General features: G+C 42.3%; 3 protein-coding genes, 2 long non-coding RNA genes and 1 pseudogene across 6 annotated transcripts in view; 3 read left to right on the top strand and 3 right to left on the bottom strand.

Annotated features, from left to right (window-relative positions):
* Positions 1-5,153: 5,153 nt before the first annotated feature.
* Positions 5,154-17,229, bottom strand: LOC127756773 (uncharacterized; annotated as a pseudogene).
* A 13,792-nt stretch (positions 17,230-31,021) lies between these two features.
* LOC127757223 (uncharacterized) lies at positions 31,022-35,765 on the top strand. Of its 2 annotated transcripts, XR_008013404.1 has the most exons (6): positions 31,022-31,379; positions 31,688-31,833; positions 31,933-31,994; positions 32,091-33,087; positions 33,411-33,503; positions 34,775-35,765. It is a non-coding gene; the product is annotated as an uncharacterized LOC127757223 (long non-coding RNA). The 2 variants fall into 2 exon arrangements; XR_008013403.1 differs by lacking the exon at positions 34,775-35,765 and having other exon boundaries at positions 33,411-34,039.
* Positions 35,766-40,197: 4,432 nt separating this feature from the next.
* On the top strand, positions 40,198-48,237 carry LOC127758084 (receptor protein kinase-like protein ZAR1). Its single transcript, XM_052283713.1, has 2 exons — positions 40,198-42,068; positions 47,051-48,237. Exons 1-2 carry the CDS (start codon positions 40,487-40,489, stop codon positions 47,824-47,826), a joined length of 2,358 nt encoding a protein of 785 aa, XP_052139673.1. The 5' UTR covers positions 40,198-40,486; the 3' UTR covers positions 47,827-48,237.
* A 2,729-nt stretch (positions 48,238-50,966) lies between these two features.
* LOC127757265 (argininosuccinate synthase, chloroplastic) lies at positions 50,967-58,898 on the top strand. The gene is made up of 9 exons (XM_052282757.1): positions 50,967-51,147; positions 51,270-51,374; positions 51,947-52,109; positions 52,209-52,257; positions 52,615-52,797; positions 53,236-53,310; positions 53,375-53,560; positions 53,774-53,862; positions 58,088-58,898. Exons 1-9 carry the CDS (start codon positions 51,105-51,107, stop codon positions 58,638-58,640), a joined length of 1,446 nt encoding a protein of 481 aa, XP_052138717.1. The 5' UTR covers positions 50,967-51,104; the 3' UTR covers positions 58,641-58,898.
* On the bottom strand, positions 54,509-57,541 carry LOC127757266 (uncharacterized). The gene is made up of 3 exons (XR_008013407.1): positions 57,102-57,541; positions 56,641-57,014; positions 54,509-56,530 (listed from the first exon to the last, which is right to left on the bottom strand). It is a non-coding gene; the product is annotated as an uncharacterized LOC127757266 (long non-coding RNA).
* A 13,165-nt stretch (positions 58,899-72,063) lies between the features above and the next one.
* LOC127757269 (uncharacterized) overlaps positions 72,064-72,089 on the bottom strand; it is a 6,941-nt gene continuing 6,915 nt past the window's right edge. Inside the window, exon 9 of the mRNA XM_052282763.1 lies at positions 72,064-72,089. This exon is cut by the window's right edge and continues 950 nt beyond it. The gene's annotated coding sequence lies outside the window, so the exon portion shown is untranslated.

Here is a 72,089-nt window from a genome sequence, read left to right on the forward strand (position 1 = left end):
TCATCATCATCATTGTTGATATTTCTTAAGGACATTACTAGAAATCTTCATTCCCAACAATGGCGCCAGAAATAGTCATGGTATATGTATGGTTACAGAAGTAATCTGCAAGCGCACGGATATACCATTGTAGCATTTCACCCGGAAGTATTCCAAGGTATCGTATTTTTAATCCCAAGGGAAGATAATAAGAGTGAACCTCGCTAATGCACTTTATACATATATTACTTATAATTGTTAGCCTAAACAAGGGTTAAATGTAATATAGGGGTAGAGTGACACGAAGCAAGGCTATTCAATCCTCATAATAGGCAAGTCTAACTGAGTGGAAGAAGAAATAGAAAGTACTCAATTCCTATACTTCTAATATACACTCAAATCATAGTTTACATCTGCTAATATACAATCATGTGGCCAATACCCCCTAACAGTGTCCTCCTAGTACTTCAAGAGACCACCTCGTGTTGCTGAGTTCCTTACGAAAACCTGTCATGGCCGTCCAACCGGGGCTAAATACAGAGGAGTACCCTCCCCAGGAATTTGTCTTAGGAATATATACTAACGTGGAGGAATACCCGCACTGAGCTGTCACCATCAGCGGCTCACCTCTACTGTCTCGCAGCATATATGCCCAATTAATGATATTTAATAATCTAAGCACCATGTTTGCATTACTAAATACTACTCTATACCCGTGCACCCGAGACAGAGCAATTGATGAATCATACATTAAACCCGCACCATTACACCTCTCTGGTAGACTACCCACTCAATTAATATAATGTAGAAATAAAGTAAGACCAGTACTCAGACTAAGCAAAGTACTGAAGATATATAAAGAAGAGTATTTCATTAATTCGAAAAGTATTACAGAAGATATTCCAAGAGCTGCGAGAGCCGTATCGAAAACTCTTCCGAAGACTCCGAGGACTTCCGAACAGTATTCTATACTACTGCACTTAGCACTATACTACTAATACTAATGTATGAAGAGGAATTGAGCTTTCTTGAGTGTGTTGAGAAGTGAAGTGAGCTCCTCCTTTTATAGGGCCGGTATGACGATTGTAGCTATGCGTAATGTCCATTTTACCCTCACAACCATCATTGAGAGTCCATCCTGGACGTCCACGTGGAGGGCCGAGCTGAGAAGAAGCCCTCCATGGACGAGCAATTTGCTCGGTTCATGGATGTCATCCAAAATATCCACATCAACATCCCGTTGAAGGACGCTATGCGGGTGCCAACATACGCCCGCTACCTCAAGGACATCCTGAACAACAAGAGGTCGTTGCCTACCACGGAGATGATCAAGCTTACGGAGGATGTAGAACCGCTATACCCCACTGGCTCCCGGAGAAGAAGGATCCGGGGTGTCCCACAATCTCATGCTCTATTAGGACACAACACTTCGATCAAGCCCTATGTGATCTCGGGGCCAGTGTAAGCGTCATGCCGAAGGACATCTTCGACAGGCTGAACTACACGGTGTTCATTCCAACACCCATGAGGCTCCAGCTGGCAGACTCCTCCGTCCGCTATCCAGCAGGCATCGCCGAGTATGTGCCAGTGAAGATTCGAGATTTCTTCGTCCCGGTGGATTTCGTGGTACTCGAGATGGACTCAGACAAGAAAACACCCTTGATCCTGAGCCATCCATTCTTGAGTACCGCGGAAGCCAGCATTGATGTGGGGGCTAGGAACATCCGGTTCCACATCAATGGAAAGGATGAGAAGTTCGACTTCAGACCAAGAGCAGAGCAATGCTGTATGGTCAAGATCAAATACAGCCCGAATGCACGGAACATCAAGGAAGTTGAAGTGCAGCCGCGGAAGATGAACAGCCTCATTGCCTTCATGAAGAAATCCATGGAGATTGAACCAACCAGGAAGAGGCCACGTCCAAGGGAGACACCGACGAAAACTAGTGTCTAGGCCAAGACGTATAAGTTGCCATTGGTGCTAGGACACCAGTTTTCGTCGGTTATTTTGCTCTCAAATTCATTCCAAGCTAGTGCAAGCCTGCCTCATAATTAGAAACCGTCATTTGCATTTGCATATATAAGTTGCCATTGGTGCAAGGCTAACCGGCTGGTAGATTATCTTGTGTTAGCTTAACCCCGCTCGAGTTTCGCCTTATGCTCTTGCTCTTTTTGCAGTCATGAGAAGACGGCTCTCTCACTTGTTCAAGGGGTCCGGCTCTCAATCCAGCCGTCAACAAGATGAGTCAAGTGATCGGTCGTCCGATGTGCTGATGGAGGATACGGGTGCCGAACCGCAACTCCTGACCGACGCTGATCTTGATCTTGTCAGTGGACGGGAACGTCAAGCCTACCGGATGCTGAAGGACCGAGTGTTCGCTCACACTCGAGCATACGATCCAGAGCTGGCCCGGAAAATAGGTATGGATGTGGATTTTGGTGTTATTTGGAAAACTATGGGTTGGCATGCATTTGCAACGGTGGATGAGCCTGGCTCTCGTCTACTGACCATACAATTTCTGTGCACTTTTGGACTCTTCTGTAAAGACTCTAATCTTTTATGGAGTGGGCTAAATATACTTCTTGGTTTCCCCGAATCTTCTAGAGTTGATTTTCGGAAGGGAACTTCCGGTATTGAGAAAAATAGACTTTGGGAAGATATTTCTAGTGCACCGATTTGTAAGAAACCCAGGACCAATGATATCCATAATACAACTCTTAGGCTCATGAATAAATGGATTGCCATGACTTTATTTCCTAGAGGGGATATGAGACCTGTTCATGATAATGGGTTAATAATCATGTATGCCATGGTTCAAAAAGTTAAAGTTTCTCCTACGCAACCAATTATTAAGAAATGGCTAGAAAGTATAAAGTTCTTAGCTCCTATCTAATTCCTTCCGTTCAATCTTTCCTAGCATCGTCGTCGTCGATCCCGAGCTCGCCACCGGAAACGCCGCCGCCATCGCTGTTGTCCCTCCGCTCGCTGTTGTTTCCTGGTGAGGTCCTCCCTCCTGTTTTTATGGTTAAGTTTTTCCTCCACTTCGTGTCGTAGCATCGTTGTTGTGTCGTTGCCCTATCCGCTGCTGTGCACCGCTATGCCAAGCCGCTGCCATGTCGTCGAGCCGCTGTCGTGTCGCCGCCGCTGCTGAGCTGCGCCGCCGTCTAGCTGCTGCCGAGCTGCTCCGCCGCCGCTGGGCCGCCCCGCTGCCATGTCGCCGCCGCTGTCGTGCCGTGCCGCGCCACCGCCCAGCCGCCGCCGTGCCGTGCCGCCGCCATGTCAAGCCATCGCCTAGCCGCCGCCTTGCCGAGCCACCGCCTAGCTGAGTCGCCTGCCACCATTGTGCCGCAGTCGCACTTTGCTAAACCTAGCCGCCGCTTAAACCCGTTGCTCGGTAGTCAAGTTGTCTAAGTGCAGGTGCAGCCCTAGGTTCCTTCTGGCCTATCGTTTACCGTACCATGGCTTTACCGTGAATCGTGTCTAGCCCGCTGGTTTAGTCGCAGCCGTTGTTGAGTCGTCCGCTTGTTCGTTCGAACGAGGTGTTTTCCCGTGGTTCATTCGTCCGTCCGTCCGTCCTGAGTCGTCCTTTGGTTTAGAGCCGTTCAGAGCCGCCGGTTTCGGTTTATCATTTGGATGATCCCGTGTCACGCTAAATTGACTCGTTGAGTCGATAACTCGTGAGGCTCGCTTGCCAGTCAATCTATCCTTCGATCCTTGTTCCTTTTGGGTTTTAATCCCTGTCAATTGACTAAGGTTTTTCTGTTAATAATAAAAATATTTTGAGCTACGTTTTTAACCCATTCAAATTGCAATAGATTTGTTTAAATGTCAATAATCCATTAAAATTGGTTTCTTTTGTTGTTTCAATAGTTTTTTAGCTTGTATTTATTGTGTGCCTTGTTTGTTGTTTAGACTCCGGCAGTTCCGACGCTCCAGTTTATTTTGAAGTGGTCGCCGAGGTCCCGTCAGCTGAAGAGCAAGGCAAGTCATACAGATATCATTGATCATATTGAGCCTATTTGCAAAAACCCCTGCTTTTCTCTCAAAATTGCATTGTTTTTATAATGTCATGTGGGATGGTTTTTACCCGTACTCAGCCTTTGTTTACCCTGATTCATTGATAGCCTGGGTTAATAATTTGACTAGATGATTGGTCTAGGATTGCTTAGCCATGCTTAGATCAATTAGCTCACAATGGGATTCAATATATTTACAGTCCTTAATTTCATGATGATGTTATGCCTACTTGGCATATGGTTATTTAATTAAAATATGCTTTACTTCGTGGGTCTTGGGCACATGCATGGTTTCTTTTGGTGGTTGGGCCCATGACAATTAAGGACCGGTTCTCGGAAATCCCTGGAATATATACTCGTACTAACCACAAGCCAGATGAGCTCTAGGCTGAATCTTAAGTATAATCTTTTCTAGCTAGCGCGCCATTGGCAAGGGTAGGCGTGATGGAGTATGGATGGACCTGGATTTTGGTCTATGCTGCTTCCGGATTTACCTAGGCACGAGCGGGGGCTGCCTACTCCTGGATTTTGGAGTAGGGGCGAAACCAGAGGTGGGTGTGCTGGTTAGGGGTGGTTATATGGAGGGTTTTGTCACGATTTTCCCCTGCAGTATCATGGCGGTACTTCGGGGCATGGTTTCATGTGTGGAATCGTGTCTTGTGGGTAAAGTTGTACATCTCTGATCTGAGTAAAACTATTCGAATAGCCGTGCCCGCGGTTATTAGGTGGTCAACCAGCTCACCGTGATTAGTCTCACCCTAATAATTTGACTTAATGAACTGGTGTAGTTCAGGTGGTTTTGTGTTGGGCATGTCGCAATGTGGTTTAGCGTTGGACAGTGTTGATGTTAATACTGCTTAATTTCATGAAGTGCTTGAACATGATGGTGTTGAAAAGTCAATGTTGACTGCATACTTCGAAGCGAATAGGTTACACAAGGAAGCACGAGAAATATTGTACCGTGATTTTCCAGAGCATTATACTTGGCAGTCAGGAAAGAATGGAAAGTTTTGACAAAAGAGGGAAAGAACTGCTATCTTTCAAGTTGGCAGAATCGTTACAGCCCATCTAGCTGAAGGCGAACGTTACTATCTTCGGGTTCTCTTAAACCACGTGAAAGAACCCTAAAATAAAGTTCTACTATTGCCTTTGTAAATGTTATGAAGCTTCCCAGTTCTCAATGTCTTCAAAGTGCCCTTTCAGGTCATTGTAAGAATCCAGTGGCTCAGTCTCTGTCAGTTTAACAGCAAAGGATCCAAGAAGTGGTGGCACCTGTAAACAATTACCAAAATGAAAGAGAATATTTTATTGAAAATTATAGTATTTGGACAAGAAAACAATATATACGCACAATAGCTCCATTTTACTTAAAATTGGAGAATATATATACTTTCACAATTCACAACATTGTTAATAGAGCAGATCTCACGAGATAACAAATAGTAAAATGGATCCTATATTCTTGGGAAGCAAATTAAAATAATTTAAAGAAGAAAAGGAAAACTATTTTGAGTATTGGGTGGATGTATATAGCAACTGTTAAGGCTAATTATGAGATATATATCTCCTTACTCCAAGTACGAGTAGACATATTGCAGAAGAAACCATGCATGTACACTCAGTTACTTAGAAAAGATAAAGTTTAAAATTAATACATGTGTCAAACCTAAATTCTTAAATCACCAATAATGTACACAGAGATTCTAAGTTTAGGTATGTGAAAATGCCTTGGCATTAATAACTTCACTATGAATAATACTTTCTTGTAGTTGAAAGCTCAATATTTCTTACAAATACATGATTAGTAAAACAATAAAAAAAATATGTCTAATGGAGACTCTTTCGATGTGCTAAATGTCAAGCACCAAGTATTAATGAAGGGATTAGAACATATATATCAGCTCACAACCTTCTAGGCATATCTAATCAACTAGGGGATACCCCACAAATTCAAGAAAACAATTTATAAATTGTTTACTCGTAATATCTAAATTTACATTGTCTATATTAGTTGATGTGAAATTACAATTTTCTATATAACACTTGGATGCTTATGTATCAAATATGAGAGAAATCCAATGGCTATAATATTTTTTTTTGTGTCATGATTCAATACACATGAAGCTTTATAGCAATAACTGTATTTAGTTGGTTGTAAATCCATATCACCAATGAAAGGTTGAGATCAAAGCATGAGAGAGATCCAAAGGCTATAATTTTCTAGATGATGTAGCTCAATTCATGTCAAGCTTTAGTTTTTCTATATTATTTTATGTGAAATTACAATTCTACATGACACTTGGATGCTTACGTATTAAACATGAAACGGATCTATTGGCTATTATAACATTTTAGGTGTCACAATTCAATGCACATGAAGTTTTATATAACAATAACTACACAAAGTTGTAAAGCATATGACAAATAAATGGTTGAGATCAAAGCATGACAATGATCCAAAGGCTACTACTCTCTCCGTCCTACATCATAAGACCGATATTTCTTTTACATGATTTTTAATAATATACTTTTACAATTAGTTTAATTTATATTATGTTATCAATAACTATAAAATTAGTATCATATAAAAGTATTTTAAAATAAAAATGTATGGTATAGCATGTATAATACTTAGCATAATATTACTAGTGTAATAATTAGTCAAAAATTTAGCGAGTTTGATTTTCATAGAAACAAGGACGCCCTATAATTTGTACTAGAGGGAGTATTTTTAACATGATGTGGCTCAATACATGTCAAGCTTTTGGTTTCAATTATATAGGGTAATGCACGCCAATAATGACACTCTACATAATGATGGTGCTAATATATATGTGCAAATATGATTAAGAGCAGAAAAAGAACAAAAAGCCGATGCCACACCTCCGGATCAAGAATCTCATCTTGCGAATTGTAGGCAGCCATCACAGACGGGGATGATGGTAACTCATTAATTCTCATCTCGCTTGGAAAGTCATTCTGCAAATAATTAGAAGCAATATAATTAGTTGTCCATAAGGTTTATTAGTGTGGATGGCTCAGTAAAAACACACGTTGATTTATCCTGCAGACCAAATTCAAATCTCTAACCCACTTCAGGAATCACAATCAATACATTGTTTTCCACGAGGAAATTAATACACATATAATAAAATGCTCACATCGGTCATAAATATTCAATGGTTAAGATAAGATAAGATTTGATCACACTTTTAAAATTTTAGCTTCAATAATTTCAAATGCGCAGTTTAAAGAGAAAAGAAATTGGTATGCATGCATATGTTTCCATTGGAAAGTACTATATTGTAATACTATAAACTTACAAAAATATATATATTTCGAATTAAAGTCACAAGTTGCTGCTAGCAATCATATACAGTTTAAAAATGAATTGTGAAGTACCTCCTGATCATCATATTTGGAGCATGATTTCAAAAGTTCTTTAAACTCTGGAGCTTTGATGACTTTTTCTAGCCAATCCTGTTAGACCATGTACATGTACAAGTACTCAATTAAGAAGAGTTAGTTTCTGAAAGTACATTCTTCAGCAAAGAAAATATATAAAACATACATGACGCCTGATAAATAACTAATTAGGTTATAGTACCTGCTCCAGACACTGCAATGCCTCTCCTTGCTGAGCTTCATTTATAGGGATGGAGCTTGCCTGAGGATATCGCTGCAGATGGTTCCAACGTTTACGCAAGTGTAAGAATACATCTATATCAAATAAGTTATATTCACAGATCACAAGCCCTTATAATGAGCTTGATACGTACCTACATGTTTTTAATATGAGATAATCCAAGAAATACCATTGACAAGCGTCCAAATCCTAGAAATGCCATCGACAAGTGTGAGTTCCAATAAATGCCATCGTACAAATGACTTTGTCCCAAAAATACCATCGCCATTAGGGTTCCATCCATTCCGCGCAGTTAAGTTCTATAGGATGAACAATGTATTTAACGGCGCAAAATGGACGGAACTCTAACGACGATGCATTTTTGAGACAAAATCGTTTGTACAATGGCATTTCTTGGAACACACACTTGTCGATGGCATTTCTGGGACTTGTACGCTTGTCAATGGCATTTCTTGGATTATCTCTTTTCATATACTACCTCCGATTTTATATGTATAACATCGTTGATTTTTCGTATAACATTTGACTTTCATTCTAAAAAGTTTAGTATAAATATATAAAAGTATAAGTTAAATTTATAGTTTATTTGATGATAAAACAATTCACAACAAATTAAATAACATTTATATATACTTTTAAATAATATGAATGGTTAAATGCCACATCAAAAGTTCATGGCAACATACATTAAAAACCGGAGAAAGAGTATATCAATATGCAATTCGAAGTAGATTTTTCTTTAGATATCTCAATATACCAAAATGCATCAAGATGTACCCGATCAATGGTTATCGCTGTGCCAATTTGAGGCACATGTGATGTATTGTTCACGTTTCAGCAGAAAATCATTATTAGCATTGGCGAGGCCCCTTGGAAGGCTTGATTGGAACATTGGATGTTTACCCGCAGTGTCATATTGCACCGTGCTAAGTATACACTACAAGAAAAAAAAAGGCTAATTCTTGAAGAGTAAACTTTGACAATTAATTTGTCACAAAATACATTCTTAATAGTTATAAAACAAGATATTATGTAGAACATGATAAAGGACAAATCTATTGGCATTACTATTATACATTAAATATACTTGTAATTTGACTAGCTAGATAGTTTGACTTTCGAAATCAAAATAAGCTATAGAAATGAATGGAGGGTATACTATTGTAATATCATGTAAATTTGTTGTATTTTACAAACTTATTATAAAGTTTATGACTGGAGGGGTATTAAGAATATTCCGCTAGAGATGTTTTCCTACTATTGCTTTTTATGAGTAGCCTGAATTTGTTAATTTATTTTTCAATCAGCTCGACAGCTACTAACTATTACCCGTGGTTGAAACTCTTGAACTGCCTCCACTTGTTTGGGATGATTTGTACGAAAAATGCTTGCTTCGTGGTATTGCTGCAGTTTGTTCCCATTCAGCAAGTGTGAGAAAACATGTATATCAAACACAATACACTTCATTTTGCAAGAGTATTTTACAGAGCTCTCTATAGTATTATCATCAATAGAGTTGTTCATTAATGAGTTTTATTACCAATAGAAAATTATTACACTATCAATAGTTGATGCGGTACTATAAATAGATACATAAAAAATAAATGGTTTAAATTGATTGTACTACCAGCGTTGTAATACAACCATAAAGAAATGTTAAAATGAGAAACACACTCACGTCAAAAGTTCATGGCATCATATATCAAAAACCGGAAGAAGAGTAGATCATTATGAAATTCGATGTAGATTTTTCTTTAGTTATCCATCAATATACCAAAATGCAACGAGATATACCTGATCAATGGTTATCGGTGCGTCAATTTGACGCACGTGTGATATATTGTTCACGTTCAGTAGAAAATCATTATTAGCATTGGCGAGTCCCCTTGGAAGGTTCGGTTGGAATAGCGGATTGTTACCCGCAGTGTCATGTTGCACCGTGCTAAGTAAACACTACAAGAAAAAAAAGGCTAATTCTTGAAGAGTAAACTTTGACAATTAATTTGTCACAAAATACTTTCTTAATAGTTATAAAACCGATATCATGTAGAACATGATAAAGAACAAATCTATTGGTATAACTGTTATACACTAAATATACTTGTAATTTAACTAGCTAGATAGTTTGACTTTTGAAATCATAATAAGCCCTATAGAAATGAATGGAGGGTATACTATTGTAATATCATGTAAATTTGTTGTATTTTACAAACTTATTATAAAGTTTATGACCCCGATGTTTTCCTGCTATTGCTTTTTATGAGTAGCCTGAATTTGTTAATTTATTTTTCAATCAGCTGGGCAGCTACTAACTATTACCTGTGGTTGAAACTCTTGAACTGCCTCCACTTGTTCGGGATGATTTGTACGAACAATGCTTGCTTCGTGGTATTGCTGCAGTTTGTTCCCATTCAGCAAGTGTGAGAAAACATGTATATCAAACACAATACACTTCATTTTGCAAGAGTATTTTACAGAGCTCTCTATAGTATTATCATCAATAGAATTGTTCATTAATGAGTTTTATTACCAATAGAAAATTATTACACTATCAATAGTTGATGCGGTACTATAAATAGATACATAAAAATAAATGGTTTAGATACATAAAAATAAATGGTTTACATTGGTTGTACTACCAGTATTGTAATACCACCGTAAAGAAATGTTGTAATGAGGAACGCACTCACAAGATCCTTTTTTGAAGCTTCATGTTTCATTAGTGAAGAACAAGATGTTTCAATCTTTGATCTAACTTTATTTCACTATTTTAATAAATGGAAACATTTTTATCTTAGTGCTTAAACATTTCTCTATTAGATATGAAACAGCGCCTGATTTTTTTTTAATGATCGGGTGCCCGATTTGATGTCGCTTTGTCATCTCTATCATCATCATCAAACAAGTTTTTTGCTTATGTTGTCAGGTACAATTAGGTTGGGTTTGGTAGATGGTGTTGGGAGCTAATCCTTTGTGCACGCAAAACATAATGACTCATTAGCACATGATTAATTAAGTATTAGCTTTTTGCTTAAAAAAGTGTACCGTTTAGTAGTTTGGGAAACGTGCATGTGAAAAATGAGGGAGGTTAATTGGAAAAGTATACCACATGCACCACTATTCCCAGGTACTTAGCATGCAAATGCATATACATACCTGTATATATACTACCCTAGTTTTCAGTTTGAATGCTACTATGTACTACTACTACTATATATGTTAATTACTCCAGCAAATATGTTATATAATATTGGCAACAAGACGTGTTGAAATATCTCCAAAAATTGAATATAGACAAATATATGCATTTAATTGTTTACATAACTCTGAGTAATACTCCCTACGTTTCACAATGTAAGTCATTCTAGCATTTTCTAAATTTATGTTGATATTAATGAATCTAGACATATATATCTATCTAGATTCATATATATCTATCTAGATTCATTAACATCAATATGAATGTGAGAAATACTAGAATGACTTACATTGTGAAACGGAGGAGTACCATATTATATATTCCAGTTAATCATTTGGCAATATCGTCTTGCCCATTCGACCATAGTACTTAACTAGTATCCCAGCTTTTACGTACAACACTGTTTTTGGAGAATGGAGTATGTCTACGATCGTATCGTACGTGCAATGAACCCAGATGGAATTAGTAGGTACTTGTTCTGAATGCATTTGTTTCCTGAAACATACGTGCAATGCATGAGTTTCTAGTTAACCTAATCCAGTGCAGACTGAAACTATATATATACTCCTATTTGATAATAAGATGATGTAAACTCTAGCACAGTTGGCACATGCGTTCAGTGTGAACACACTGTAGCCAGGGTTCCATTATTGAACCCCTCTGGATTAAATAAAGGGTTAGAAATACGTGGTTACTCCTATCTTAATCCCTCGTATGCTAGCTCTTTCTAGCTATCCTAGCTTTAAAGATGGTGTAAGAATGCTTTTATGAAAAAATACCCTTTTTTTTTTTGCAAAGATCACAAGCCCGTAATCTCCGGGCATGATATACATATATATCTACACGGTTTTGGATATCTAGGCATTGACAATTCAATTGATCCAAGTATATATTTCTCTGTAATTTACCTTTTTACCATGTATGCCTCAACACGGAAAAAAAAAACAAGGTGGAGAAACAAATGGTAAGCACATCCGGAACATACCTGACTTTGACCGTGAATGGTTATTACTTCGCCAGTTTGAAGCACATATGATGCATTCAAAGCTTCCGGCCGAAAATCAGGAAGGTTTACTGGAAACTGTTGTTGGTTGCGGGCATAGAAATCATATTGCTTCATGTCAACCGGGACAGCAGACTGTAAACAAATTAAGGTTGTGTTTAGATCCAAGGGTATAAAGTTTGGCGTACCACATCGGATATACGGACACACATTTGAAGTATTAAATGTAGTCTAATAACAAAATAAATTACAGAATCCGCCTGTAAACCGCGAGATGAATTTATTAAGCCTAATTAATCCGTCATTAGCAAATGTTTAATGTAGCACCACATTGTCAAATCATGACGCAATTAGGCTTAAAAGATTCGTTTCACAATTTACACGCAATCTGTGTAATTAGTTATTTTTTTCATTTATATTTAATACTCCATGCATGCGTGCAAACATTCGATGTGACAGGTGTGAAATTTTGCCAAGGATCTAAACAAGCCCTAAGAATAACTACTAAAAACAGAAGACATCTTTTCTTTTTCTTATGCTTGATATGGCACTTCTCCCAGCTGCACATATAGATAAGTTTTAAGCTACCTTTTATTGCCAAAGATTCACTTTAAAACACACTTTGCTCTGTTTTTTTTTTCATTTTTGCACCTTATTTCACACTTCCTTAGTCAAAATATAGCTATCACTCTATATATTGTGCAAGTTTAATGGTTTAGGTGACTGGTGAGAGAAACAAATCAGGCAACTATTTTTTCGTTTCCTTTATGTAAGATTCTGTCTCTGTTTTGGCTCTCCCAAAGCTGGGTAATGCATTTACCTGTTTTCAAAAAAAAAAATCAGGCAACTAATTAATAGTAAAGGCGCAAAACATAATGGAAAATGTTGAAAGAAAGTCTGTGTGCATGACACATACACACCTGACTCTGTTGAGTAATTACTGCTTCATTTTGTGAAACTTGTGAAGTATTCAAAATTTGATGTTTAGTGGTTGTAAAAATATCTGCATTGTGAAGATTGTAAGCATTACATGCAATAATAAATATTAATTTGCAAATAGTTAATTGACTATTATGTAAAAAAACAGGGTTGACCCTTTTAAGCTTTATCGTAACACAAGGAGAACAATAAATATCCTTGAAACACACCAAATGCATCATCAATCTAGTAATCTCTGTAGAATTATTCGGTCTATCTCTGGCCTAATGCATCTTAAACTTCATTCTTACCGAGATTTGAGAAGTCTTTAATCTGAGAACTTTCAATAGCAGGCTCCTGGACGTAAACATGCCCTCTTATTCTCTTCAAACACCTGGGAGCCCTTGAGGGTACCTTTTCTTTTCACAAGCGTTCTATGTACTACTGATAGCATATCATTCATCTTTTCCAGTATAAAATCGTCAAGGTCCTGGAAGGGTGCATGATTAACAAGTGTTTATTGTTAGAATGAACTAGAATTAAATAGATGTGACTTAATAAAAGGAGGGAGACAAAAATTTTCACCATAGGTTAATTATTCAATGGCTAGAAATAATTGAAGGATAAAACATCTTAAGAAAGAGAGAAATATCATTAACTACAGTAAATAGAGGAAGTATATAATGAGAATAAAGTAATGGCCAAGAGAGAGGGAGGGTGGCGCTGAAGGTTGAGGAAGAAAATATATAGTGTGTGACACTGCCATTTGGGCCCCCATTACCTTTTTAAACTTTTTACTTACTGGACTACCTTGTAATGAAAGTTTTTGTTTGAGGGCAATAAAGTGGATGGTTTTCGAAGTTAAAAGGGTGAATATGTTCGGTTTAGAAATTTAGAGCTGTTTTTTTTTACTTCCATTATAGTTTAGGGGTATATGTCAAATGGATTTTTCAATAAAGTTTGTTAATTTTTTCTGTCTATATTCTCACCAAATAAAAAGAGTCTGGCATTTGTACGGAAATCCTTCCATTTATTCTCCCATTTCAGAATATGAAATGTTTTGATTTAATCCTAACTCAAACTTCTCTAAGTTTGACCAAGTGTATAGAAAAATATAATAATATCTACAACACCAAATCAATTTCATTAAATCCACCATTGATATATTTCTACGATATATGTTTGTTTGGTGTTAAAATTACTGTTACTTTTAATAAATTTGATCAAATTCAAAGAAACTTGATTTAGAACAAAATCGAAACATCTTACATCTTAAAAAAGAACATCTTACATTCTGAAATGGAAGGAGTGCCTCGATTGTGCTTGCTATGTCCTGGTGTTGTTGCAGCCATGTATCCAAACGACGAACAATAGTGTCACGCAAGGTAATGGCGCTTTGAATGTTGTTATTACTATGTTCATCAACAACTTTATCTTTGCCCTTCATCTGTATACAGAAGAAGTTATGTAGAACCAGACTGAAATTAATTCAATGTGTGTAATATACGGTAGAAATATCACACTCCAAAATATCATGCCAGCTGAGATGATATTTGATTTGTAAATATGCTTAACTCCTCTCAAATATAAATGAATCACTGAAAGTTCAAATAGTTGCACCACCAAAGTTATTTGTAGAATGAATGTAAGCCCGCTGGAAGAAATATTACTCACCAGGTACTTCTGTGAACGTTTATAGTCATCTTCATCTTCAGAGTATTTCCCATTATCAGCATCTGATAGAGTGTGCCAATTAATGATCAATGTAGAATTCTTGACTAAATGCAGCATAAAACTGAATTAGTACAACATATCATTCCCACTCTTTACGGATGCAACACGCAAATAAAGTGACGCTCTGTCACTATAATTTCTAGTGTTAAATGATAGGTAGAAATATAATTTGTACGAAATACTAAATAGAATTTCTTAGAAAGTTAATACAACTATATATCTTGACCATTATCACTGCCGTTTGATTTGCTCTATTTCAATTTTCTTAATAAGGATATGCTTAGCTACCCAAAGTTTTTATTTCACGATATTTAAGGTGTTAGACATGAACCAAAGACCTCAGCCTTGAAATAAATCATCACCCCTGAGATCCAATAAACTATGACATAATCAAAAGAGTACCACCAACAAAATAAATCAACCCTAGGATGAAGTGAACCAGGAGCGAAACAATAGACTCCTGTTGGAAGTAATTAATTATTTTTTCTGAACAATTAAAGCATACAACTTCCCCTGATTGTACGAAAACAAACTGTCGCAAATTGTACTAACTTGACAATTTAGTGTATGAACTTGTCTGGTGCATATACAGTGGCGGAGCTAGAAAGAATCTTAAAGCCGGACATAACTTAACTATATCCAGTATTATTTATAGAAATTCTATGGTCAATTCTTTCAACAGCTATAACGTTAATAGAACGTTTGACGGCGAGCTAGAGCGGTGGCTCCACCACTATGCATGTGAAATAAGGCCAAAACGGTATGCAAGCACCAATTTAGTCCCTGTAGATGTCTTTGCATAATAAATTTTTATTTTAGAGATGAAATAAAATAGAATCATATGTAGAAGAACTATTTTGTAAAACACATGAAGGGGTATTTGGTAACAACATAAACAATACTCTATATAATAGAATAGAGGTGGGGTGGCAGATTAACTGTAATCCTCTCCCTCTTCACTCCTCAAGGATTCGGCCAAGGTCTTGGATTTGGCATCTCAAGCCTACTGGAACACCTGGAGGCAAAAATGCAAAGGGCCAATGGTGCTAGATTTGGCTCGGGGGACATCAGATTCGGTGGTTGCACGCATGCATGATAACTGCTATTGAATGAGTGATAAATGAGATGGGCACATATTAATATATCACCAAATTGGTAACAATATGACAAAATGAAGGGCGCTATGAATTTTTGTGTGTTTTTTTTAAAAAAAATATTAATGTAAGAAATGAGAACTATAGTCATAATTGTCAAAGCATACATGAATTGCCGTATTGGGGAATGCGGTAGGGGATCGACACCCTTCTCAGTTTGGGGCTATCCAAAGGGCGAGCGATGCGATGATGTACGATAGAATTTAGTTCACATACACATACATATATAAATACCTATTTTCTTCTGTTCGATTTGGGCACTTGGTCGTACTTGAATCTGCAATGGAAATGTCAGTAGATATGTCGACTAATATATTGGGAGAGTATAAATAACCACCCTTACGGGTCAAAAATTACAGCTAAAACGTTTGATAAAATTGAAAAGGTAACTTCTGCTTGACCGTTAGCATTTTTATGGGCCTAAATCCTAGCTTGTGGATGGGCTCGGGTTGAGTCTCATCAAATTGGTATATATGAGAAAGAGCAGGACTAGGTTATAGGATGGTACCAAGCCTTAGGATACAAAATTAAAGAAGGAAAAACACACATGCACTTTATATATATATATATATGCATATAGGAAATTTACTATATATGCACCATGCTGCCCTAATCAATTTAGATAATTATTGCACAATCTGACTAAAGAGTCACAAAGCACATGCATTTATATCATCTAACTATATATATGGACGACAGAAATACCGGGAATTACCTGCAAACGATGTACAAGTGATTGAATAAGGTAGAGCATGGGGGATTTGTTGCTTTGATATACCAGGCAGAGAGCAATGCAAGGCAGCGAGTTCTGTTGGAATACAACATAACCAAAATGTTATAATTGTAGATCAGTTATCCAACTTATATTGCATTATATATTGGCGAAACTACATAAATATATATAGCTACTAGGAGAGTAAATAATAAACATTCATGCATACCGGATCTTCACTCAATGAGAGCTCGATCATGTTAAGTTTAAATGTAGCGTCGACGTCGTCTTTCTGAGATTTATTTTTCTTTGCATATAACAGTTTGCGTATATCGACATGGCTCGTATTGTTGCTCTTGATCGTTTCTTTGAGCTCCCACTTGTGGTTGTTAAAGGTCTCCCTCAGAACTTTTTGCTGATTCCCAGGTCCTCGTGGCAAATAGGTCAGGAAGAGGATGTGCTGTAAATCTTTGGCAGGAGGGTTGATCGCCAACTGCGCATTCCACTGTTGGTGCAGAAGTTGAGCTACGCATATATATACGGAAGGATTAGTGGTGAATTAGTCATCAAGTTTCATCCGATCCACGAACGAACTAGAACAGTGGGCTAGCTATAGCGAGTATTAGGGCTTACTGTTGTCCTGGTCCGCAGCATTGTTGATGTAGAGACGAATCCATCCCAAATCTTGGCGAACTGCTGGGAGGATTTGCAGGAGGAGGAGCACGTCATGGAGCTTCAAATCTTTCTCCAGCTCGTGATAGTGTTCGGCCATATTCCTACACTGTTTCATCAGCAGCTCGAGCTCCAAATTCATCTTCCCCCTCTCCGAGACATTGATCCCGCACAAATCTTGTTCATCCTTCACCATTTCGCCTCAGCTATCCAGGCCCTCGATCTAGCTTGCTTATTAGAGTCCCGGATTTTCCCTAATGCGAGAGCATTTGCATCTAATTTGCTCGGTTAAAGTGCTGCCGGCCTGCACCTCCCCTGAGGGAGAGGGGGGCGCAGCGCGCGAGTATGTGTTCACTCACTCGGTCGGTGACCCCACACGGCTACGACAGACAGACAAACGATCCACCAATAACCTGATGATGATTGATGGGCCTCGTTCGGGGGTCGGGGAGGATGGGCTACTACTATTAGTCCCAAGGAAAAAAAGAGCAGCTCAAGTTAAGATGGGCCTAATCTCAGCCCATAGACAAATTATAATAGGCCAGAGGCCCAGTGAACAGTACTTATCTCTTTCCTCTTCTTCTAGCTATTCTTCAAGAATTTTTTTCGTTTTTAGATTTTTTTTTAATATTTACAGAAATAATCTATCGACCAAAAAAATTACAGAAATAGCCCATGCCGCCCCAATGGTGGGCGGCAAGCTGACGTGGCAGACGGTGGGTCGACCGCGCCGTCTGCCGCCGTCGGCCAAAATTGCGATTAGGCCCTTGCCGCCCATACAGAGGGCAGCAAGGGGCTAATTGCAATTTTGGCCGCCCATAAAGAGCTTGCGGCCGTACTTTTTTCATCTGGGTCCCTTGCCGCCCTAGGACCCAGATGTAAAAAGTACGGCCAAAAGATTTTTCTATGTTATATTAATAATAAATAAAGAAGTATTTATTGGTAAAACTTGTTACTATTGTTATAAAAATATATTGAAGTTGGTTGTTGCACAATTTCATATGTTAAGTGAGGTATTATTTTGTACCTTATTCGACGTATTAGTACTCGGATAATTTATATAGGCCTATCGTAGTCTGGGTCGTAGAAACATTATATGGACTTAAACAAGGAGAATTATGTAACATGAAGAAATAGTAGTACAATTTGAACATGATACAACTATTTGCACTGCGGTTACATAGATGATATTAGATTCGAACTAGGAAGGAGGTAGTGCAATAGTTGAACACAACGACGATGTAGTAATGGGACAAGGAAGCATGAGAGTAGAAATTTCAATATGCCAAGTTGTCCGATAATAGCTAACCCCTACGTGAGGATCCCTCTCCTCTCTCAAACCGCGTTTTAGTAACCCTGTATTGCTCTGGTAGTTCAAGCTGCACAACACGGCTAGGTGGAGTTAGAACCCTTCTGATGTCTATCCATTCTCTGTATTGACATCTCCTTGGTGGTTCCTGGGAGGAAAGAATAGATGTAAAGCAAGCAAAGTTAGTAAATGTTGTGAGAAAATAAGGATTCATGTAATCAAAATATTCTTAACATAAAATCGTCGTCAAGAATATTTGGACAAACAAAGAACCTTCGACCCAATGTTGTAGGATTTATGGAACGAAGAACCTGACAACGATCACCACACCTGCATCTTGGACGGGCTTCCCATGGAGGGAGTGCTATAGTTAGCACCCGCCAGTCGCTCTGTTGTTCACGACATTGTCGTTTATAAGCCGCTTTTCTCTGTAAGTATTGCTCAGTACTTTCGGATGCGAAATACCAGTGACTTTCTTGTAAACAAGTGGTTAGGTCGAGAACGGGATTTTCTGTATCGACCCACTCGATGTATGCGCAAGCCGTAGTGCGGGTCTGCCGAATAGAGTAGTGTTACGAAGAATAAAGCGATTGCCCATACGGAATGAATAAGCATATGCAGATAATAAAATACCTCACGGACATAGTTAGGGCACCTAAAAAAGCGCCTTCCTCGAATATCAGGATTCCTCGAAGCCATTAGTTGGCATCGATCACCGCATAGGCAGAGAGGACGCTGGCACCAAGGTGGTAGTAGGTATACACAAGGATCGCTACGCCAGTTTGGATCCTCAACACCCCGGCGTCTAGCCATTGACGAAAGCCGGTCGGATTTGTAATGAAGCAAGTGGGGAAGAGAGTACTGAATGTGACTGAATTCTGAAAGATTGTGAGGCCTCACTCGTTAAGGTGACTTATATAGGCGCAAAAAATCGAGTGATACCTCTAACATGTGAACGTGGTGGGGTATGGTGGGTACACCTGATTGGCGCCGAAAGTTACATGCCTGATCGGCGCCGAAAGTTACATTGGTCGTATGCGCCAAATGGCGGGCAAATACTCGTATCGCACGTGAATAAAGGAGGCTGCATCAGTGCGGCAGAAAGTAGTCGTGTATGCGCCGAAAGGCATCGTGCATGCGCCGAAAGGTATCGTGCACATATAACAACAACGTAGTCATTACACAAGCATACAGTACTGGAAAGTGAAGCAAATAAACAAAGAGAAGACTGCTCTACTGGCCCTGCCCCGCGCCGCGACCACGCTTGGTCCTCCGGGCCTGTGCTCGCACGTGGTCCTAGGAGTAGGTGAAACGATCCGGTGGCACAGCACGGGTAGCACGAGTGTCCCGCGGAGGAGTGGCCTGCGCCTGGTCCTGCGTCTGCATCGGCAGTGCGCCTCCCAGCTGTGAGGGGCCGATGACGTCCTCTGTCGAACCTGAAGCAAAGTCGAAGTCAGTGATGTCGAAGAGCAAGGTGGAAGGCAGCAAGCGGTCCGACGAGGTCCCAGCATGGTCCAGTGGTGGACCCTGACTCGACGTGCCGGCTGCTTGTGACGAAGTCCCGGTGTACTGCCAGAACTGCGCTGAGTGCGAGGTCGACGCAGCTGCCTGAGACGCTGACCCTGCAGCCTGGGAGAAGTGGGCGGCCTGCGTCATAGCGAACTGGGCGAAACCTACACATCGACAACGGGACCCTTGTAAGCTAAGACATAAAATGCATGTAAATTGATTGTCGAACTAATGTTGTTTTTTTAAGTACCTGTGGGGGGCATAACAGAAGGCCTAGCCGAGGAAGGCGGGGTGCTGAACGGTGCACGAAACCCTGAAGCAATCGGCAAGTGAAACGGCTCACTTATATGTGCGAGGCATGTACAGAAATAGTAATAAAAATACTTACCTCCGGTGCGGAGGGGGAGTCGGCCTAGGAACGTGCGCAGCTGGACGGGGACCAGTCGGTACGGGTGGCCGCTGTACAGCTGCGTCTGCCCGAGCAACGTCGTTTGCACGACAGGTGAGCACTCGGAGAATCGAGCGTATCGACTCCACCATCCACATGTACGTCGTCAGGTGCTCCTCTACGGATACCGGAATCCCCACGCCTAAACGTTGGATCGTCGTTGAACCGTCAACGACGACCCGGTTGATGTCGTCGACCTGCATGGTTAATTTGTTCGTAAATATTTGTAAAATTTGACGAAGAGAAAGACATGAAAACATAAAGGAATGGTGCGATGCAGGGTACTCACAGCACGAGCGAAGTCCTGGTCGCGGTGCCTGGCGTAGAGGTCTCTAGTGCTCGCAACGTGGGGCTGCTGCTCCAAGGGAGCGAAGGTGAGTACGAGTGCGTGGCTGGTACCAGCGTAGGTAGGCCTGGTACGCCTCCTCAGTGTGTGGCTCTCCCTCGTAGTCCACGACCTCCTCGGTTGCGAGCAGCCAGTCCTCAACAATCGCCAACTTGGCGGGCCAGTCGCCAGCTGACTGCTGACCCTTGCGCGAGTACCTGCGAGTTAATGTGTAATATTAGTGTGAATCGACAGATGTTACAAATTATTGTGAACAGGTAGATTTTAATGCAACAACGGAAAGCGTAGTGAAAGATCTTACCGGTGAACAGCAGTTGGGACGGTGGTCGGAAACGGTACTGGAAAGGGCTGACGGAAACCGAACTGCCGCATCACGCGGAAAGGGGCGTGAGGCTCAACGCAGATGTCGAAGACCATCGGAACCGTAGTCATCCAGTACGCCTGGTCCCTGGTGCAGAGTGTGGACAGACCCAACGGCGCACGAGCCTGGGTAGCCGTGGCACTATAGGGCTCCCACACGACGTCAGTCGGCAGAAGGCGGTCGAACTCCATAACAAACTCAGGATACGACCGCCTAACCTGGACGTGAGCCCATCGGCGCTGCAATACGAGACGATCGATGTGATGTACAATGAACTTAGCAATTAACTTAACAATACGATAAGATTGATGCAACGTACCTGACGACGGCACCACAGAGTACCCATCATAGGGTAGTCGACCTCTGGTCGCTCCTCGTACAGTGACTCCTTGTACGCATGCTGGCCCACCTCAGGGCGGCCGATCGCAATCCTCTCAGCTGCCCAGATAGAAAGAAAGAGAGGGCACCCACCAAAGGTCGCGCTGGGATCCATCTTCGTGCAAGCCTCACAAAGTGCACGGTACAGAGACGCCAACAACGCATAACCCCAGCTCCACTGAGGCACCTCGCCTACCGCGGCGTCGGCGATGCTCCTGGCGTAGTGCACGAGTCCCTTGTCGACCGCGTGCCCGTGACCGCCACAGAACATCACCCAGCCAAAAAGCCAGAGCAAGTACGCCTCCAAACAGCAGCTGTAGGAGTACTCGTCGGCCTCCGCCTGTAGTTGCTCGACCTGCAAGCCGTCGATAAAATGTTAGGCACCTTAACTGTGGACTAAATATGTAATACGCTTGTCATTTCGGTACAAAAACACTCACGGTGAACTGAAGCAGCCACCTCTTCGTAGGTCCGGTGTTGCGGTGGTGTGCCAACGGCTCGAGCGGGAGGTGCGGTGCGCGCTGTCAGTCCACAGTCCACAGTCGTGGTCACTAGCCCAACAGCGTCTCCCGCGAGCGGTAGCCCCAACAAGTACAATACGTCCTGTAGGGTAGAGGCTACCTCACCGCACGGCAAGTGAAAAGTGTGCGTCTCTGGCCTCCATCGGTCGACCAAAGCTACTAGGAGGGACCTGTCCACAGTCCATCGTCTGGCCGGGTCCGCGTCGCCGACGGCAGCCTCCACCAGCTGACACATCGGTAGGAGGCCGGCCTCACGCAGCCTGCAATAACAAATTAATATGTCATTATAAAAAATATTACAGCGCAACTAACTTATAGTAATACAATGTTCGTACCTCTCGACAAAGGAGTCATGAACCGTGAGTAGCTCACCACACGTCCGTGCCCGGAACGTCCCAAGCTGAGCCCCCTGCACCGCAGTAAGGTGAGACCGGTGTCGGTGATCTATCGCCGGGTCCAACAACTGAGGTGTATCCTGACGTGCCATCTCTGAAAAATATAGTGTTTCGTGTTAGAACAATTCAAAAAGTAGTAATGTAAAACAAAAGATAACTTGCAAAATTATGAAATAGTAATAAAATGATGAGAATAATTATGTATAACAAGAGTACAGGCTATTTAAATATAGCAAACATTACTAATGGTACACTCCGATGACGTGCAATTTAACATATATGTAGAGCTCGATAATATAACATAACATTACGTGTCGAAATCCGACATACATCAGCATACCTAAAGACGTTAGGCGCCTTAGTCCGACGTTACATCACGAGACCAAAAGACATGACATGCCGAAGTCTGACATTACACGACGAAACATAAACACATCGATAAGTTCGAAACGAATTACAAGCAAAACCACATGCCAACATAGAACATAAGAACTACACCACGTAGCCAGACGTGGCACGACGACGCCTAGGACGTGGTCGAGTGGAGGTAGTGCCTTCACCCGTAGGGCGAGCTCCATCTTCTGCTGATCCTGATAGTCCTGCCTCCGCCGCACTTGGTTTCTCCTTGTCTTTAGGACAATGCTTGTAGGTGTGCCCATGTTCATCGCATTTGCTGCAATGCTTCACCCTGCCAACCTCCGACTCGTCCATATTGTTGCAGATGCGACGAGTCCTCCTCCTTCTAGCCTTGCCTCGGAGCTTCAATGGGTCAGGAATATTGAGTACTTCATCGTTAGTCTCTGTGAACTCCCTAGCTATGCCGAACCCATAAATCTCGCCGCTCCATGTATGATATATTGCTTGCTTATTGAAGTACTGTGACACATATACTACATCTGGTATGCCGCACTCCGCTGCGGCAGCAATGACATGGGTGCATGGCCTGTGGAGCAGCTTCGGCTTTGCACAAGAGCAATGACATGTGCCGTCGGCTTTGAGAACACACTCCTGCTTCACTCTCTTGCGGTAGATACCCGTGCCTGCCTTATCTTGACATAGTATCTCAAACCTGTGCTGTTGGGTACCTTGCACTAGAGCTCGATGTTTCATGGACTTTTTACGCAACTCCTCTAGCTTTTTCTGCATGAAAGTTCCAAACAAAATGCTGTTGTTCGGCATAGAGGGAAGAACTGCCTGGAACCGATCCCTAAAATACCTGCATGTCCCATGTAAAATGAACTCCACTATGCCAACTAGTGGCAGTCCACGGACACTGTGCATCACCCAGTTGTAAACTTCTGCCAAATTTGTTGTCATTATTCCATATCTAGCACCACCTGTGTCATACGCCTTGGCCCATTTCTCTTTTGGTTCATGCAGAATCCACTGAGAAAATTTTTGAATCTCCAATCCAGTTCTTCTAACCAATGTTGGACTATCCGTTGGGAGAGGTCCAAGAGCTTGAGGAGGGTCAGCAACGGTGGTCGATGGAGCCGCTGCACACTGATCACTGCATTTGGCTGTCAACTCATCTAATCTCTTCCAAAGCTCATTGAATTTTTTCTCCTGGTTCTGATTGCACAGCCTCTTGAACATGTTCATGAACTCCTTATTCTTGAATTGCTTGAAGAAATTAGCTCCCATATGACGCATGCACCACCTACTCTGTACATCTTCCCAAACACCGGGGTATCCTCGTTCCATACTCCCAAACTGCAACTCTTCTATCGCTCGCAGAATGCCAGCGTGCCTATCATGTATCAGGCACACATTTGGCCTCATACCAACAACTTTTGTTTTAACCAATTTCAGGAACCAGTACCAGCTGTCGGTATTCTCACTCTCAACAAAAGCAAATGCCAAGGGCAATACCTGATTGTTCCCATCTACCCCTATTGCTGTTAGTATCTGGCCCCGATACTTTCCTGTCAAGAATGTCCCATCAATGCAGAGAACAGGACGACAGTTCACGAATGCCATCTTGCATGCATGTAGAGCTAAGAACGCCCTTTGCAGCACACTCTTGCCAGGATGTTCAATTGAGGGGAATTTCTTCACTTCGTAAGAGCTCCCAGGGTTTCTTTCTTCGATAACACCAAGCAGGCGTGGCAAATTGTCATACGAGGCTTCGTATATTCCAAATCTCATCTCTATTATTTTCTGTTTGGCCCTCCAGGCCTTGGCATAGCTAATAGTATACTTGTATGTCTCTTCGATGTGTCGGATTATTGACCTTGGTTCATATGTGAGATTATCGATGACATGCGCATACATCTCAGATGCAACAAATGCACATGTAATGTTCCTGTGGTATTTCTGAACACCAGGTAGAAAACATGTATGCTTGATAACGACTGACACTGTCCAATAATCCTTCCATTTCCCTTTATACGCGTGCACTCTCCAGGGACAACCATCTTTTTCCTTAACACACCGAACTTCATATTGCGACCGGTTCAACTTGGCAACCCAAAACTCTCTATGAAGTGACACTGCAAAATGTTTTACTGCCTCCTTCATATCTTCTGCTCTACTATAAATCGCTCCCTGAATAACCTCATTTTCTTTGTACTCCCATCTCACACTATCCTCTTCAGAGACGATCAGCCCAGAAAAATCCTCACTAGCCCATTCTGCTGGATTAATATTCGTCTCATCATCTGACGAATCACCTTCCTCTACACGCTCGTTGTCAGAATCCTCCCTCTCCATTTCATCCACAATGGCACTGACAGTCTCCCCCTCGTCGGCCACTCCACCTGGTTGAATGCCCACTGGAGCTACTACGCCCCCGTCCTCTCGTGCGTTGACCTCCTCCACAGAAGTCTCATTTACTTCAGCACTTGGTCCCTCGCCATCATCCATGTTCATCTGCACACCTGGATCCTTCGGGTGAACAAACGGAACCAAAGCTAGAGGCCACCCGCATTGCAATGCATTTTCCAAATACCATCTCCACACTCGAGAGTTTTGAACTAGCATTAGTTCCCAATAAAAACCCTCAGTTGCCCGACTTACTATAACATTGATTGTTATGTCACTTGTCTGTGGATCAACTCTCAAGCCTCTCATTAACTATCCTTTTATAGAAGGTACACTCCTCTCAGCTGGTCTATCAATTCCCCTTTCTGATACAATAAAATCTGATAAATCTACCCCAGTTGACCCGTAACGGACGTTTCCTGGTCCATGGTAAACTTGGAATATTTGTTTGTTCGACATATCTGTCAACGAAATAACTAGATCATATTACTCTTTCATGCAATAAACATCTGCAACGTAATATCTTCTTGTGTAAGCCAATGCAACGGTAATGTATTGATTCCAAACTAGCAGATCTACGTAGGTACCGATATCTACAATATGCACTTCTAGATTAGTCCAACTAAAACCCTAAAAATATAATGCATTTATTCAAACAAATTTTTAAAAATTACACACTATTTAACTCAATAGTCACATATAGGATCTATGAATATTACCTGAAATCAGCGTCTGAATCCGGCAGGGCTTCGCCCCTTCTTCTCTTCTCCTCCCCTCTCTTCTTTTTTTTCACTGGAATTGAGGAGGGAGGAATGAGGGCTGGGGGCTAGGCGGCAGGCCTTTTATAGGCAGCGAGGCCTGCCGCCCGGCCAGAGGGCGGCAAGGGGCCGCCTGCAAAATGGCCGGCCCCGACTGGCTTTTTTGCATTCGGGCCCCTTGCCGCCCCACCAGAGGGCGGCAAGGGTTTTCCTGCAAAAAACCCTCCCTCCGTCACCGCCCGTTCCTCCCCCGTTTGCCACGTCAGCTTGCCGCCTCAGAGGTGGGCAGCAGGGTCTATTTTTGTAATTTTTTTTGGCCGATAGATTATTTCTGTAAATATTTAAAAAAAATCTAAAACCGAAAAAAATTCTATTCTTCAACTCCCTCGTCGCGGGCCGGCAACTCGATCGCACCACCGGATCATCCGCATGCCTTCTATTCCACCTCCTAATAACACGTACCTGAAGTAGCCTGATCAGGACGGGCTGCTGCTTCGCCATCTTTGTGCTTCGTAATTAAGTGAGGTAAGGTTCCCGGCCGAGAAACCTAGCTAGTCGTAGACGACGTACGGCAGTTCACATCGTCTCCGGACTGGAGATGATGAATCGAGGCACTTTCCCAGGATATATGCTAACTCTCCGCATATACATATACATATACATATATATGCAGTACTGCTCCTGCAGATCAAATAAGAACACAAGGACGATCAAGATCGATGTTACACATAACTGAGCGAGGGGGGAAAAGGATTAACAGCAGAGGATATATACATGCAACGAGAGATGGAAGCATGCCTGCATCATAACGGCGCTGCCGTGCTTGCAGGCGACTTATAATTCCGATCAGTATAGATACACCGGTGGCGATAATAAGTGCGCGCGCCATGGCTTAGTTAGCAGGTGACGACGAATGACGATCCATGGCTAGAGCTTATGGCTTATATGATACTCTTCCTCCCCCTTGGCATATGACCCTTTTTTTTCTTCGTTGAGGCACACAATGAAAACAGCATCTGACCAAAGGTAGCATCTTGCGTGCGCAGGAAAAAAAGATAAAGCTAGCCAAAACCCAACTAAAGCTGACCAAAGGTAGCATCTTGCAAGATCGCACTCATAACCTAACGTACTCCTCCGTCATAAAAAATACTACAATTCTAAGTTGTTTAGTGAAAAGCCGAAGATTAAAGTTTGAGGGAAAAAAAAAGACTATAATGAACTCTATTAAATAGTAACTCCAAAGATCTTTGTGGGACAAAATGAAAATCATAGTGACAATCTTTTTGACAGAAATAGTACTGAGCAGTACTTTTCATTAAGGACAATCTATTGTCTAATTCTTCAATCTAGTGGGCCGCCTCCTACTACAGAAAACAGAAACTATTTTTTCATACAAAAAAAAATTTCGTGTGCGGACCGAAGGCCCGTCTGCCCCACATGCAGGTGGCGCACCCACACGGAAAAATACGGGTGCTCACACAAAAATAAAAAACCGAAAAAAAATCAAAAAAAAAACCCTAGCATCCCGGTGGCGGCGGCGCCGCTCCCGGCCACCTCCTCCTCCTCCTCGCCGGCGGCGCACGGCGGGGGACCGGGATGGCACCGCTCCCGGTCGTCGCCTCGTCGGCGGCTGTGGTGCCCGGCCGTCGCCCGAGGTCGCGCGGAGCCGCCGCCGCCCGCTACCGGCCGTCGCCATAGGTCGCGCCGAGCCGCCGCCGCCCGCTACCGGCCGTCGCCATAGGTCGCGCCGAGCCGCCGCCGCACGCTCCCAGTCGTCGCCCGCCCCCTCATGGGCGCCGCCGGCTCCCGGCCACGCGCCTCCTTGTCGAAGGCGGTGCCGAGCTGGCCGCCACTATCGCCGTTGTCGCCCGCCACCTCCGCTGTCGCTGTCGCCGTCGCCGCGGGATCCGCCATCGGCCGCTCCCGCTGCTGCGAGGGAGAGAGAGAGGAGGTGAGAATGAAAGGAGGAAGTGAGAAGATTAGGGAGAGAGAAACCTAGGGATAAGGTTTCAAATTTTTTTTAATATGCTGAGAGGGAATGATAATAAGGTTAATCTTAATCAGATTTCTAGGTGAATCTTTCAGAGATAAACTATATTTTACTGTGCGTCGCTTAAGAGGCATGTCGGAGAAAACAACCTATTTTTCCTTGTGGCTTCTGCGAAAATAAATTTTTATATACGAGTCTCTTAAAGAGCCGTATACGAAAATAGAGATCGATTTTTACATACGCAAATACTTATGGTCCGTCTGCAACCCATTGAGGTGCTCGTTCGGAAAAATTATCTTCTACCCTATAGTTCAACACTCATTCGTCCTCATGGAACGGTCCAAATCATCTGTAAAATCCAACGCTCAGTCTCCACCTCACACCTCTCAACTGCGCCCTCCTCTCCGTCCCCTTTCTCTTGCTCTCACGCGCCGCCACCCTCCCCAACCCTAATCTCTCCCTATCACGTGGCGCCACCGCCATCGCCGCGCGCCCTCGACTACCGCCACTCCGCCATTGTCGCATCCGTCGTCTCGCCACCACCAATTCCCGCGCCACTGCTGTACTGTCGCCGCCGCCCTCGAATGCCGCCGCTCCGCCATCGTCCCATCCGTCGTCTTGCCGCCGCCGGCTTGCCCTCAACCGATCCCCATCCTCGTCTTCGCATCCGTCGTCGTCCAAGATTCACTTCGCCGCCATTGATCCCCGCCGACGGCTTGCCCTCCACTGATCCCCGCCAGGATTCACGTCGTCGCCGACGCCTTCCGTCGCCTGGTCGCTGCCGACACCTTCCGCGCAGATATGCTCCTCGACGCCACCGATCTCCGCTGCCGGCTCGCCCTCAACTGATCCCCATCGCCGCCGGCGTGCTGTCGGCTCACCCTCGCCAGCGTCCCCCACAGGTTAGTCTCGCGCCGCCACCACTCGCATCTTCTCACCCTCGCTATTCCTAACCCTAACCGCCGTCTCCCTGCCCCGAAGGTCTCCGGCGCGCTCCCCCAACCATCGGCGCCGCCACCGATCCCCGTCCGCCGGAAGCCCTCCCGTCGTCAGGTAGAAGATGATGAAATTGAAGTGTTGTCAAGTTCATCCAAGGTGTTTGTTTTTCTGATGGTTAAAGTGTAGTAGTACAAACTGTGCAAATAAAATCAATGTTTTCATCCCGTTCATATCCATTACTAGTTTACTACAAATTATTAGGACTTGATCAGCCTGAGATAGCCAATGATCATTTTTTTTCTTTCTAAGTTGTGCTAATGTATATATGTTCAGAATCACATGCCATTTGGGTTCACATTGTTCAGAATTATCTAATCTTTCTGTCATAGAGTAGCTGGACTGGCATTCATTTATAGTTATAATAATTCGTGTTATCAGTCCAGTGGTATATTTGGCACAAATCTCACATCTTAATAGCTCAAAACATATGTAACAATACTAAAATAAACTTTTTCTGAAGTTTTCTATTGTGCTTTAGGTATCTAATCTCTTATATACAAACCAGCCCTGAAATGAAGCTCCCACGGCATTTTGCGCTGGCGTGGACGCTCCCGCGTCGCGACACGTCAGCCCGAGCTGGAAAACGGTGGGATTTCGCGAGCTCTCAGGTGTCTGCGTCGGCCCTTGTATTTTTGCAAAAAGGCCCTTCATTTTATTGATAATTTGTTTTAGGTACATGCTCTTTAGTTTGTACTGTGTTCTGCGTTCTTATGTACAGGGCCTCTACAAACTGCAATATTCTATGCAAAGAAGAGAAAAATCGAAAAAGTGGAGCGCGCTCTGAATAACATAAAGTGAGGGCCTTTTATGAAAAAAATACAACCCAAAACCCCCGACCCCACCCAAACCCTAGCCGCCACTTCCCACCACCTCCTCTCCTTCCCTCGCTCTGCTCTCTCCATGCCCAGGCGAGGGAGTCCGCCGCCTCGCCTCCTCACGCGAGCCACCGCTGTCGCCGCACCATCATACTGTCGTCGCCATCCTCCTCTCGCTCCGGTCGATGCATCCGCCAACGAGGAGGCCGGGACCGTTGGATCCGGTGACCCCGGCCTCATTGTCGGTGGATCCGGCCGCCCGGAGGCGAGGGGAGACCGGCTATCACCCTCTCTACTCTTCTCCTTCTACGTCCGGCACCGCTACAACGACGGCCGCGCGGATCGCGTGAGGCAACGGGTGGCTGCTCCCTTCTCTTCTCCCTTCTATCTCCACTATTCCTTTGCAGATCGGCGGAGGCCTGCAACAACAACGGCCGCGCGGGCGAGCAATCGAGGAGGCCGGGAATCACCAGATCCGGAAGGACGGCGGCCCGATTCGGAGAGGGAGCAACCCGATCTGTGTCATTGAGGCTCATTGTAAGTGTCGACGGCGGCCGTTCCTTCACAGTGGTGAGTTCCAGGGGGGAAGGTCCTGCTCCCCTGCCCTTTCTTTCTTCACTCTCCCCCTCTCTCTGATCCAAATCTAAAGATGATGGGGAGGTTCCATGTTACAGATCCAGGGTCGTTGGGTCTGTTGAGCTCGGTATCGACGGCAGCAGTAGCTCGGGCAAGATGGAAGAAACGTGTTAGACACGGCCTCCTCCAAGAGCATACACCAGCGACGTGCAGGAGGCCGAGGCCAAAGCCGATCTTCCCCAACCCCGTCTGGCATTATAACTTGTAAGTTTTTGTTCTTTTTGGTGTTCTTGGTAGACCGATGAAAATGGTGATGGTCTATCGTGCAAATTGATGAAGGTAGGGATGATATGATGTGTATATTGAGTATGAATGCATATGCACTTTTGCGTGTGTAGATGTAATACATGTTCTTGAGCACTTTACAGGTTTTGTGGTGGTGTTTATTACTGACTGACAAAAATCTGAGATGCATGTTCAGTTATTTACAGTGATACACATGAATGCGGATAGATAGAATGCTATTGTTTTTCTCTTCTATGAGACCTCTTAAGTACTAATCTATTGAATTGTTTGATACTATATCATATTGCATATGTATTCATCTATTTTGATTCAAAGATATACGAGATCCCAACAACGCATCCACTATCGACCAGGTACAAAAGCTTGATTTGTTGAATGCTTGCTTCCAGCAATGTATCATGCTCTCTATTTCCATTGGTGATGTGTAGGGATTGGGAGCAGATTCATTCGCAGGTCAGCAAGCTAGCTGAAAATTAGGGAGGCGACAGTTGGTAGCGAGAAGGTCAGCCTGATGGTGCAGAACTCTGGCTTGAGGAAGACATGCTTCAGTGTTTCTCCATGCACCGACAACACTATCATCCTGCCACCACAACACACAAATCTGGCGATGCTTCCACCTGCATCTGCATGCCCCTGGCTCCCTGCATACAAGTATAGTCCAGCCGCTCTACAAGATTGTCTGAGAAAAAATAGAAGAGGTGCTTTTCTTGAGTATCTGTTGGATACTTGCTATCTGTTGTTGACATTGCAGGAAAAAAGAGTATTCTTTTCCTGTCTCGGTAATGCACTTGGCTAAGAAAGTTGGTGGGCAGTAAGCTGCTCATGCTTCTTGATCACCAAGTTGCTCATGCTCCTTGATCAGAACATAAATGGTTAGTAATAAAATTGTATTGTCCCTCCATACATCTATTAGAATTGTTTCCCCCCATTTTCCCATGGCTGTATGGGTTTGGGTTTAGGGTCGCCTCTAAAGCATTGACTGGTGGTGATTGAAACTAATTCCACTTTGCACATTCCTTTAGTTATTTTTTGGATCAAATCACTTTTCTAGAACAAATCATTTTACCTTTGATTATACTCCACCCCACTTCTCACATCTCACCACATTGTATTTCTGTGAGCAAGCATATATAAACCATGTATACAACCATACCTTTGACGTGTAGTTTCTTATCTGTAGGTTAATTAAAGATGCACATGAGAAAGGCTCGATTATGCCTGGTGTTATGGTGCTGAATTGCTGATAAAAAAAACCGGTGGTAATGTTGTACCGTTTTGGTATTGGTTGATATTTCACAAAGGTTGCAGGCCTCTTGCTATTGACAGGTGAAAACTAGGATCTCGACTCTAAGAAATTGTTAGAAACTAGAAACTTAAATGCCTCATTCAGGTTTTTCTGTGATAAATACTTTTCTGTTGGTGCAGATGGGTGAGCAAACATGGATGGTGATGGTATTCTGACATCTCAATGTGAACCAGTCAACCAGGTCGGTATTCTATTGCATCCTTTTTCCCCTTACATTGTCTACTCGATATATTGTCATGGTTGACGATTTTTGATACTTTAGATTGCTGATTTTCAGTACAGAGTTGATCGCTAATCCATGTCATGGACTCTAAAAGCAAATGGTAAGCTTGGTGTGATGCTTGCTTTGGTAGATGGAGCTGAGTTCTTCAGTAATAGATGTGTTCATGGCCTTCAGGTGAAGTATTTCTAGAACTAATTGCACTGCTGCATGTTAATATTACCCTAAATTTCTGAACTACAACTCTCTGTCATTTGAGGAACCGAAATTCAGGCATTGCTATATATTACATGTGATTAACTGAGTCATTTTTTCTGCCATATATGATATTTTTCCCTGTTTTCCTTGTGTGAATGATATGAAAAAATATTTTGCACTTGTTCAGTAATTTGTGCAAACTGGAAATACTGAAAATACTAAGGACAAAGAATAATATTCGAAGCCAATCCAAAAGCATTGCAAATGTCGAAGGACAAAAACTCCCAGTAATGCTTGCATGAAAATAGATTAAAACAGGCTCTCTGCGAACAAAATACATTTCTTAATATTGCTCATTTGATAACGAGGCTGGAAACCTAAGCATGTGAACACTATAAAGATGTGAAAATTATAAATATGTGACATACTTATTATTAGTTCTATATTAATGTTTTTGTTACATCCGATTTACACTCAATGATTATTTAACATAATTTCACTTGGTGTGATTTTTCTCCATTGCAACGCACGGGCACCCTACTAGTATAAGGGATTTTGAGTTTTTGTTTGAATTGTTTGACCACTCGTCTTATTCAAAAAATTTGTGTAAATATAAAAAATGAAAAGTTGTGCTTAAAGTACTTTGAATAATAAAGTAAGTCACAAAAAAATAAATAATAATTCCAAAATTTTTTGAATAAGACGAGTGGTCAAACAGTGCAAGCAAAAACTCAAAATCCCTTATATTATGGGACGAATGGAGTAAAATGGTTCTTTTAGAGTACCTCCTGGATTGTGCACAACCATGTGGAGTCGTAGGTGATGGTTGCAGCTCAGTCAATACCCGACAGCATAGGTACTAGCCTTTTATTACTCGGTAAATGTCCTCCTAAATTTTTCAAGCCATGCAATTTGTTCTACATAAAAATAGAGTGTGATCCTAATGTTTTGTTTCCCATATATAAATATCGCTTTCAAATTTGGTCAAAGCAACCCATATATAACAGATATCTGAGGCCTATTGTTTAAAAAATTGTGCAGTGAAGTTTAGTCCTTCTTAGGTCAATATTTGTTGTAAAAAAGATTGTGATACTCATATTTTGTGTTAAAAATATATGTGATATATACATGTAACAGTGTACATCAATTTAACATATATGGGTTTGTGGCTTTTTGCAGTGCAGATGAAAATTCTTCTTAAATATACAGTTGCAGAGGACCTCAAACTTGTTTTAATGATGTTCAATGGTGTCTAGGCAAAATTGCTACCAGGTAAAGCTTCTTTATGTATTGTTGCTCTGACCATCATTTTTCTGCCGACATGATCAGTTATGTATGATATACAGTAAATCTGATTAGCTTTGTAGACTTGTGCAGATCTTTCCTAATTCATATAATTGATTTTTCCTGATTGCATATCACCCTTAATGCTATATTTCGTTACTTATGATTTCATTTAATGTTTGGGAGACTTATGGCTTATCTGTACTTGCTCTACTCAAAATCAAAACCTACGTCAAAGTTACCATGATATAGCAAATTAACTTTTCGTCTAAAGTCTGAACCTGAGCTATTAGATTGGCGTACAGTGTTTTGTTATGTTGTTGTGTGACCAATGCCAATAAACTTGACGTGGACACTCTTCTATGAACTTCATGAAGTCAGCATCCCATGTTGTAGCCTTCGGTGGATCGGTGGTCCAGATTGTCAGGTCTGTAGAGGCACAAATTTATTTGTAACTGGTTGATTTCTACTCAGGTTTGTTTCTCGCTTTTGATATTTGACAAGTATACTTGCAACGATACTAAGAGGAATGTTTAGTCTGCGTCCCTATTGTTGGTTGTGGACTTCTGCAATTATCTTGTTTTTTGAGTTATGTTAAATGCATGTCCGGTAGGGATTTGAGGATGATATTGGAGTCCATGTAAACTGCAGATGGTAGTTTCCCAGTAAAATTAACTTCTTGCTTTGGTACATCTGATGTGGATTCCTTTTTTTTCTTTGCATAAGCATGCTAACAATCTTTTGCTACAACACTGCAAATCAATTTAACATGTACAATTCTTTCCATCATTGATGAAGCCACACAGAGATGAGCCTTGCCATCCCTTTCTCATGCGCATAGCCTTAATGAACTCCAAGATACAACACATCCATATTGATGGAAATTGGTCAGGGATCTAAACAAAATATTTCTTTGTGGGAACTTGGAAACATTTGATTACATGATCTCTCAATTTCTCATTGCCTTTAGTTATGAAAATATATCAATGTCAGTATTTTTGCATATGTTAGTGGTTTAAGATTTCGTGAATTGATTGCAATCATTATAATATATATCTATTTGTAGACAGAAAGAGAACTTAGCTGGTCAATCCCTCCATTTGACTCTTTTTTTTAGGGGTAAGGTTCTTGTTTCTATCCGGTAGTGCTTAAATGGACATAACTTCTACTTTTCTTTTTAATCCTATGAGAATTATTATGTAGCATCTTTGGTTATCAATGTTGTTCCTGCAAAGCGTTTGGTTGCCTTTTCTTTTCAGTTGGTTTGATTTGTTCAGAAGGGCTCGAGAGATGGTATCAGGCTATCAGCATCAGATGCTACCATGTTTGTGCAGAAGGCTTGCCAAACACACTCACGACGACATAGTGAATGATAGTATAAGAGGAATTGCATTTGGCGGCATATATGTGACAAGATGGAATGTATTTTTCAACATTCCAACCTCTATGTAAGATCGAATATATGCAATTAACATCTAAATCTAATAAATACGACATCATTTGCAATGTGCACCTATTTGTTATCTATATCCAACGGTAGCCCAAATATTGCAGTAAAATCTTTATTAAAATTTAGCATTAATCTTTGCATTAATATGTTTATCAAACTTTAGCATTTTATCATCAATTTTACATATCACATATTGATGTAAAGAAGTGGGTGGTTGTAGATGGTTATGGTGCACTGCTTTCAAGCTTGTCGAGATTCAAATGGGATATTCAACATTTTCACAAATTTGTTTGCCAATGTGGATTCCACGTACATGCTGTCTAGTTTTTTTTTTTCTAAAAGGGTGAGTGCGAAGCTTCCCACCGGAATACTTCCATTGATGTGAAGCGTTTAGGTTACATAGCACTGAGCTTAATTAATACTCCCACCATTTCGAAATGTTTGACACCGTTGACTTTTTAGCACATGTTTGACCGTTCGTCTTATTCAAAAACTTTTGTGAAATATGTAAAATTATATGCCTACATAAAAATATATTTAACAATGAATCAAATGATAGGAAAAGAATTAAAATTACTTAAATTTTTTGAATAAGACGAACGGTAAAACATGTGCTAAAAAGTCAACGGCGTTAAATATTTCGAAACGGACGGAGGGAGTATTACATATATGAAAGAGGGTTGGAAAAACAACTTTTCCAGCGGGAGACCACCGGACGTTCTCGCGGTCTCATCTTTTCTATCTAGAGTGTTGCATCTTCAATGCACAAATGAGTAGGGTTCGTTGTATAGATGGAGCTTCTTTGATGAAGAAGCAGGGTTCAATTTATCATTTTCGGTACTGTATCGGATATTTCCGAAATTTCAATTAGTTGGAAATCTAGTCATAACTCGGTATATTTTAATCCAAAAATATAGCTGTCGATGAAATGGGAATGGGGTCCCCATTTCCCTGTCAAAATAATTAACCAAACACCAAGGCATTTCTGAAGAGGGAGCTAAACCAAAAGGACGTGATCATAGGCCCTGGTCTTGGGAACCTGGGACCGTCTCCCGTTGCTCGGGGGTTGCCTTGGTCCCCAAGTTTGCATCCTGGGGAGTTGGGGGAATAGCTCTGAGATAGCCACAAACCCTGGGTCCGGGAGCCTGGGCACAAGCTGAATCTGTCCAGGCAAGTTAGCGGTTCTCTCTCTCTCTCTCTCTCTCTCTCTCGGTTTACCTCTACTACCTCTTAACAAGGACGTCTTCTCAAGTTACGTGGTGAAGACAACCACGGCCTCGGCATGGCCAGGGCCCGGGCTGCCTTCGCCCCCGGTAGAAATCGCCCCTCCTTATCCTCGAAGGAAGAGCATGGAAGCTTACCAGAGAAGTAACACAGAGATATTCATCTGGTTGTACCTTCCTCAGTAAGATACGCCATAAATATCCTAACTACCGCCTTAAAAGATGTCAGGGGTGTCACGAAGATGCCACGTAGCGAAACCATCATCCAAAATCATCAAGGGAGTCAAACTGCACTGGTGTTAATAGTTAGGGGATCGAGATATCTGGTATTGCGGTTGAAGGATACGAATTATATTCGGTCACTAGTTAAGGGAGCGAAAGTGCACTTATTCCTAAATTTGTGGGGACGGAGCGCAGATCCTTCCCTGGCCTAAGCAACGTGAAGGCCCAGATAAGCTTTCTCTGGACTCTTTACTGGGCCGTATATGGGAATTTCAGGCTCCGGTACAAAACACAATTTTGAGCCCCACAAAAATAAAGAGACAAAAATAAATTAGTAGTGGAGCTCTATTTAAGTCGAAAGAAGATTTTTAAAATGAATGTTACAAAAATATTATGTCATGATGTAGTGATTTAATTTTATTAAATAGAAAAATGGAATATTTAATACCTAGAATGCACGTTTATATCATCGTCATGAGCTATAGCACTTTGATTTGGTTTTGATTGCCATTGAATACTTATCGGAGCTAAAGAAAAAACAAACCCGTTCTAGCCAAATCAACAAATGAGTAAGAGTGAGACTTTGTAAAAAATGAAATACATTGGCATAGATTAAAATATAAAAAATTTAGGCCCCCTAATTTTTGGGATCCTGTTCTGTCGCTCATTTGGCACGTCCTCATCGACGGCCCTGGCTCTTTGTAGTATAAGCCCACATAACTTCTCAATCACAAAGTGGGAGTGTATATTCATCTTAAATTCTCGATCCCAAACTGAGTTTTTTTCTTACACTAGTTCATAAGGTTATGCTTGGCTTATTACTAATCAAACGCAACAAAATATACTAATTATCCCTAATCAATCCTAATCTTAAAATGATAATCACTAATTAGTAGTTGCTAATGATCTCTGCTAGCACAGATGGATGGTCTCATCCGGCCAAATTGGCTGGATACACCCATCCAATATCTTAGAGGATTATTCTTCGGGTGGCTGCTCCATCCATCTCACCCGTGAACCAAACAGCATAAAATACTTGACGGCCATATTTCATCAACCCTGATCCACTCAACCAAACACATCCTTAACTTTAACATTGCAGGGAATAAATTTTGGATGCACACTATCACTTGTGAACTAGACATAGTAAAGAGAAATGGAATCTATCAGTAATCAGGGCACTAGGGATAGAGATACATGCAAGTGAGTACTGCTACTGGACTGTAATGGACAGAAATAAACCACATTAACTCGCTATGTACATACAATGTATGTTTACTGATAATCACGGAAGCATTTGTAACCTTCCAAGAATCTTCTGTATTGAACAATAATCATTTTTATAGTGACTTCCTGAAAGTGAAACTACTTGTCTGTAGCAGCTATACCTGCATTAATCTTTCAGTTACTGATGATATCTGAAGATTGTCTTTGTCATGGCTGTGCACTCCATCTCCACTGGTGGATTGTTCAGAAACCAGAAACTATGGACAAAGAAGTAATAATAAGCATCAAGAAGTCAAGAACGACAATGACCAGTCTGCAGCAGGCGATGGAACTATTCCCTTAAAAAGTGGAAACACTTTGTACATTGCTGCCATTCTATACGACAAAATAAAATATTCTGGATTTTTTCTCACCCAAATACTGCAAGAAAACAGCATAAAAACTCTGCAGATTCTACCAGAGTTGCAGTTCTGAACGCATGAGGACCAAAGATGCGAAAAATTCAGTATGCATGACTTAGGCTGTGTTTAGATCCAAAGTTTGGATCCAAACTTCAGTTTTCTTCCATCACATCAACCTGTCATACACACACAACTTTTCAGTCACATCATTTTCAATTTCAACCAAAATCCAAACTTTGCGCTGAACTAAACACAGTCTTAGCTACTTATTTTGTAATCACTATGGCTATGTTTAGATCCAAAGTTTGGATCCAAACTTCAGTTCTTTTCCATCACATCAACCTATCATACACACACAACTTTTCAGTGACATCATCTCAAATTTCAACCAAAATCTAAACTTTGCGCTGAACTAAACACAGCCTATGTCAAGTCTGTCACTGCAAACTGCAGAAAGCACAATTGTCTAGTATTACATATTTCCATTTGATGGACAAGGGACAAGAGTTGTTGCTTGTTGGTAGCACATTATAACTATAGTGTAGGCAGCTAAACAACAGTATTAAAAGTCCATAGGATCATCTGAATAACAGCCTGCACTTACCAATTACCATCTCCCATGAAACTAGCACATGATGAAAATAAACTGACCTGTGATATCTCACTGCACACCTAGCTTAGCTACTTACCAATTGCAATTAATCAATCACTAGCTCAACTTTCACTTAGGACAATCCTGCCAAATAGCAATGCAACTAGCAGCCAAGTTTACCAAACAAATTGAGACACAGGTTAATCAAAAGACCAGAAAGTAAGCAAAGACTCCACATGTACACCAATCATGCCCCATGTACTGTAAAGACATAATCTGCATCACTAAGATCGATCAAATCACACCCCAAGTCCAGGCACAGACATGATCTAGCAACAATGCCTGTTGCTAACCCAACCCAACCCAAGCATGCCATTGACAGCATAATTAACACCCAACCACAATCACTACCTGCATCCATGCACACTAATCTTTTCCTTGTGCTCTGAAATGATCAGTGGCACAGCTTAGCTCTGAATCTCTGATCAATGTGCGTGTTTACTCAGGCGCCGGCAAAGTGCACGGCCAAAGTGAAGCTAGCAAACGCATGCTTCACCAACCAAAGCCATGATGATGAGAAAACGGCCATCTATCCATCCAGCCTTTGGAGCTCCGCAACGTCCTTCCATCATTCCCCCCAATCTATCTGTCAACATATCCTCTACTATTCAATGCAGTAGTGGTACTTGTATGCAATGCACAACACTTGAACTCAACACATTCCTTTGCTTCCCTTCTACTCCCCTCATAGGCACACACAATATCTTTGGTTTTCTCTCTCTAGGTAGCCTCTCCCTCTACTAACAATTGAGTTGCATTGACACAATTGGGGGGCCCCTATTTAATGAAGACCCCCACTATTATCCAACTCCACACATAACCACTTCCTCACTAGCATGGCAAAGGGGAGAGGATCATCATCCATCACTACTATACTAGCATGCACGCACGCCTCACTACATTTTCAATATCCAAGGTGGCCACTTTCAAGGGCTCAAACTCGCTTTCAAGGTGATGTTTGTCACTCGCGCGCCGTCAGTGTTAAAAATAAAGTAAAGGTGGATTTTTGTTCGAGGAATATTTTTTTTATGGGTGGCGAATGTTTCCCAAAAACAATCTTGAATTTAAAAGAAAAAATCTTTAGAATCGAAGGGAAAAAATTAGGGGACATCCAAATTTAAGGAAGAATTTTCTTAGTTATCTTTTTTTTCTCATTTAAATTGCTCACCCTGACCAAAAGAATTGATGATAAAGGTTTGAAAAAAAAAGTAAAGGAAAAAAATGAAGATTTCCTCTGATATTCCCCATTTGAGAGGACTGAACAACAATTACAATTAATCTCCCAAAATCAAAATAGTAAACCACGAGTCAAAAAAAGGATACATATGACTAGTTGTCCGATGAAAAACAGACGGCCCTGATAACACACAGAATAAGTAATTGTATTTCTCACCTAATGTTTTGACAATTTCCCTAAGCCAGATAAAACACTTAAAAATTGTTGACAAATATATTGTCATTGATCTAGAGTCCACCCTGAATTCCATAAAACCACCAGATGCCTCACATGGCAACCTAAGCTAGCTGCCAACATCAGCAGATCTGCTTCTTATAACCTTCCCCAACCTCTCCTCCCCTTCCTCTACTCTTCCATTTAAGTACTCCATGTTTCAGTTAGTGCTAGTCTGTTACTAGTGTTAGTGTTAGCCTCTCTCCCTCCCTCTCACACACTGTTCACTAACCCAATCACTAGGCAGCTCAGCTCAGCTCATTTCATTCTGAGTCTCAGCTCAGCTCAAGCAAAGTAAGCAAGAAGATTAGAAGAAGAGGAGGAAAAATTAATTGGGGTGAGTTTGATGACGACGCTACCCACCGCGATTCTCCTCCTCCTCCTCCTCCTCGCGCTGCCGCCGCCGTCCGCCGTCGTCGCGCTCACCGCCGACGGCCTCGCGCTGCTGGCGCTCAAGGCGGCGGTCACCGACGACCCGCTGTCGGTGCTGTCGTCGTGGTCGGAGTCCGACCCCGACCCCTGCCGGTGGCCCGGGGTGACGTGCTCCAACGTGACGGCGGCGGGCGGCGAGCCGCGGCGGCGGGTGGTCGGGGTGGCGCTCGCCGGGAAGAACCTGTCCGGGTACATCCCGTCGGAGCTCGGCTCGCTGCTGTTCCTCCGGCGGCTGAACCTGCACGACAACCGGCTCGCCAGCGGCGTCCCGGCGGCGCTGTCGAACGCGTCGTCGCTGCACTCGCTGTTCCTCTACGGGAACCGGCTCACCGGCGCCCTCCCCGCCGCGCTCTGCGACATCCCGCGGCTGCAGAACCTCGACGTGTCGAGGAACGCGCTGTCCGGGGGGCTCCCCGGCGACCTCCGGAACTGCCGGAGCCTGCAGCGGCTCATCCTCGCCGGGAACTCGTTCTCCGGCGAGGTGCCGGCGGGGATCTGGGCCGAGATGGCCAGCCTCCAGCAGCTGGACATTTCGTCGAACGGGTTCAATGGCTCCATCCCGGCCGACCTCGGCGAGCTCCCGAGGCTCGCCGGCACGCTCAACCTGTCGCACAACCGGTTCTCCGGCGTCGTCCCGCCGGAGCTGGGGCGGCTGCCGGCGACCGTCACGCTCGACCTCCGCTTCAACAACCTCTCCGGCGCCATCCCGCAGACGGGCTCGCTCGCCAGCCAGGGCCCAACCTCCTTCCTCAACAACCCCGGCCTCTGCGGCTTCCCTCTCCAGGTCCCCTGCCGCGCCGTCCCGCCGCCGACGCAGTCGCCACCGGCACCGACGACCACGACGACGACGACCACCCCATCGTCGGCTTCCGCCGCCGCCGCGGCGGCATCGGAACACCACCAACCGATCAGGACCAGCCTGATCGCCCTCATCTCCATCGCCGACGCCGCCGGCGTCGCCCTCGTCGGCGTCATCCTAGTCTACGTCTACTGGAAGGTCAAGGATCGCAAGAAACAAGGCCGCTCCTCCACCGTCGCCGCCGGTGACGAGAACGAAAGCCGCCACGGGCTCTGCCGCTGCATATGGGGTCACCGGGGCGTCGACTCCGACACCGACACCGACGACTCGTCGGCGTCGGAGAACGGCGGCGGCGGAGGGAAGTACGGCGAGGGGGAGCTGGTGGCGATCGACAGGGGGTTCAGGGTGGAGCTGGACGAGCTGCTCCGGTCGTCGGCGTACGTGCTGGGGAAGGGAGGGAAGGGGATCGTGTACAAGGTGGTGGTCGGCAACGGCGCGACGCCGGTGGCGGTGCGGCGGCTGGGCGGCGGCGGTGGAGGCGGGGAGCGGTGCAAGGAGTTCGCGGCGGAGGCGCGGGCTGTGGGGCGGGCGCGCCACCCCAACGTGGTGCGGCTGCGCGCGTACTACTGGTCCGCCGACGAGAAGCTCGTCGTCACCGACTTCGTCGGCAACGGCAACCTCGCCGCCGCGATGCGTGGTAAACACTCTCTCTGATGACACTTACTGCTAAACTAATTTACTCCGTACTACTACCCCTCCTTTGTTTTTCTTTTTTTTTGTCAAAGTCCTTTAATTTTGAAAGTTTGAAAAAAAAACTTAAAAACATCTAAAACACAAAATTGGTTTCATTAAATAAAATTTTGAATATATTTTTAATATATGTTTTGTATGGAAATATTATTGTATTTTTTTCTATAAGTTTGATTAAACTTAAAAAAAAGTCAAAACAACTTATAATATAAAACGGATGAAGTATTAAACAGAGCATATCGATGGCTAACACTCTTGGATATTCATAAGCCACTCCGAAAACTTAAATTTTAAAATTTTTATGTAGTTTATTTTTGAGTATTTGTTTTTACGCCGATAATAAAAAAATATGTAAAGATTTTATTTATAGATTATTTTTTAAGTTGTTTATATAGTGGTAAGCGAAACTGGGGGCGTCTTTAATTTTAGTAAGAATTGAGAATTGTTGGTTTTTCTCTTTTTTGACAAAATTTTGTCGAGATTTTGACGTTGGTTTTATTAGATTGGATGGAACATTGTCTTGCGTTAGTTGTTGCATACAGTGTACTTATTTTGGAACGTTGCTATCGGAGTGGCATGGTAGTTGCAGTACCATGATTGATTTGCATTCGACGAGATCACCCGAGAGCCAAAACATTTTGATTAGGAAAATGTGGGTTTATCTGCCTGATTAGACAGTCAAATAGTTTGTGACACTATCAATAAAATCTAGGAACATTGGCTTAGGAACATGTCGCCATCACATACCCTTTTTATTTTTTTTCTTTTGTCGATTACACACCTCACAGTTCTTGATAATACTACTACGTGTATAGTAGAAGTACATTAGTAACTATCAATAGTTGGTTTTGTTTTATGTAGCGTTCTGGTTGTCTAGTGCGTGCTTTGTTTTTTTTTTTGGAGTTCTTTAATTGAGATGTCGTATACTCGTATTTAGCCACATGTACTTAATGCGTTCTATTTGGCAACACGTCCGCAGGCACAGTTTGATTTGTAAATTCTGCGAAAAGAGAACTAAGGGCTTATTTGGTTAGTAGGATTTTCAAATCAAAGTAATAGGAAAAGTAAAAGATTAGGATGTCTTATGCACTCTATTTCTTAAGAATTTTTTCAAGAGGTCTCACCTTATACTAAGAATCCTATGAAATTAGCTTGTAAGACTATAATCCTTAGGAATTTGGTATGATCTATTCCTGTAAAACGAACGATGAATATAGAAAAAAAAATCCTAAGGATTCAATTCTTACAATAATGCATTGAAAATCATCGAAGTGGAATGAGTCCTAACTTGGTAAATCCATTAGGACTTGCTAAAATCCTAGAAGTAAAATTGGATAAAAAATTCCCCAATCCAAGTAGGGCCTAAGTGTGCTGTACAATAACAGACAGCAAGCAACTTGTAAGTCAGAAAGGAGTCCGTGCAACGGAAGCGTGTCAAGGAGTACAACTCCAGCACAGAATAATTTAGTCTTACATACATGAAATTAAATGGATGGATCGATCTCATCTCCAATCATGGGGAGGAATTACCAAAAGGCAAATGCTTTCAGACAAAATCTGGAGCGAGACTGGTCCTTGGTCCTCCTACAAGGTTCCAAACAATGGCAGAAGAAAGGCACACCGGCTTGTCTCCCTGGCTGGACCACACCCTGCGTCCATGGGCATATCACTCGGAAGAATTGTCCTTAGTCCTATCCAGGCTTCGCAAAACCGAGGGTTCGTAAAACCGATGTCAGCCTCTCGACTAGGTAAACCAGTCAAATTCAAATAATCAAACTGAATTTCAAATTTTCAATGAAATTCGCCTGGATTTTATTGGTTCAATTAATGGTTTTGTGTAAACAGCTATTTTCGATCAGCGGACGGTTTTTCGACCTTCTCATTTTTGGCCTTCCTACTATTCTTGCTATGTTCTTCGGAAAATTAATGGCTTTTTTTTCGTTGAGTTAAGTGGAGATTCATTGAGTCAAACAGTTTGATTAGTGAAAGTAAGTTAACACCTTAGACAGCCAAAGTGGACCTTTTGAATTGCATACACCGTCTAGTTTAAAGCTAAAAGATTAATAAGATAGAGAAGGATGTACAATTTACTTATAAGCTTACCATATTCTCGAGAAAATTAATGGCAAAATTATTTTGTCAAGTTAGTTGGAGATTCACTGAGTCAAACAGTTTGACCAATGAAGTAAGTTAACACCTTAGATAAATATGAGGTACCAACCTCTTCTCATCTTCTAGGTACGTTGCACTTGCACACCCCGTTCAGTTTAAAACTGAAAGAGTAAATTGATAGAGAAGGACGGGCAGTTTATTTACCGGGTTGTTTGGTTGGAGGATTGCTGCTATCCATTGTAGACTGTGGACGGCGTGGTCCAATTATTTTGGAGGAATGAATCCATCCTCCTTATTAAGCTTGAGAATGTGATATGCTTTAATGTGTATGATAGCATCTCGTCGTCTACCTATTGCCTTATCATTTTTCAACCAAAATTTATTTTGAATTTTAGAACTTAAATTTTTGAGTTGGTTTTGAGGTGTTTTCTTTGTATTTTATTTTCTGGCATTGATTTTTAAACAGCTAAAAACACTAATATAAACGTTTTTATCATAAACTATTTTTACTGCTTAGTTCATTTTTCCCCGGCTTGTCAACCATAGATAAAACAATTAGAGATTAGACAGTTAGAACAATGAATTGATTTTAACTCCAAAAAATCCAATGTGATGGAAGTAGCATGAGGAGCAGCTGTAACCTGCATAAAGTTGGTGCGCATAGACCAGGAATATACTTTACTTCTTCTCTTTGAATAAAAAATAATTATCACTAAGCATCATTCGACAAGCTAGGTGCATTAAAATATATGGAACCAAGTCACACATTTATGCTCTGTAGTACTGTTTCATAGCATGAGAGGGGAAAAAGAGGGTGAAAGAGTACCCTTCTTTGTGAAAGTTTAATGTTTAGAAGAATCTTTACATCAAATCATATCAAGCTCCAAAGTTGTCTGTCTTACTGTCTTTACATAAGCACAATGCTGACAAACCAAAGTGAATTAAAAGGCTGAGAAATAGAAGGAGCCTTTCCAGCCCCTCCAGAATAAACAGGGGAAGACAGACAGAAAGACCTTTTCAGGCCTGAAACCTTTGTCACTGTCATGCCCTAACAGCATGCATCTCCTGGTCACTAATCTATCATTAGAGACTACCATTAAAGCTGTCCCTGGGAGCCAAAGGCAAAAAGACTAAAAAGTGAAAAATGAGGTGATAATTGCATAATCAGAGTGCCTTTTCTGTTGTGCTCAATGACAATGTAGAACTGGCTGGTGAGGCTGGTGTTTTGGCAGGTGTTGTGGTTTTAGGCTTGAAAGGACAAAGGTTGACAGCCTTTAATGATGGAAGAGAAAATTAAGAAATTCTCTAGGAGCTGCTAACAACAAACTGTTTGGTGTCTACTAATTTAGTTAGCATAGAAAGCCAGAAAATTTTCAGTATATTACACAAGTATCACCATAAAAAAATATTTTTGTCACTATGTGTGTATACATGTCACTTCATTCTATTTATCTATGTAGGAGTAACATAGAAACAAATGCATTGATCTAAGTGAGTTGCTATCTAGTTTTATCTGGTTCAACCTAATTGGGAGGAGGATTTCTGCTCTATCAATATATAAGGCAAAACCTCTTGCCTTTCCTTAAAAAAAAACCTGAATAGGAGGGATCACGGTTGTAGTCATATTTTTTACAGTTAGCGACCTGTTCCTCTATAATATTATCAGAACCGTGAGAACCACTTATATGTGGGCCTCATTTTCCTCCGGATTCATACACCAGAGACTTTTAATACTCTTGTAGAGTCGCACAACTGCAGAGGATCCACCTCCTACGGTTAATGGTTACTACTCTTATGTCTCCTCTGTCTGGGGCCTGGGACATGTTGAATCCAATCAAACACAGTGACAATGGGTTGCTTCTGTCTGGGGGGAACAAGAACAGTCACCAGGCAGGAGTGCAGTGCTGCCCTGCCATTGCACTTGCCACTCCATCATGTGTCTGCTGAAAGCCTGAAACTTCAAGGCATTTCTTGATCTGGTCCTGCAGACACATTGCTCTGCTAGTTACTCGGTCATTAAAATTCTGGGCACTTAGCTGGAGAGCTAATAAACGTGGGGGCGATCCATAATTCCATTTCCATATGCTGCTTGAGGATTTGAGTGCACGTGAGTATTGGGATCTTATTGTGAGCTAAGGCTAAGCTGCCGTCCGGCTTTGCACATGCGTCGTTGCAAATTGTATTTGGGTAATCATGTGGCTGGTAGAAAATAATGATGATTCTTGTTTAGATTGTTATCCTGTTTATTGTCCTAGTTAAAATTTGGTGCATGTTATATTACTCTTAGCTGTTCATAGTATTTTGTACTTGCTATGTTTTTTTATAACGTTGGTTAGTTACTTATATATATATATTTTAGATGGAGGTGGTAGTATTTTTTTTATGGGGACATAAGTAACAATTTGCTGACCTGAGAGGCCATGTGCAGTTTTGTCGGCTTAAAATCGAGTGAAATTTCTATGGAACTCCTTCCGTTTCATGCAACTTATTTCTAGTCAAATATTTTTATGTTTAATTAAATTTATAGAAAAATTAAACACCTATAATACAAAATTAGTTTCATTATATCTGTATTGGATATATTATAATAATGTGTTTGTTTTATGTTAAAATTCTACTATATTTTTTCAATATCAAATTTTAAAAAAATTGATTAGAAAAAAGACTAATACGACTTATAATATAAAACAGATGGAGTATTTTGTATGCCACTTTAATCTTCTAACACAGTAGTAAAAAAAAGTGTAAAAACCAGTATGAAAAAATCCCCATATGCAAATTGATCGTTGACTCATGTACTCGTTGACCTTTCCCCAGGTCGTCCGGGTCAAACACCCCTGTCGTGGTCAACGCGGCTGAAGATCGCGAGGGGCGCGGCGCGCGGCCTCGCGTACCTCCACGAGTGCAGCCCGCGGCGGTTCGTCCACGGCGAGGTCAAGCCGTCCAACATCCTCCTCGACGCCGACTTCACCCCGCGCGTCGCCGACTTCGGCCTCGCCCGCCTCCTCGCCGTCGCCGGATGCGCCGACGACGTCGTCGACGCGCCCCCGGCGGCGCCGTCGTCGGGCGGCCTGCTCGGCGGCGCCATACCGTACGCGGCGAAGCCGGCGTCGTCCGTGGCGGCGGATCACCGCGGCGGCGGGTACCGCGCGCCCGAGGCGCGGGCGGCGGGGGCGCGGCCGGCGCAGAAGTGGGACGTGTTCTCGTTCGGCGTGGTGCTGATGGAGCTCCTGACGGGGCGCGGCCCCGGCGACCACGCGTCGCCGTCGACATCGGCGTCGTTCTCGGCGCCGTCGTCGTCGTCGGCGGCGACGACGGACCGGTCAGGGAGCGGCGAGCACGGGCACGGCGCCGGCGTCGGCGGCGCAGTGGTGCCGGAGGTGGTGCGGTGGGTGCGGCGCGGGTTCGAGGAGGAGGCGCGGCCGGTGGCGGAGATGGTGGACCCGGCGCTGCTCCGGGACGCGCCGCCGCTGCCGAAGAAGGAGGTGGTGGCGGCGTTCCACCTCGCGCTCGCCTGCACCGAGCTCGACGCCGACCTCCGCCCCAGGATGAAGGCCGTCGCCGACACCCTCGACAAGATCGCCTCCTCATGATCGATCGATCGAGCGAGCTACCAACCGATGCAGATCAGAGCTCCATTGCGAAATCTTCTTCTTCTTCTTCTTCTTCTTTCTTGCGCAAAATGTGAATTGATCATCACAAGATCATGCTTGTCCGAGAAATCATTTTCTTTCTCCTTTTTTTGGGTTCTTGGAAATATTTTTCCGAGCTTTTTTTTTCTTGAAACTTGTAAGTGGTGGTTTTTTTGGGTGGCTGCTATTCTTTTGGATGGAATTGATCAAATCATTTTGAGATGATATATATATATATAGGGTATATAGGAGGGAAGTAGATAATCAAGTTGTTTGTTGTAAGTTCTATACTGTTGTGCTGTTTGTTCATTGAAAAGTTACATGTGAAATATCGAGGGGGAATATATATGCCGGTTTAATTTGGAGTCCGGGTTTGAGAGGAACAAGCTCCTAATACCCTTTTAATAACCATCACAATTTGTTAAAAAAACATGCTTTAAGACACATTTTGATTTAGATTATTTGATGGATTATCACCATGGATTATAGAAATAAATTAATTGTTTAAAAAACTAAACTTAACTAACATTTTAAGATAAGTGTTCTAAGCAATACATCATAATAAAATATTTTTTTTAAAGAAAATATATTTTTTCGAAGCGTGTACCAAATAACGCATTTAAGTTGACTAAGGGTGTGTTCGGCACCATTTTCCCAACCCCTCTCCCTCGTTTTCCGCACGCACGCTTTTCAAACTGCTTAACGGTGCGTTTTTTTTTTGCAAAAAAGTTTCTATACGAAAGTTGCTTAAAAAAATCAAATTAATCTATTTTTGAAAAAAAAGCTAATACTTAATTAATCACGCGCTAATAGATCACTCTATTTTCCGTGTGGGAGGGATTAGTTCCCATTCCCTGGAACTGAACACAGCCTAACCTAGCATCACTTTCCGATCCATCTAATCACCCATTGACCTATGTCGGAGCACGAGCTCCTCTAGTAGGAAGGTTAGGTACCCTCCCTTGGAGATTCGGCCAAGGTACGGGCACAATCTGTGGATTGCGATTCGGCCAAGGTTGGGTACCCTCCCTTGGAGATTCGACCAAGATCGCGATCGCATGTCCATAGATTGCGCTTGCGATTCACAACTCCTGTCTCCTGGTAGCTATGTACCCTCTTAGGCTGAGTTCGTTAGTGGGGGATGGGAACTAATCCCTCTGGCACCTAAAACGGAGCGACTCGTTAGCGCATGATTAATTAAGTATTAATCATTTTTAAAGAAAAAAGATTAATAGTATTTTAAAAATGACTTTCACATAGGAAATTTTTGCAAAAAAAACATGTCGTTTTGCAGTTTGAGAAATGTGAGCGTGGAAAACGAGAGAGCTGAGTTGGGAAAGGTGGGGGAAGAACACATCCTGATAGTTTATGTTTTTATGGATACAATTGCATTTTGTATATAACTCATGGTTTCTATTTTCATATAATCATATTTCATATACAACTCTTGGTTTTTATCTTCATACTAGAAAAAATACCCATGTGTAGCAACGCTATTTTAGTTTTATTATTATACGGTTTAGTTAAGGTGAAATTCACTATGAGAATTCGCTTGGATATATATTTTTTTTCTAGAAAATCATGAGCTGCGGTTAGGAGTCTGATCATCTCAAGTTAGCATGTAAGTTAATTTTTTAAAGATATTTCTTATACGGCTGCTCCTATATTTCCAAAAGCGAACGGACTTAAATCCCGACTCAAATACATATTTTTATTTCTAAAAGTGAACGAACTTGAAAACCGACTCATACACGAATGATGTACCAAAGTACTAGCAAAAATATCTTCAATCTTTATAATATTTTCACTGTGAGAATTCGCTTGGATATATATATTTTTTTTCTAGAAAACTATGAGCTACAATTAGAAGTCTGATCATCTCAAGATAGCATGCAAGTTTTTTTAAAGAGATTTCTTATATGACTCAGATTTAAAACCCGACTCAAATAAAGATCTGTATTTTCAAAAGTGAACGAACATAAAAAACCGACTCATACACGGATGACGTACCAAAATACCGACAAATTTTTTTTTCAATTTTTATAATAGTAGAAATAGAGATAGGGAGGTGTAATCTTACGTTTCGTCAATAAATTGTAAAGGTGCAATTTGATTCGTTATATACATTTTTTTCACTTCTATTTCCACCACAGACACAAACTGTATTTTGTATATAACTAATCTTAATAAATCTACGCCGATCATAATACGTAAACACCATGATCAAATACCATGCCGAATACACTTGCAAAACAGAAATTCTGATGCCAGTATACAAAAACTTTTACCTTGTAGAATTAGATTCGATATAGGAGTATATATTTTTGTCTTCTATTTCCACCACAGACATAAACTCTATTTTGTATACAACTAATTTCAATCAATCGACATGGTTTATACCACGGGCACCGTGATGTAATAGTAATACCACGCCGAATACACTTGCAAAACCGAAATTCTCATGCCAGTATAAAAAAACCGAATACAGTACTAGGCTACTAGCTAGTGCAGTAGTCCTAGTCAGTCAGGGTTCACAAAATCCAAAAATTGATCGGTTTTCATGAAACCGCTGGTTAGGGCATTTGTAGTGTTGGTTCGGTAAGTCGGGTTCACAGAAGTCGAATAAACATTTGATTCGACCTCTACAGCGTTAAAATCGATTTTGGGTGGGACCCATGAAAAAAAAATTTAATCCCACCTTTCCCTTCCCCCTCACAACCTGTAGCAACAAGTAATTTTTTATCATCAATGTTCGACTTCTGTTTTGAAGTCGCTTTTTCATCTGACACATACGGTTCGCTTCCCACAGTGTGCATAGTTCGGTTTTTTCACGTTGAAATCGATTTTAGGTGCACATTGGAGCTGCTCTTATCAATTTGTGAAAACTGACTGGTATTACTCGGTTTTTATATCGTCTTAATCGAAGTCACCAATTTTTATCTATTCTTTTGCTGGTTTTTGATAAACCGAAAATGAAAAGGTAAACCTGATAGTAGATCCTAGTTCTAATTCGAAAAAGAAAAGAAAAGAAAAAAGAAGTCCGACTCGTAGTCGTAGCCCACCACCTTTTCAACGGCCCACCCACAGATCACCAAGCCACAATCGCCCACACACAAATACTCCCCCACCAACCTCCTCCTCCGCCGCCGCCGCCGCCGCCTCCCCTCTCGCCTCGCCGCGCTTAAACCCTCGCCGCCTTCCCGCTCCGAACGCCCCTCCCTTCGCCGCCGCCCCCGACCATGGCGCACGCCCTCGGCTGCGGCGCCGCCACCGCCCCCGCCGGTGAGCTAGATCTTCTTCTTCTTCTTCTTCTTTTACTGTAACGATGTGTTGGGTTTTTTTGTTTTTACTCGTTCTGATTGGTTTTTGCGGCGGTGGATCGATGGATGGCTTTGGCTGTGCAGGGGTGGGTCTCCTCCACCACCACGAGAAGGCTGGGGCGTTGTTCAGTGCCGCAGGCTCCGTCGTTCGGGTTCAGCAGCTCAGCGGGAAGGGGAGCAAAAGCCAAGGTATATGACTGTTCATGCCCTTGTGGATGATGATGTATCGTCTCTTGTTATGTACCTGTATGTGCAATGTAGGACATGTTATTGGTTACATCTGTTCGCGCTAGATTAATTACTTGTGTTACTAATGTGGACCTGTTTAGGACAAGCATGTGATCTGTGAAGCTATGCTTTCTGGTTCGATCAGTTCTTGTGATGTGCTAATGAGAAAATCAATTGATTTAGAGAACCTCCTCTTTCTTCCTTGGACTTAACCACATTGGTTCAAACGCTCTTAATTGCACACACACAAAAAGCTGTTAGGACATGACTATGAAATCACTTATACAGCCAATTTGATGTCCTCTTGTTTGGCTTAATCTAGTTTTACACATCTTTCTGTGAGCAGTTAAAAAGAGATTGGTTCATCTTGTCTGGTTTAATCTAGTTTCAGGATTGTACATGAACTTTTATGATAGCATACTGTTTGCAATAGGGAATTTTATGGCTTATGCCTATGTTAATTCTGTTCATCTTTGTCTATAGTTGTTAGCATGTTGCGTTCAATGAATGATAATCTTTGTCAAAATGTGCAGCTATAAGATGTGCAATGCCAAGTGCAAGTGAGCATGGTGGAATTTCAACCGCAACAGCTAGTAGTAGTGATCAAAAGAAAGGTGGACTGCGTGGCAAACTGAATAAAGTTGTTCTAGCTTACAGTGGTGGTTTGGATACGTCAGTTATTGTTCCATGGCTCCGGTATATATATTCTTCTTGTTTTAGTACCAATTTGTACAATCCTATGTTCTATATTAATTTGACTCATGCAAACTATGCCATTTGCTTGTTTGATTGAAGGGAGAACTATGGTTGTGAAGTTGTCTGTTTCACTGCTGATGTTGGCCAGGTATGTTGTTCATTACTCGTGTAATTATCAAGCCTGCATTATTTTCTTTTAGTTTGTAATGTCACACGAACCACAACTTCCTGCTGCATTACCGAAGACGTTCATAATGTTTTTCTCTGCTTGCTCTCACCAGTATCTCTGTTACCTAGTAGAGTAGTACTTTAGTTATTCTTTTGGCTGTTACATTATTTTTTACCATATGACCTTTTGCTTTACAAATTTCATGATTTGGGGGGTTCCTAGGTCTTCTACTGGTATATTTCTTTTGTTGTCAATAATCAAACAAAGTTGCATTATAGTTTGAAACTTTCTTACTTCTTTCAGTTAACCATAACTTCGATTCATATACCTTTGCAGGGTGACATTGAATTGGAAGGGCTAGAGAAGAAGGCAAAAGCTAGTGGTGCAAGCCAGCTTGTTGTGAAGGACTTGAAAGAAGAGTTCGTTAGTGAATACATATACCCCTGCTTGCGTGCTGGTGCAGTTTATGAAAGAAAGTATCTGCTGGGGACTTCAATGGCTAGGCCTGTTATTGCCAAGGTGAATAGTTGCTCTATCTGTAATCCCCTAGAACTTTAGTAATATATATTTTCCTTAAAGGTAATATTTTAAATACATCTTTTGCGCAGCTTTATCAGGAGCATGCTCATAAGTAACATGAGAAACAGTGGGATAAATCTATGGCAAAAGATAAATTTCCTGATAACTTTAGTAATAGCGTTAATAAATAACACTATGCTGATAACTTTTCCTGGGCTTCTATGGGAATTGAATGGTCTCCTGTCAAATTTCTTTGTTATATGTGAGATAGGATCTATAAGGATTGTAGGACCCTACCTTTAATATACAATTGAGTAATTATCACAAATGGTTAATAATAAAAACATGGAAATGATGTGCTTGAAGTAACATCAGAAATATTGCAAATCATTTATATTTGTTTATTCTGTTTGAAAACACCATATACCTCCATTGCAGGCAATGGTTGATGTTGCAAAGGAAGTTGGTGCAGATGCAGTTGCTCATGGATGCACTGGAAAAGGCAATGATCAGGTAAATACTGATGTTAATTAGAATATTAATATGGCAGTCATCTGATGCTAACCTTTTTCTGTAGGTTCGTTTTGAGCTTACATTCTATGCTTTAAACCCTGAGCTTAAAGTGGTGGCACCTTGGAGGGAGTGGGATATCACAGGACGTGAAGATGCTATTGAGTATGCAAAGAAACACAATGTGCCAATTCCTGTTACAAAGAAATCAATATACAGCCGTGATCGAAATTTGTGGCACCTTAGCCATGAGGTATTTCTGCTGTCTTTTTGACTCTTCATTCCTTCCTAGTCTTTCTGAAGATCTTTTCTATTTGATATTTTCTTCTACCCGTTTCTTACAATTGTTTATGTTTTGCTTATGCTCCAAACCCTCAAATCAATGAATTACACCATCGTATTGATATCATGATCAATCTTCTTCATCTTTTTGTAGTTAAGTACTTACATTATGTAAACATTTCAGGGTGACATTTTGGAAGATCCAGCAAATGAGCCAAAGGAAGATATGTATATGATGTCAGTTGCACCAGAAAATGCACCTTCAAAACCTGAGTAAGCGATAATCATGTCTTATATGTTTGGTACTTTACAAGTATTCTCTATGCTCCTTATGCAAAGTTCTTAAATTGCTGTCATGATTCAATATAGTATGCTTTCACGCTTAATGGTACACTAGTAATCATGCACGTGCAATGCACGTTATGTTCAAAATATAAATTAAACCCAATATATTGTAACCAAAATAATTTCACATAAAAGTTTTCATTTTGTGGGGTTACACAAGTTTTAATAAAATGATGTGCAACTCTCCTGACAAGAAAATATATGTGATTTGTAGCTCCTTTTCTACACTGCAGTAACTAATAAAATATCCCAACAAATTAACAGAGCAGAACGACAAGATACATGTCATTGACCAATAGAATAAAGGGGCAGGAATGTCAAATACCACAAATCTTCATGTCTCAAAATTTTTGTTGCCAGCCGTGAACCAGTTAATAACTTAATATACTTGAAATTGCAGCAAATACTTATGTACCACTTTGAATCTTAAATGTTCCACTTCATCATGTTTGTAAAAATAATTTATTTTAGGCCCCTATAGCATAAATAAGCAAGATATATGAGGCTTTAAGAGCGACAAAAAAAAAACCAAAAACTTCAAAGGATCATTTCTTAATCTCAAATGATCCTTCTATTGAAGCATTTTCTTGAACATGAAAAAAAAAACCAAGAAAAATACTACATGGGCAACCCAGATTCAATACCAGAAAGTGGTTGTATTATTTACATCTCACAAGCAATCCTTTGGAGTGGCTTCCTGCCATGTTGGCATACCTTGCCCCTGAACAGATTTGATGCACCACCATAGTTCGGGGGAGGGGGGGAGGGGGGTTATCAATTGGAGTGACACTCTCATCTCACTTCTATCAAGTATCAACAGTACAGATCTAACTCTTTAGAACATGAAACAACTTTAAATTTAACCAGACATACAATGATTTTTCCTTATTAGTTCAATCCAGCACCTCAAACAACTTCCATTATAATTTGACAGAAAGATAAAACAACATAAGATCATCCATAGAATCTAGAGTGCCCCACTCATATGAAGGAAACAACTTCCACAGATATCTACATGAGCTTGACCAAAATGCTATAATGGTCAGTAAACTGAAAGAAGAATAGGTAAACAGGAAATAGAACATAAGAAAGAGGAGTAGCCATACTCGATACTACAATTAGTAGGCCTCCTGTCGCTGCCAGCCTTTCAAACAGCCCTCTTCTATAATGATATTACGTAAGATTCAATAGAGTTCCATCTAAACTGTGCCTATATAATGCAACTAACAAAAGGGGTAATGGAGGGATCTACTTAAATTCTTTGGTAATTTGGGTTCCACAAATCAAATTCCATGTGTCAAGCAAAAATACACAATGCAGTAGCATACTTTAGTTCCTCTCTTGCCAACAACGTGCTAAAAAATCATTTAATAGATATATGCTTCTGGACAGGGATAAGCTTAATTTCCCAATTATGCCAGTGCAGGCTGTACAAACGAAGGTTTGCTTGTATGCTAATGTACAGATGTAAACATAATTGCCCGTACAACAAATTAATTTTCCATGGTAACAGAAGAGCCATATCCCAATTTCACATTAATACCAAGAGGCTGAACTTTTTCTCATGATAGAGAATCTAAAAAAGAAAATAACAAAACCTATTGACGCAACCAAAGCTGCCAGCTTATCTTGCATCTATACCATTGAGAGTATGAGGTACATTCTGAAATGCTAAATCGAGCACATGAATTATCATAAGGATAGTCCTAAACATTCTAGTACATATTAAGTTTATGTTCCTAGCTTGTTGTGTACATGTCACTGTGAGAGTATTTTACCGGTAACTGTGAAGAAACAAGTAGGGCGGCTAAAAGATGTTTCATTTGGCAGAAAGTATCATGTTCCATTTTGCAAAAAGTATCTCACTAATTTCTGTTAAATAGGACTCATCAGTGGATTTCCCATCAGGTATTCCAAATATCATTTAAGCAGTAAAATCAACGTGTGTGTGCTCCATAAGAAAAATAAATGAAGCATGACAAATTGTATTATGAAAGAAAATACTACGTCGTTTTTACTCTGCATAATCTCTCACAAAATGTAGATCTGCTTCAATCACACTTGAAGCTCTGACCCTAGAAACTCAATCACACATCAAATTTACAAGATTAAATAAAAGGGTGTGAGTTCTTGAAAGAACATCCATAAAATCAATTTGCTGGTCGTGCCCTGTTGACCTTTAATGAACCTGAGAAAATAGAGATTACTCTTCACTGAAGATCCAAAGCCATTACCTCTTACAAATCCATTATGGTTTTGCATCAGCAAGTTTAATTTATCCAGAGTTCATTAGTTAAACATAACTGGAAGCATTTTAGAAAGGTGAATCAAGGTGTTTTTCTAGATGTCACACAAATTTCTATTTCATGTATTTCTAAGAGAACATATCAATATGGAGTTATCAACCCTTACTATAGAAACCATATGCTTTTTAGGGCATGTATGCTTGATAAAAAAAAATTTAAAACCAATAGTTTCTACAATAGGCCAAATATCAATATATAATATATGCATGTGAGTATACCCTTCTCTTCTCCATTTCATGTTTGTCGCGAGGAGCAGCACAACTCCAATAAAGCATCTGCAAATCAGAAGACTAAAAAAAATATTTTTGTCAATCACATCCTTTCATGTATGACATTTCCTGATAAGACTAAACGGATTTGCTATCACGATTAACTTGCACCACTTAAAGTCATATCTTACCTGGGTTTTCCAATCTTGATTATCACCTTCACATCACAACTTGTATTTGAGATGCATTCGGCCTTGTTGAGTTCATCCATCCCCATGTGGATTGAGGGGAATTTGGAAGGTACTTATTCCAAATCTATTGAGCCTGAAATTAATCCCCCTCAATCCATTCAATTTCTTCCTCATGAGGATAACATAACAAAGCACTTATATGAAGCTACTGCTCTGTCAAGTCCACATCCACCACCGTGTTGCAACCTTGCAATGCAGCCATGGTGGTAGTAATCGAGGATGGCAGCATGTAAGCATGGGTGAAGGAGAAAGAACTCCAGAATTAGGGATCCACAACTGCTTGCCAGGAATGATTTCTTCAACCAGTAGCAGAGCTGAAAATGGCGCACTTTGTTAATTATTTGAGATGAGAAAGTGAGGGCATCCGCTGCATTATCAAGTTGATGCTAGGAATGGGATACCAGGAAAACGGCGGCATCGGCTGGAGACGACCTCGGCTCCGTTGGCGTCGGTGGCTGGGGACGACCTCGGCTCCGTCGGCGGCAGCGGCGGTGGCGGATGGGGAGGACGTCGGCTCAGGCTGCAGCCGATGGGGAAGAGGGACGACCTCGAGTGCACGGTGGCGATGGTGGTGGTGGCGGCGGCGGCGGAAGGGGCCTTCCTCGGCGCCGGCGGATAGGCGTGGGCGGCGGCAGCCTCGGCGCTGGTATGGCGGTGCGGTGGTGCGCCGTCGCTGAACCGTTGCGAGGAAGAGGGAGGTCTGACGTTGCGGCGGAGCGAGGAGGCGAGGTCGCTGGTCCGGCGGTGGATCGTCGCGAGGAGAGGAGGTGCAGAGCGAGGATGCGCGCGGGGAGCGATGTGCGGAGCGAGGAGGCGACGGGGAGCGAGGCGTGGAGCGAGTAGGCGGAGTCATCGCGCCGGGGATTTGCGTGGTGCAGTCACCGCGTGGGGGGCGACATCGCTGGTGGGATGAGATCGGGCGAAATCGCTGGAAGAGATAGAGCTACGGTGTACAGCGGACGGATAAGATTAGGAGAGACGCAGATGGACGGTAGAGACTGAACCAGGTGATTTCACCGGTAGGATTGGAGGGGGGCAACTCCTCCTTTTTATATTAGTATAGATGGTACGGGCTATCTCAATTCTCAAGGGCCATACAGTCTTGAAGTTCGTAGTTAAGTTAGGTGGGCATTGATTGAACTTCTGTGTGAGACTGTAGAGTACTGACTAGCTAATTTTCAAGGACTATCTGAAGAGAATCACAAATTCTTGCTCAGATACCATAGTCATTTTGTTTTGCAAATTCTTGTTAGCTTGCTACAATTTTGCGTGTGCTGTTTTTCATCTTCTTGCTTGCTAAGATATATTTTTCATTCGCCCACACTAGTACACTTTTTTTTTACTTGGCCCACATCTGTAGTATCTAACCTAAGCTTCATACATCCAGGTATTTGGAGATTGGTATTATTGCAGGTGTTCCTGTTTCCATCAATGGAAAAGATCTCTCACCAGCATCTCTCCTTGCTAAGCTCAATGAAATCGGTGGAAAGCATGGTATTGGGCGCATTGATATGGTGGAAAACCGCCTCGTAGGCATGAAGTCCCGTGGTGTATACGAGACCCCCGGTGGCACCATCATGGCAGCTGCTGTCCGTGAGCTCGAGTCCTTGACTTTGGACAGGGAGACAATGCAGTGGAAGGACATGCTTGCCCTCAAGTACGCCGAGCTGGTCTACGCTGGCCGTTGGTTCGACCTGCTCCGACAATCCATTGATGCGTTCATGGAGAACATTACCGCGACAACAACCGGCTCCGTGACTCTCAAGCTGTACAAGGGCTCCGTAAACGTCGCGTCCCGGAAGAGCCCATACAGCCTGTACAGGGAAGACATCTCCTCATTTGAGAATGGGGAGATCTACAACCAGGCTGATGCTGAAGGGTTCATCAGGCTATATGGTCTCCCTACCAGAGTCCGGGCAATGCTGGAGAAGGGCATCTAAGCCCCTGTTTTCTGCTTAAAATGTACTTCTGTGCTTTGGAGAAAATGTAGCACCACCTCATGCAGTGTTGCCTGCAGGTAGGCACTGAATACTTTCCGAGTTGTATTAGCGTTCGAAAGCTTAACTGCCATCTCAATTCGATTACAACTTTCGTGAAGTGTTGCATGATCATGTAATGAATAATGGGGTTGTACCTGATTTTGACTTGGTTGTCTAAATTGCAATAAGATTGTCTCATGTGGTGCCGTCGTTGTGTTATTATAAGCTCAGGAAATGCATGCGGGCATCCTATCGTATATAACCTACCGTATTATGTTCGTAAGTGTAGGTAATATTAATTTCCTGCATGAAGGTGAACCATGTCACCTCCCAACGGCCTGATGCCGTCCCTCTGTATTCTATTTATACAATCAAATCAATTAGAAAGTGTATTTATGTAAATACAATATATTTTTCATCCTATAATATAAAGTGCGCATGCATTTAACTTTAAAACATTTGATTAAAAATAGATTGAATTATATTTGCTGAAAATAATATCATTAAACTGACATTTGAATTTAATTTTATATCATTATAATTTTGTTCATATACAAGAAATTGTAAGAAAAAAAATTAGTTTTAGAGACCGTGTTAGGCTTACCCGTGGGCTTTGGCTTATATAATGGGATACAGGGAATAAATATGTTTTCAGGCTAGGGCATTAGAAGTTAACGTTAATTTAGGTAAGTTTAGGAAGCTACGTGCTGCAGTTAATTAATTAATTAAGTTTTGTTTTGTTTCTCTGAAACGTAGTACGGTAGTAGAGTATCATCTTAGCTAAAGATATTAGACGTAGACAGGAGCCGTATTATTTCATTATTATTTTGTTGGAGATGGTTAGTGGGCTACTATTTTCTTTTGTTGGGCCGCGCCTTAGTGTGAGTTAGGCAAACAGATCCATGTCAAAAATTTTAACCCTGTCATATCGAATGTTTGAACACATACATAGAATATTAAATATAAATAAAAAAAATAACTAATTACACAGATTACGTATAAATTGCGAGACGAATTTTTTAAGTCTAATTGCTCCATGATCTGATAATGTGGTGCTTGAAAGTGCATTAATCCCCCTAGTAGGTTTTGGTGATTAATAACAAATGTGGTTAAGGGACTAATGAGTTCATTGAGTAACTTTCAGGTGCATTAGTCCAAGGTGCGGAAGATGGATGCTTGGAGACCCCCAAAGAGTACAAATTCAAAGCGGACCGGAATTCGAGAAGTGCATAGGATAGTTTATCTTTTGAAATCGAGTTTTTAGGAAAAAACGTACTATTAAGAGGGGTTCCAGGTGATGCTCTGAGATATGTCAAGTGCTCTTAGTGTGAACAAGTGTCAAGTTTCCCTAGGAGTCATTTTTGCAAATACTCCATCTGTCCAAAAGTGCAAGTCCGGAACTTCCTGTCTTCCAGGTCCGGAAGTTCCGGTCTTGTGAAAAAGTTTTTCCTAAGTGTAGTCCGGAAGTTCCGGTCTTCCAGGTCCGGAACTTCCTGTCTAGTTTCCAGTTCAAAATTGTAAGTAACGGCTAGATGACGTCACCTAGCCGTTATACATATACAGCTCGTTTCCAGCTCGTTCCTTGGCTATTCCACTTTCACTTTTCAAACCTAGAGCTGTTGCTAGCCTCTCCTAAGTGTTTCTTGCCTTCTCCACTCAATCTAGAGCCTAATTCTTGTGAGATAGAGAGATTGAGAGGGAGAGAAGAAGATTTGGAGAGGTGTGAAGACTAGGATCTTGGGTGAGCACTTGGAATATCTCGTGGGCTGTCATCTCGGTGCTTATTACTCTTGGAGATGATCTCCTAGACGGTTAGGTGTCGTCCGCGAGAATCCGTTGCATATTGTGGATGTCCCGGGTAAGTTTGTGAAGGATTTCCTCTCCTCCGAAAGGGAACGAGGTAAGTTAGTGAAGTTCTTGTGCTGAGATTCTAGAGGCTTTTGAAGTAGAGCAACCCACACTTGTGGTGGATTTTTAGAAGTAGGTTGAGTTGGATCTTGGTGGTTACTCAATTCTAGAAATTTGCCTAGGGGTGTTTGGGGTTGAAGGTTGTGGATTTCCTCTAGGGTTTTTGCACAAGTGAGGCAAGGGGTTAATCGAGACCCAGTTCTTTGGAGCCCCTCAACGGAGAGTAGGATTGCAAGGTCCGAACTTCGGGAAAAAATCGCTCTTGTCTCTTTCTGTGATGTTTCTGTGAATGATTGTGTGATATATCCTCTGCTTAGAATATCTGTGCACCATCTTGTGAAGATTGGCTTAGTCTCCTGTTTCCAAATTTGAATTTCATCTCTGTTCTGTTACCCGGAAGTTCTTGTCTTAAAACACCGGAAGTTCTGGGCCTGGGAGACCGGAAGTTCCGGAGTTCCTTACCTGGAAGTTCCGGGTCTGTTTGAATTTTACCGCTGCGATTTGTTTTTAAGTTTTTAGGGACAGCCTATTCACCCCCCTCTAGGCTTCATCAGTGCGTTCAATTGGTATCAGAGCAAGGTGCTCTTGATTCATGCTTCACCGCTTTGAGTGATCCACGATGTCGGACTTAGGGGGAAAGAACGGGGAAAATGGAAATGAAGATGGAGCGAGCAACAAGGGAACTCCATCACCCAAGGGAGCTACTATACCTTTTGATTACAGCAAACTTACCATTCCCCCTCACAACTTTGTCTCCGTGCCTTCCGGGCGTGCTCCTCAATTTGATGGGACACATTACGCCGCTTGGAAGCACAAGATGAAGTTGCATCTAATCTCTTTGCATCCAAGTATTTGGAAAGTTGTTTGTACAGGTGTTGATGTACCCCATGATGACATGGAGCTCACTTCGGAGCAAGAGCAACTAATCCACCGCAATGCTCAAGCTTCCAATGCAAATTCTCTCCGCCTTGAGTCCGGAGGAGTTCAATAAGGTTGATGGGCTTGAGGAGGCCAAGGAGATATGTGATACTTTGCAATTGGCTCATGAGGGATCACCCGCCGTTCGTGAGGCCAATATTGAATTATTGGAAGGATGGCTTGGAAGATTTGTGATGGATGACAAGGAGACACCACAAGAGATGTATGATAGGATGATGATCCTTGTCAACAAGATTAAAGGACTTGGGAGTGAGGACATGACAAATCACTTTGTGGTCAAGAGACTTCTCCGTGCATTTGGTCCAAGAAATCTCACTTTTGTATCAATGATATGGGAAAGGAAAGACTTCAAGAGACTCACCCCAAGTGACATTCTTGGAAGAATTGTGTCTCATGAGATGCAAGAAGAGGAAGCTCGTGAAGTGAGGCAAATGGTGAAGAATGCCGCCATGATAAAAAATCAAGAAGTTGCTTTGAAGGCAAAACAAGAAGAAGAGTCAAGTTTTGAAGAAAGTGAAGATGAAGAGATGGCTTTTATTGTCAAGAGATTCAAGCACTTTCTTCGCAAGAGTGGCTATGGCAAAGGGAAGAAGGATGATGACAAGGGAAAGAGGCAATCAAAGAGAGCTTGCTTTAATTGTGGCGAATATGGCCACTTCATTGCCGATTGTCCCAAGTCAAATGAAGCTAAGGCTAAGGGAGGCAAGAAGAAGCTGAAGCGTGCTCATGTGGCGGAGGCACACATGGCGGAGGTGTGGTACTCTGGAGATGAAGAAGATCTCGAGGTCAAGCCCAAGCCCAAGCCAAAAGACAAAGTTGAAGGAGAAGGTGGTGTTGCTACCGTCGCCTTCAAGTCATCCTCTTCAAGCAAGGAGCGTCTCTTCAACAACTTGAGTGATGACAACGACGACTCCTACCACTACTCTTGTTTCATGGCCCAAGGCTGCAAGGTGATGACTCAAAAGCCCTCTCACACCTCTCTTGATGTTGATTCTAGTGATGATGAAAGTGATAATGAATTAGATGATGTGCTTAAGAGCTTTAGCAAACCTGCTATGCAACATTTGGCTAAGTTAATGAGAGCTTTGGATAGTAAAGAACAATCTCTCAAAAGGCAAGAAGAATTACTTATTCTTGAGAAGAAAAGAAACCTTGCCTTAGAGGAGAGCCTAGCTAAAGAATGTGCTAAAAATGAACAACTAGCTAATGAGCTTAATTTGGCTAATGGTTCTCTAGCTAACCTTAGGGATGTCAATGAAACTCTTCAAGAGAAATTTGCTAGTTTAGACAAAAGTCATAAAGATCTTGAAGTTCAATTTGACACTCTTTGGAATAGCACTTCTCAACCAAATGTGGTTTCTAATTCTTCCAACCCATCTACTAGCAATGGTTGTGCTAGGTGTTACAATATTGATTTGAACTCTCATGCTACTAATGTTGATGCTATGCAAGCTCTTAAGAAAGAGAATGAAAGGTTGGGCACATTGGTGAAATATGGATGCATGAAGACATACCATTCAAAAGATGCCCTTTACAAGACCATCACTGCTCATCCTAACAAGGATGGACACGGGCTCGGGTTTTCTGGTGGATGTCCTGTGTCTAAGCGTGTGATTGTAAATGGGAAAGAATGCTTGATGTTTGTGAGAGAAGGAAAAGCTCCACAAGCAAGTGAGGTGACTTGTCCCTTCATTGGTCAGACACCCGGAAGTTCCGGGCAAAATGACCGGAAGTTCTTGCCCTGTAAGACAAGAAGTTCCAGACATTTTGTCAGGAAGTTTTGGGCTTCTGATAGGCCGAAGGGGCTGACCGGAAGTTCTAGGTATAATGCCAGGAAGTTCCGGCCAGAGGGTCTTTACTATGATTCATATGTAATTTCCAAAAATTCAGAGGGCAAAGTGGTTGCTTATTTTAATGGGAATTACAATGATGAGTACCGCACTTGTGTGTGGGTGCCAAAGGCTTTGGTGACTAACATTAAGGGACCCAAACTTAGACAAGTTTGGGTTCCTAAATCCCAAGCTTGATTTCTTTTGTAGGCATACTCCTCCGGTGGCTCAAGTTGGGTTGTGGACAGTGGCTGCACCAATCATATGACGGGAGAGAGGAGTATGTTTACAAGTCTTGATGAGGAGGGTGGAAGTCGTGAAAATATTGTCTTTGGAGATGATGGTAAAAGAAAGGTAATGGGTCTCGGTAAGATTGCCATTTCCAAGAATCAATCTCTATGTAATGTCCTCCTTGTCAATTCATTAAGCTAAAATTTATTATCCGTGTCTCAATTGTATAAGTTAGGATTTAATTGCTTGTTTACCGATGTGGATGTGACCGTTTTTAGGCGAGATGACTCTTCCATAGCATTCAAGGGTGTGTTAAAGGGTGATCTCTATCTCTTTGATTTCGACGTGGATAGAGTGAATCCGGAGGCATGCTAGATTGCTAAATCCTCTATGGGTTGGCTATGGCACCGTAGGCTAGCCCATGTTGGAATGAGGAATTTGGCATCTCTTCTAAAAGGGGAACACATTTTTGGTCTATCTAATGTTTCTTTTGAGAAAGATCGTGTGTGTAGTGCTTGCCAAGCCGGGAAGCAAGTTGGGAGTCCACATCCTATAAAAAACATCATGACTACAACAAGACCACTCAAGCTTCTTCATATGGATTTATTTGGGCCCGTGGCCTACATAAGCATTGGAGGTAACAAGTATGGTTTCGTCATTGTTGATGATTTTTCACGCTTCACTTGGGTGTACTTTCTCCATGACAAAAGCGAAGCTCAAGATGTCTTCAAGCGCTTCGCAAAGCAAGCCCAAAACCTCTATGGTCTCACTATCAAGAGGGTGCGAAGCGACAATGGAGGAGAATTCAAGAACACTCAAGTGGAGGAATTTCTTGATGAAGAAGGAATCAAGCACGAGTTCTCCGCCCCCTATGATCCTCCCCAAAACGGCATTGTTGAGAGGAAGAACCGAACCCTCATTGAAGCCGCAAGGGCAATGCTTGATGAGTACAAGACTTCGGATGTCTTTTGGGTGGAGGCCGTGAGTACCGCATGTCATGCCATCAACCGCTTGTACCTCCACAAGATCCTAAAGAAAACTTCATATGAGCTCTTGAGTGGTAAGAAGCCTAATGTTTCATATTTTCGTGTCTTTGGGAGCAAATGTTTTATTTTAAGTAAGAGGCCTCGCTCATCTAAGTTCTCACCTAAGGTGGATGAGGGATTCTTACTTGGCTATGAATCAAATGCACATCCTATCGTGTCTTCAACAAAACCTCCGGTATTGTTGAAGTCACTAGGGATGCGACATTTGATGGATCTAATGGCTCCCAAGGAGAGCAAGTTGTTATACATGTTGTAGGTGATGTGGATCCAAGTCAAGCTATAGGTACTAAGACTATTGGAGACATATGACCAGTCAAGACACAGGATGACCAAGAAGATAGGGATCAACCTCCATCATCGACATCCAATAGCCCAACAAGTGTTGTGTCTGCTGAGCCAGAAGTTCCGGGTCCTATTGACCGGAACCTCCGAACATCTCCAGGCCCGGAAGTTCCGGGTTCTACAGTCCGGAACCTCCGGACCAGTGGCAGTGAAGACGTGCCAACGGCACAAGTCGATGGGATCGATGCTGCGGGCACTTTAGAGCATACTGATCAGGCTCAGATCCCCCCAGTGCACCATCCAAGGATACATCACACTGTCCAAAGAGATCATCTCGTCGACAACATACTTGGTGACATAAGAAAAGGGGTAACTACTCGCTCTCATGTCGCAAGTTTTTGTCAACACTTCTCGTTTGTCTCTTCTTTGGAACCAACCAGGGTGGAAGATGCGCTTGGTGATCCGGATTGGGTGATGGCCATGCAAGAGGAGTTAAATAACTTCACTCACAACCAAGTATGGACTTTGGTGGATAGACCCAAGCAAAATGTCATCGACACCAAGTGGATCTTTCGCAACAAGCAAGATGAACATGGGATGGTTGTAAGGAACAAAGCCCGGTTAGTTGCGCAAGGGTTCACCCAAGTCGAGGGTCTCGATTTTGGTGAAACCTTCGCACCTGTCGCTCGCCTTGAGTTAATTAGAATTCTTTTAGCCTATGCCACTCACCATGATTTCAGGTTATTCCAAATGGATGTCAAGAGTGCATTTCTCAATGGACCTATCTCGGAGTTGGTCTATGTGGAGCAACCACCGGGGTTCGAGGATCCAAAGTTGCCAAACCATGTGTACAAGCTCCACAAGGCGCTCTACGGGCTCAAACAAGCCCCTAGAGCTTGGTATGAATGTCTCCGAGATTTTCTATTGAAAAATGGTTTTGAAATTGGAAAGGCAGATACTACTCTCTTTACTAAAAAAATTAAGAGTGATTTATTCATTTGCCAAATTTATGTCGATGACATAATATTTGGTTCTACTAATGCCTCTTTTTGTGAAGAATTTAGTAGTATCATGACTAAAAGGTTCGAGATGTCTATGATGGGTGAGTTGACTTTCTTCCTCGGGCTACAAGTGAAGCAAGCACAAGAGGGCACCTTCATCTCTGAAACCAAGTACGTGAAAGACATACTCAAGAAGTTTGGGATGGAGGATGCCAAACCTATCAAGACACCCATGCCTACTAATGGCCACCTAGACCTCGAGGATAATGGTAAATGTGTGGACCAAAAGGTATATCGTTCCATGATAGGATCTTTGCTTTACTTATGTGCATCTCGTCCCGACATCATGCTTAGTGTGTGTATGTGTGTCCGCTTTCAAGCGGAGCCTAAAGAGTGCCATTTGATTGCCGTCAAGAGAATTCTAAGATATTTAGTTCACACTCCTTATCTTGGCTTGTGGTATCCTAAGGGTTGTGACTTTGAGCTTTTGGGCTATTCCGATTCGGATTATGCCAGGTGTAAGGTTGATAGAAAAAGCACAACCGGGACTTGTCAATTTCTTGGGCGGTCCCTTGTTTCTTGGTCCTCCAAGAAGCAAAATTCCATTGCTTTATCCACCGCCGAAGCCGAATATGTCGTCGCCGGTTCTCGTTGTGCCCAACTCCTTTGGATGAAACAAACCCTAAAAGACTTTGGCTACAACTTCACCAAGATCCCACTCCTATGTGACAATGAGAGTGCCATCAAAATAGCCAATAATCCCGTCCAACACTCAAGAACCAAGCACATAGATATTCGCCACCACTTTTTGAGAGATCACGAGACTAAAGGAGACATATGCCTTACCCATGTGAAAACCAAGACCCAATTAGCCGACATTTTCACCAAACCTTTAGATGAGAAAAGATTTTGCGAGCTTAGGAGTGAGCTCAATATCTTAGACTCTCGTAACATTAGGTGATGGGTGGTTGGCTAATTCATAGCCAAACATGTATCACTAAAATATTAAAAAACAAAAAAATTGAGCTTTTGTGTCTTGAGATCACTTCTTGTGTAGAAGATGGTCTTGATACCAGGAATAAAGCTCAAACATTCCCTCTCTTATCCAAAAACCCTTTTTATGAAATTTTGCGAAATTTTTTGTGTGTGTTTTTATTGCGAAAATTTGGTTTTTATCCCTTCTTGTGATGTATATTGACCATTGTTATGTAATGTTCATTGTTGGCTGGTCATATGCATCATAAGTCTCTATATGTCTATAGGTTTTCATTTCTAAATTGTTGAATTCTCATCTATTCCTTTGAACTTGGGCCTGACTGCCCTCTGTTCCGTCAGGCCGGAAGTTCCGGTCTTCCCAGTCCGGAACTTCCGGGGGTCGGGGGTATAAATACCCAGGGGGAGCCCGAGCCTGTTCTCTCTCTCCTCACTTCTTCTCCTCCCCGATTCCCAAGCCCTAGCCGCTGCTACAGTGCTCCTCTCGGCGATTTTCTCTTCCAACTGTGGAAATTTGATTCCTCTTCGTGGAATCAACCACATTGGTGGCTAGGAGGTTCATCCCGCAATCGATTTGCGATTTCCTCTCTCAAGGTAGCACTTTTGATCTTCTCTTTTGGTTCATCATGTTTTTGCTCCGACCTCTAAATATGTGAACCTAGGGAGAAAACCTTTTGGATAGAATTGTTCCTGCTACCTTGTAGATTGCCGATCTATAGGATTTTGTCACATGCACTGGCCTGGTTAAATCCTCTGTTCTTCAGTTTTGCAGGCCGGAAGTTCCGGTGTTCTTGTCCTGGAACTTCCGGTCTCTGTCCAGCCAGCCATTAACCTTGATTCTGCTACTGTTTCTTTTAACCATTGCACTCCAACCTTGTTGATTCTTGTTGTAGTGGTCAGTATGCCTGAAGCTTTCACAAGATGTTCCTGCTGACTTGAGCCCCCCAGTTCGTGGTCCTAGGGGGAGATTGGGCAAAGAAAAAGTTGGAGATTTTTACAGTGGGAGTCAGATTCCGATCCATTCCAGGAGGGTTGGTAGCATTGTCATTCGTGATGCTCCCCGCTCTCCCTCTCCAGCTGCATCAGAGTCAGGTGATGGTGGCAATGATGATGAGCCTGGTTTTGAAAGCAATCCCTTGAGGCTTTACAAGACAAGGGCTGTTGATCCTGATCCTAGACGCCCAAGAGTGAACTATCTGAAGAATCTGCTCAAGTGTGGAAAGGACAGAATGGTGAGTCCTGATACTTTGCCTGCTGACTCTCAGGATGACAGATTCAGGACCTTGGTGGAGGTTGATTGGTATAATTCTGTGATCATGGGAATATCTCATCCAGTGGTAGAGATGAAGTGGCTAGACTGGCAGTACATGTCCTGAAAGAACAACTTAGTTTTCAATGAGGTACGCAAGGTGTGCGAGCGCAAGCACGTGGCAGATTTGTTGGCCTTGCAGTATTCCTGGAATGAGGAAGTGATTGGTCAGTTCTACTCCACTGCTTTCTTTGGCACCACTAAGAAGGGGCTTGATTTTGTGAAGTGGACCATTCAGGGGCAGCAGTATAGGGTCTCTATGGCACAGTTTGCTGCAGCTTTGGGGTTAGATGATGATGACCTGAGTCGTCCACATATCTTTGTAGAGGATGCTCTGTCACCTACCAACACTACCTTTATGTATGAGAAGGATGCTCCCAAGGATTGTTTGGGGACTACTCGAGGGTTGCGTCCATACTATAGTGTGCTGTACTCTATCTTCAGGTGGTCTTTGCTCCCCAAAGTGGGAGATGCTACAGCTCTTCCAGGTAGGCATGCGCTCCTCCTCAGTCGCATGCGCTCCTCCTCAGTCGCATGCGCTACAACAAGCCAGATTTCAGCATCATGAAGCTTATCTGGAGTGAGATCTATGAGACAGTGTGTGAGCCAACGAGGGGCTGCATCTATGCTCCTTATATAATGAAGATGATTGAGGCCAAGACTGGGATTTGTTATTTCAAGGACAACCAACACAAGCCTTTCCGTCCTCATTCTCCCACTACTTCAGCTACTCCTTCTACCAGGGTGACTCGTGCTTCCACCTCAGCTGCTCCTTCTTCCTCTGCTGCACCACAGCGTTTTGAGTCTTCTTCTCCCATAAAGAAGTCTCTCCGGGCTATCTTTTGTATGTGTGCTAAGACTGCTAAGAAGGTAAAGAAGATAGAGAGGCGTCAGAAGGAAGATTGGATTGCAGCTGGCAAGGATGTCTGACATTTCCGATGATAAGGAGTTTGTTGATCCTTTTGCTGCTTATGAGACTGCTCCAGACATTGCTAGTGGTGAGGGTCCCTCTGGCACTTCTCGTTTCTTCAATGAGGAGACCTCTCACTCCGAGGAGAGCAGCGATGATGAGGAGTCAGATGCCCCTACTGAGAATATTCCTACAGATCCAGATGAGGCAGTGGACGCCGCCGGGCAAGACATCGACTCTCCTCACTCTGGCGACACCGAGATCATTCCTTCTGATGGCGATGATGATGAGGCTTGATCCTCTTCTTCCCTTGTGATTTTGTCTCTTTTTGGTGCCTTGATGCCAAAGGGGGAGAAAATTACAATCGAAGAGGGTCAAAATTTCGTTTTTGATGCTTACTGGCTGCTTTGTCTGTTTAATCCGGAAGTTCCGGATCCTCTTATCCGGAAGTTCCGGATCTGGCAGCTCCCTCGCTTTATATTCATGTCAGCTTATCCGGAAGTTCCGGGTATTTTATCCGGACGTTCCGGACCTGGCAGTCCTTTGGCCTCTACTCTTAAGATCTTATGGACATGTAATAATTCTCTATTTGTGTGGATGCAATGACTGTTAGATGCTCTTTATTTATACTGCTCTTCATTTATGCTATGAGTGTCTTATTTGTTGTTTGTGATGTGATGTTGATTTTATCCTTTTGAGTGCTCACCATGTCGTATCTTTTGCATATCATATCTATTCTTACTGCTTTTTGCATCCCACGAATGAGTAGGGATGAAGGAAACTCTCCTCGGTTGCTCCCTTATATATATGCATATGAGCTTCACTCATATCCTCCATATGCATACACTAAGGGGGAGTTTCATTCACCTCTAACCATTCAAAACAAAATTTATTTCAATCTTTTGTAAGCTTTAACCATGTTGTCATCAATCACCAAAAAGGGGGAGATTGAAAGTGCATTAATCCCCCTATTGGGTTTTGGTGATTAATGACAAATGTGGTTAAGGGACTAATGAGTTCATTGAGTAACTTTCAGGTGCATTAGTCCAAGGTGTGGAAGATGGATGCTTGGAGACCCCCAAAAAGTACAAATTCAAAGCGGACCGGAACTCGAGAAGTGCATAGGATAGTTTATGTTTTGAAATCGAGTTTTTAGGAAAAACCGTACTATTAAGAGGGGTTCCAGGTGATGCTCTGAGATATGTCAAGTGCTCTTAGTGTGAACCAAGTGTCAAGTTTCCCTAGGAGTCATTTTTGCAAATACTCCATCTGTCCAAAAGTGCAAGTCCGGAACTTCCTGTCTTCCAGGTCCGGAAGTTCCGGTCTTGTGAAAAAGTTTTTCCTAAGTGTAGTCCGGAAGTTCCTGTCTTCCAAGTCCGAAACTTCTTGTCTAGTTTTCAGTTCAAAATTGTGAGTAACGGCTAGATGACGTCACCTAGCCGTTATACATATACAACTCGTTTCCAGCTCGTTCCTTGGCTATTCCACTTTCACTTTTCAAACCTAGAGCTGTTGCTAGCCTCTCCCAACTGTTTCTTGCCTTCTCCACTCAATCGAGAGCCTAATTCTTGTGAGATAGAGAGATTGAGAGGGAGAGAAGAAGATTTGGAGAGGTGTGAAGACTAGGATCTTGGGTGAGCACTTGGAATATCTTGTGGGCTGTCATCTCGGTGCTTATTACTCTTGGAGATGATCTCCTAGAAGGTTAGGTGTCGCCCGCGAGAATCCGTTGCATATTGTGGATGTCCCGGGTAAGTTTGTGAATGATTTCCTCTCCTCCGAAAGGGAACGAGGTAAGTTAGTGAAGTTCTTGTGCTGAGATTTTAGAGGCTTTCCAAGTAGAGCAACCCACACTTGTGGTGGATTTCTAGAAGTAGGTTGAGTTGGATCTTGGTGGTCACTCAATTCTAGAAATTTGCCTAGGGGTGTTTGGGGTTGAAGGCTGTGGATTTCCTCTGGGGTTTTTGCACAAGTGAGGCAAGGGGTTAATCGAGACCCAGTTCTTTGGAGCCCCTCAACGGAGAGTAGGATTGCAAGATCCGAACTTCGGGAAAAAATCGCTCTTGTCTCTTTCTGTGATGTTTCTGTGGATGATTCTGTGATATATCCTCTGCTTAGAATACCTGTGCACCATATTGTGAAGATTGGCTTAGTCTCCTGTTTCCAAATTTGAATTTCATCTCTGTTATGTTACCCGGAAGTTCCTGTCTTAGAACACCGGAAGTTCCGGGCCTGGGAGGCCGGAAGTTCCGGAGTTCCTTACCAGGAAGTTCCGGGTCTGTTTGAATTTTACCACTGCGATTTGTTTTCAAGTTTTCAGGGACAGCCTATTCACCCCTCCTCTAGGCTTCATCAGCGCGTTCAGTGCTACAGTAAACATTTGTTAATGATGGATTAACTAGGCTTAATAAATTAGTCTCACAGTTTATATATGGATTCTATATTTTGTTTTGTTATTAGTCTATGTTTTAATACTTCAAATGTGTGTCCGTATATCCGATGTGATACGCCAAAACTTTACACCCCTGGATCTAAATACAACCTTAAGGATGCAAGCGGAGCTGCTAAGCGGTATTCTTTTTGCCCGCTTATTTTAATCATGTGAGAAATGTGGGTAGTGGCCTAGTGGGCTAACCCACTTATATTCCCACTTCTTATTGGAATTAAGCATTTGCATTTCAATCAATGAACTATAAAAGAAAAAAAAAGAACTTCTAGTCTTTTTTTTTCTTCTAACAAAAAAAAAGGAACAAAGATAACAAAAAAAAGAGGGCTACTAAAATAGGGGGATATATAGGGCCCTGATTGCTCAAGACGCCACCAACCCTAATTCTCCTGGGAGGGGTACCCACGCAAGGCATCGGTGCTTATATTATGAAGGCCAAAGCACCGGCAGAACACGCCTTTTAGAAATCGATCAAGCAGCGAAGTGCATGGGATCGCCCCTGCGACTCAAACCCCA

This window comes from Oryza glaberrima, chromosome 12 (assembly GCF_000147395.1).
Source record: "Oryza glaberrima chromosome 12, OglaRS2, whole genome shotgun sequence".
Classification (NCBI taxonomy): domain Eukaryota; kingdom Viridiplantae; phylum Streptophyta; class Magnoliopsida; order Poales; family Poaceae; genus Oryza; species Oryza glaberrima.

What these genes read in the sequence shown, in the direction of transcription:
- LOC127758084 (XM_052283713.1), top strand. Translation starts at nt 40,487, where the DNA reads ATGACGACGCTACCCACCGCGATTCTCCTCCTCCTCCTCCTCCTCGCG. An exon ending in CCTCGCCGCCGCGATGCGTG is followed by an intron (nt 42,069 to 47,050) that starts GTAAACACTCTC and finishes ACCTTTCCCCAG; the next exon opens with GTCGTCCGGGTCAAACACCC.
- LOC127757265 (XM_052282757.1), top strand. Translation starts at nt 51,105, where the DNA reads ATGGCGCACGCCCTCGGCTGCGGCGCCGCCACCGCCCCCGCCG. An exon ending in TCACTGCTGATGTTGGCCAG is followed by an intron (nt 52,258 to 52,614) that starts GTATGTTGTTCA and finishes ATACCTTTGCAG; the next exon opens with GGTGACATTGAATTGGAAGG. An exon ending in CTAGGCCTGTTATTGCCAAG is followed by an intron (nt 52,798 to 53,235) that starts GTGAATAGTTGC and finishes CCTCCATTGCAG; the next exon opens with GCAATGGTTGATGTTGCAAA.